This window comes from Tinamus guttatus, unplaced genomic scaffold, assembly GCF_059628265.1.
Source record: "Tinamus guttatus ecotype Peru unplaced genomic scaffold, ASM5962826v1 Tinamus_guttatus_pri_ptg000389l, whole genome shotgun sequence".
In the NCBI taxonomy this organism is placed as follows: Eukaryota; Metazoa; Chordata; class Aves; order Tinamiformes; family Tinamidae; genus Tinamus; species Tinamus guttatus.
In genome coordinates, this window is record NW_028288923.1 from 5499791 (window position 1) to 5570804 (window position 71014).

The 71014-nt window shown below is 41.0% G+C and overlaps 2 protein-coding genes and 1 long non-coding RNA gene across 5 annotated transcripts; 2 read left to right on the forward strand and 1 right to left on the reverse strand.

The window, feature by feature from the left end:
• The first annotated feature begins 10958 nt into the window (after positions 1 to 10958).
• LOC148593464 (uncharacterized) lies at positions 10959 to 24397 on the forward strand. Its single transcript, XR_015913716.1, has 3 exons — positions 10959 to 11215; positions 13216 to 13290; positions 24334 to 24397. It is a non-coding gene; the product is annotated as an uncharacterized LOC148593464 (long non-coding RNA).
• A 3235-nt stretch (positions 24398 to 27632) lies between these two features.
• SNX20 (sorting nexin 20) lies at positions 27633 to 34099 on the reverse strand. The gene is made up of 4 exons (XM_010214908.2): positions 33999 to 34099; positions 32461 to 32639; positions 30761 to 30912; positions 27633 to 28368 (listed from the first exon to the last, which is right to left on the reverse strand). Exons 2-4 carry the CDS (start codon positions 32624 to 32626, stop codon positions 27700 to 27702), a joined length of 987 nt encoding a protein of 328 aa, XP_010213210.2. The 5' UTR covers positions 32627 to 32639; positions 33999 to 34099; the 3' UTR covers positions 27633 to 27699.
• A 9978-nt stretch (positions 34100 to 44077) lies between these two features.
• CYLD (CYLD lysine 63 deubiquitinase) lies at positions 44078 to 60810 on the forward strand. 3 transcript variants are annotated; one of them, XR_015913715.1, is made up of 17 exons: positions 44078 to 44652; positions 45533 to 45835; positions 46731 to 46836; positions 47888 to 47986; positions 48964 to 49080; positions 50594 to 50973; positions 51765 to 51930; positions 52746 to 52887; positions 53418 to 53540; positions 54154 to 54245; positions 55271 to 55337; positions 55752 to 55884; positions 56351 to 56459; positions 57564 to 57682; positions 58351 to 58567; positions 60173 to 60427; positions 60705 to 60810. XR_015913715.1 is itself a non-coding variant. In XM_010214909.2 (16 exons), exons 1-16 carry the CDS (start codon positions 44146 to 44148, stop codon positions 60355 to 60357), a joined length of 2865 nt encoding a protein of 954 aa, XP_010213211.2. In that variant the 5' UTR covers positions 44081 to 44145; the 3' UTR covers positions 60358 to 60589. The 3 variants fall into 3 exon arrangements, 2 of the variants coding, with proteins under 2 accessions (XP_010213211.2, XP_088387000.1); XM_010214909.2 differs by lacking the exon at positions 60705 to 60810 and having other exon boundaries at positions 44081 to 44652; positions 60173 to 60589; XM_088530874.1 differs by lacking the exon at positions 60705 to 60810 and having other exon boundaries at positions 44081 to 44652; positions 45533 to 45700; positions 60173 to 60589.
• Positions 60811 to 71014: the final 10204 nt, after the last annotated feature.

A 71014-nucleotide genomic window follows, 5' to 3' on the forward strand; every position in this document is an offset into this window, starting at 1 on the left:
GGCACATTTTTCCTGTAATATATCACCACAGATATATCATGTGCTTGTATATTTTTACTGCTGTGTCACACAAATTATTTTTACATTTTCGGTCTTTAACTTGCATGTTTGAACTGGAAGTTTTTCAGTTCTGAAAAAAGGCCTACAGTTGTCTTATGTTCTTGTACTCTTGATTCTTCTTATTTCAGTCACTCAATTCAAAATCAGGCTTTTAATTTACCATCTCCTTTTCTTCCTTTTGTTGTAGAACTGTCTTCTGTTAGAAGCAAGTGGCTTGCTTTTTTCTGGCTCCCTGACTAGTCTTTTTTGCAATTAAAATGTCTTTACATCTTTATAAATAATATTTGCATTATTTATAAGCACAGACTGTCTAAATACGCTAAACTATTTCTCCTTTGAATGCTAGGCCGTATGAATCATGCTCGTGTACTGAATATATAGAGCAAATTATGCAAACAATTTCATTTCTTTTTGCTAGCCAGAATCAGTGGTATTAGGGCCAATTTACTCCCCAGAACAGCTCCTTTTGGCAGCTTAATGTCTTTTTATTTAGTTATTTGCCATCTGTAACTTGTTTCTGCCCCATTTCTTTATTGGCTCTAGATGAGGTCAAGATGGGGTGCTGGCGGTTGCTGCCGACCACCTGTTTTCCCAGCTCGTGGGCCTGCTGCACAAGGTGACCGTGCAGGGCTCCGCTCAGAGCCCTGAGAGAATTACAGTTTGGAACAGCCAGGGATATTGCCTTTTGCTCCCCTTAATGAGGGAGCACTGCTCCTAAGGACATTATGGTGACATCTCCAAGCTCACCCATGAAGCGTCCTGCCTTGTGAGACGTGCAGGAACGTGCAGAGGGGTCTCTCCGTTGGGGTCCCGCGCTGGCAGCCTGCTCGGATGCCCAGCGCCCTGCTGAGGGAGCAGAGCTGAGATTTGGGCTGCATGGAAAACTTGGTGTTAGCAGCCACTTTCCTTAATGAAATACCTCTCCATCCTTTCCTTGCGCTTTTGCCTGATGAAAGGAATAAACTTGAGGAAGCCAGTGTTCCTAATGGTGAAAGGGTAGTAAAACAGCAAAAGAACATTGCTTTGCATAGTGTTTCCACTTCCACCGGGCCTTATTTACTCTACTTAGCGCCTGAGGGTGCGATGGTGCCGGTCAGAGCCCTCTTGCAGGAGCTTGCATGGCAGGAGGGCTGTGCGCTAGCAGTCCGCGATGGAGGCGTTTGTGGTAAACTCCATAGCGCACACGGCAGGAACTGCCTCTCCTCTGGCTTCTTTTGGATTCTTCATTTCTTCAGCTTCACAAATGCTTCACTAATAATATACACAATGGTCCTGTCAGTCTCTGGGTCGAGTCTGCGGAGCTATAAATTGCATGACACGACAATTATCATGCAATTTGGGGGTTGTGGGAGCTGTAAACATTATAATAATCTTATTTAAATACTCAGTGCTCCAACAAATTAGGCATGATTATAGAGAGTTGGTTTCTGCCTTGAATGCAAATGCAGTCTCATCCAACTCCAACAGCAGCTCCGCAAGGGTGCACGGAGAGCACGTGGCTTAGAGAGCCTTTAAAAAGGAAATGTTGTATATATTAATGAACACAAAATAAAACCTGGGGGGCATATAAATATAGTTTGTGTTGCTTATCTCAGGCATAATTTAGGGCTTTTTTTTCTTCAAAAATTGCTGGTATTTCCACAAACGAATTTTACTCGTACAGTTTGTTTAATTTGCATTAGACATTCTTCACTGCAGACATGCATCAGCTGCACTTTGCATGTCTGCTCCACGGCAGGTGCTCCTGCAAGGCTGGCGTTGGGTGCAGGTGCCTGCTGGTGAATGCTGCTTGTCACCAGCAGCACCCAGGAGCCCCGTCCATGGGCTGGTAGCCTCGGATCTTATTGAAAGAAAGAACAAAAAGTCAAAATCTCTCATTATTTTTTTAAGATGAGAGAAAGCAGGTGGCTGTGGTGAGGCAGGGAACACAAAGACGTGACCATGTAGATTGTGTGGCTGTGTGCCCCCTGGGAGACAGGGCCGGGGAGCGGTGACTGTGCGTGGGCTGCCTCAGCATCACACGGGCACCAAAGCCTCAAACCTGGGGATAGATGAAAGGATAACATTGCCAGTTGGGGTTAGGACTGAAAACTTGCATTTAAATTTAAGTTGAATTTTAAAAATGCAGCCGTTTTTCTGCTGCGCCATGTGTGCCCGTGCAGCTGCTGCTCCTGCCTCTCTCCCCATCCCTTTAACCATGCTAGGAGTGCGACTCGTGGCCTGGCTCCTGGCTGAGCTGGGCACGGTGGCAGGGCCGCTCAGCATCTGCGGCGTGAGGCCTCCTCCCCATGTCCACCAGTAGTGATGCTAGAAGACTGGTAGCAACAGAAGCTAAAGCGAGTTAAGTATCAGCCCATCGCCTGTCTCCTCTAGGCAGAGACGTTTGGGGTGATGGCTCAGCGCTTTATTGGCTAGAATCACCATGCAGGCAGCTACAAATAAGTGGCTTTGCAGCGCTTTCTTCTAGCACGTCTCCTGCAATCAGGTTGAATTATTGTAGCGGGTCTGAAGAGGTGCAAAGAAAGTTCAGCTAACAAGCAAATAGATATGAGAGAGTAGGATAAAGGGAAAGTCAATGTTAATGGCTTTTCCTTGCCATAGACAGCTGGAGTTCATAACTGCATTGCTATCAGTCTGCACACTGTCATTGTCAGGCTGAAGACAAAAAAAAAATCAATGAGTTGTTTTCTTTTTTCTTTGAGAACAGAAGAATGCAAGAACTAGATTAGGATAGATTAGTTCAAATATCTGCTCTGATGGCAAATAACGCTGGGATCAGAGAAATGAAAATGCTATATGAGCTCAGGCCAGAAATTCCACGTTCCCTGGAAATCCAGCAGTGCTGCTGTTCTCTGCTGGGATGCTGTGGTCTCCAGGGCTGTTCTGGGTGCTCAGTTCTCTCTGGAGGTGGAAGTAGCTCCCAAAGTGGGATCTTCAGGAGAGAAGGCTCCTGCCTTCCCCAGAGCAGCTTTGCCCGGTCTCCCAGGCAGCCCTTGATCCAAAGCAGACGCGAGCTGGAGGGCACCCGAGGGGCTGCCCTGCTGCCGGAGGGGCACCGTGCTCTCACGCGGTGTAAAGCCGAGCTCCAAGCTCCCATCTCCTTGGTGTCTCCTGCTTCCCATGAAGGCTGGGGCCCTGTGCTGAGGTTTCAACATGGATAATGTCACAGCTAAATCCCCTCTGCTCACATAGCCACTGCTTGCGTCTCTTTGTACCCCAAGTGGGTAGAGCATATTGCTGTGTTCCACCAAAGAGTCAATATATGCTATTTGTTTATGTATTTTTATGTATAATATATAATACCTAAACTTCAATTCCTCAAGTCATTAGGTGAAAATTGTAGTTTTTACAAAAAAAGAAAATGCCTCATTTTATAAGAACAGACATGGAGAGAAATTTGATTATATGCTTTTTTTTTTTTTTTTTTTTTTTTTTTTTTTTTTTTAGGATCAGGAGATATCAGGCAGAGAAAAACATGAGATTTATTACTTTTTTTAGGGCAGTCATGAGTTTTCTCAGACCTGACTGTGTTTTTTTTTCTTTTTTTTCTTTTTTACTTTCACATACTGAATATTCGGTAATTTAAAAAATGTTTCTCTGTGCACTGTTTCATGAAATATTGCTGTTTGGAGATACTCTTTTTAGTATTTGAAGAATACGGAGGGCTGAAATTCCAAAACCATAAAGGATTATTATTTATTTGTAAAGTATTTATTTAAACTCAGTGATGGGAGCATGTTGCACTTTTTTGAGGGGGATAGTTATTTGTGAAATATTTTATTTCACGCAATGTAGAAAGACCTCTCAACGCAGGATTAATGTACGTAGCTCCTCATGTCCTAAGATAAGTTATCTCCAAATGAAGTGAGAAACAAAGGTGAAACTTTGAGCGTTTTTCCCACATGTGAGAAAAGAGCCCCTAATCTTTTGATGTGGGAACCGGCCCCAGAAGGGAAGCAGTGACAAGGAATGACAAGGCTGGGAATGCCTCTCATGGGAAGAAGGCTTCCCATGGTGGCTGGGAGCCTCCTGAGCAGTTCGGCTGTATTTCCCAGGGAATTCCCAGCCTGGGAGCAGGGGTCGCTCCGGGCTCCGCGTGCTCCCGTGTCGCGGCTCTGTGCCCACCTGGCTGGCGGCAATCGCGCTGGCTGCTCCGCGTGGGCTTTCCCACCTCGGTTTAGGGACCAAAAATTAAAAAAGGCAAACCTTCTAAAACAGCTACTGCCACCTAGTGTCCTACCGAACTTAAAAACTGTCTCACACGGGCAGCAAGACCTCATCCCACTGGAAAAATCCTCCGTAGTGAATAAAAAATTCTATTGATTTCAGTGGGCACTGACTTCCTAAGATATTAATTTACAGCTTGTACAGCAAGAGAACGATATGTTCCTTGACCATATCCATGGCAAAAGCTTGGTGCAGGACACCGGACCCTCTAGGTGAGCTCCGATGTGATGGCAGAGAATTAAATTGCGTTCTGCAGCCTTACACTAACGCACGTGTGGCTGCTGCCAGGCAGGTGGGGACATGGGTGTCAAGGGCAGTGCTGGGGACACAAGCAGTGTGTCACCCCCAGAGCAAGCACCCCGTCTGCGCCTGTGGCCTTTCCTCACACACCACCTCTCAGGGTCGAAAAATCCTCCACTACCCCTGGGTGGCAGCAGGTAGTATCATGATAGAGGTAATAAATAAGAATTGGAAGGAAACTGGGGTTTCTGGGAGAAGCGAAAAATAGAAGCATTGTTTGCCTGGGGAAAAGTGGCAGTGCCATTTTCCAAAGTGGAATCGTGCACCCGTGCTCATTTGTCAGCCTCAGAAATCTGCCTCTCAGCAACATAATACCTTTATAAAGCTTTTTGCCATACTGAGATAAATGGCACCATTCATTTTAACATGTCCTGGTATTTTAAAACATTGTAATAAATATTTTGCTTCTGATTTTTCTATAGTGGAAAATCCTTAAACTAGAATTTAGCTCAAGGAATTTGTGATGTCACTTTCTCTTCAGAATTGTATAATTCCTAATGATCCTTATGCTGAATAAAAATGGTTATGAGAAAAAGCATACTAGAGGATATTAATTACACTACATGGTGCTTATAGCAATGTTTCTGATTGAAATGAATTGCATCATTTATTAATGTGAGACTTGATACAGAGTGTGCTGTTAAATGTCCTTTCTGTAGGACAAAAGCGCAGTCAGAGCAGTGTTAGCACCACTCACCTCTGATGGCTGCATGCTGAAAGCCAAGTGAGAGTATCTCTGGTCTGAGATTTCACCAGTAACGAAATCCATGGAGACTTCTGCGAATGTGTGGGGCTCCGCTAGTGCTCTCTGAGGTCCTCAGTGCTCTTGGAAATTAATTATTCCTCCCCAAATCTCTGTGTTGCTTTGGAGTAGCTTCTTGAAAACATTTTGTAGACTGTTAAAGTGAGGTGGAAAACTGGACTCTGAAAGAGGCCAATGGGATCCTGGGCTGCATTAAGAAGAGCATCTCCAGCAGGTCGAGGGGGTTGATCCTGCCTCTCTACTCAGCCCTGGTGAGGCCGCATCTGGAGTATTGTGTCCAGTTCTGGGCCCCACAGTACAAGAGGGATGTGGAGCTGCTGGAGAGAGTCCAGCGCAGGGCTACAAGGATGATCAGGGGCCTGGAACATCTGCCCTGTGAGGAGAGACTGAGGGAGCTGGGCCTGTTCAGCCTGGAGAAGAGAAGGCTGAGAGGGGACCTGAGCAGTGTATATAAATACCTCAAGGGAAGGAGTGCAGAGGACGGGGATGGTCTCTTTTCAGTGGTGGCCACTGATAGGACTAGAGGAAATGGCCGGAAACTGAAACATCAAAAATTCCATAGGAACTTAAGGAAAAATTTCTTAACAGTGAGGGTGACAGAGCCCTGGAACAGGCTGCCCAGAGAGGTTGTGGAGTCTCCTTCTCTGGAGATCTTCAAAACCCGCTTGGATGCAGTCCTGTGCCACGTGCTCTAGGTGTCCCTGCGTATGCAGGGGGGTTGGACTAGATGACCTCTAGAGGTCCCTTCCAACCCTAAGCATTCTATGATTCTATGATTCTATGAAAGCACTTTCATGAATGCTAGATACTGTACATAGGAACCGCACCATGAGCAAGTAGTGATGAGGTTTCAGAGTAAGCTGCAGTGCTGGGCCCAGAGTCCAAAAATTTTGCCTGCCTTTCCTGTTCTAGGATCAACATACTTCTCAAATTGCTGCAGTAGGATATAGAAAATGAAGGAAAATGTGGCACTCGTAGTCAGGACTGGGAAAAGAGGAGGAAAAGAGGAGGGTCTTGAGTGAATCCTACATCTGTTCCTCAAGGGCTTACAAAGGCATAGCCAATAAGATACATTACATACATTACAAAGCAGTTTATGATCCCTTTATTGAAAAATAAGGTAACAAAAGCAACTACAGTTACAAAAAACTTTAAATTTCTGCATCTTCTGGCATCTTAGTGAGCATTAGCAGATGTGGGAAAGTTTTGAGCAGAAGCCTCAATATAAGCTATAAACTAAGAAGGACATAGAAACAGGCAGGTGTTCCAATGCAGGAAGACACTAAGCATCTGCTTAATTTTCAGCACATGAACATTCCCTTAAATTTGCCACAGGCACAGTCATTGCTGGCTTGGCACGCTAGCATGAGGAGGTTAAAGGACCCTTCCCGCAAACCTTTCGTTCCTAGTGCTTTGAAAGATGTGAGAACTATTTTCTCTTGCACAACATGTTAATCCGTGCTCCCCATAATGTCCTCTTATTTTGGAGGCACTGTTGTTCAGGAGCACATCATAATTTGGTTTGTTGTATTAGTCTTAACCAACCAGACACAAAGCTTTTGCAGTTGGAAGGAACTGATGCAGTTGAGGTTAATGCTGGATTTATTGCCTCATCTTTTTCCGTGGCTAGCAGTAGAGAGCAGTGAGGACATATCTGTTCTGTTTTTCTTAACTAAATAACCAATTTTATATATTTTTTTTTCTCATCCTCAGGATAGATTTTGAGACAGCCTTGAAACATCTTAGAACTGACTGAACAAACATCTCTTTCCTCTGTCATGCAAAACATCCACAAATGCTTTAACCCTTCAGTTTTTTTGCCATGACATATCTTGGCCTAGTCACATGTAGAGATAGGATGTTTCATAAAGAATCTCCATGGTTTCTGTGAGCAAATCATCAAAAATAAACAGTGCCTGCTTGAAAGAAGTTTTAATCCATAACCCAACAAAGCGCAGAAGAAGAAAGTCTTACACATACTTGCTTTAACCTTCATGTTTTTCAAGGGGAGGTTTAGGCTGGCCGCGGAGGCGGGAGCAGAAGCTGTAGGTTGTGATGTCTCACTCTGCCATGTAGTGGGCACAGCTAATGCTCCCTGGCTGGGTGGTGCAAATGAGCTGCCGCAGAGTCACAGTGCTCAAAAGGCCTGTGAAAGAAATGTTGGATCTCCACGGCCATGGGTGTTTGTGTACAAAGGGACCGGGCCCTTCGCAGTCTGTGACACCATTTGTAATCTTGAGTTGGATGTGTCCGCGTTTATGGAAACCTGGTAGGGGGTCTTCCGATACGGTGCCTCTCGGAGGCGTTGCCTGTGTTTATTCTGCGTTTCTGTTCCTTGTGTTTGCTTTTGTGCTGATCTGTTTTTTCAAGTGCCTGTTGAGGCTTATTCAGCTTTTTTTTTTTTTTTTTTTTTTGAATTCTTGTAGCAGTTGAATGATAAAATATGACACAAAGGTTGCTTCTCATTATTTTTATTGATTTCTGTTAATTTATAGTAGAGCTTATTCAGAGCAACAGCATTCTCAATTCCTTCAGGAGCAGGCTATCAAATACACCTTAAGGAAACAGGTATTTTAGATACCATGATCTTAATGTTTCACCGTTTAAGCTTACATTTGATTTTTAAGCACAGTCGTCCTGTAGGCCATCCATGGGATATGCTCATGTTACCTAAGCTCCAAGTACTAGAGTTTTAGTACCTTGTAGCCTCTCAAGGACAGAATTTAGGACAGAAGATGACAGGAGCCTTGTCTGGGACTTTGTGCTGACATTCACAGGGAGAAATCCTAGCCCATTTACGTTAATGGGAATTTTGCCATTGACCTAAGGGGGCCAGATTTCAAGCATAATCTCACAGAAATGATTGGAAGAAAATGGGAAGCAGGAAGTGAATTTAGTAAGCGTGGCAAGACAGCAGCTACACTGCTCTGCTCCATGCCATGGCCTTCCAGCAGGATGCCTACCAGTAGCAAAGGTCTAATATGCAAAACATATTTAAGAATGCTTTCTACAGCATTTTATCTCCACTGGTGCCTAAATTAATCTGCTGGTCATAGAAATGTGCTTTGATTGTGCGACTGCTGTAATACTGATTCAGGTGGAAGAGTGCAAAGCTGAAACACCCGGGACTCAGTCTGTGTCCCCACTGAAGGCTAAGGGCTCTGCAGAGAGTCTTGGGCTTTTCATAGTCTGTGCTGACACTTCAACTATGGAAAAAGAAATCCTGGATAAATTGTCATTCATATTAAAACTGTGAACTATGCTTAGTTAGTTGTGTCTTTCTGACTTAGATGAGGTAGGGTCAGGGGGATTCATGTAATTTGCAAGAAGTGGAGGAAAAATGGCTTCATGTTTTCTGGAAAGCTCCTTCAAGCCACATAGGCATTTTGGCAAAAAATACTTTCAATGAAGGCAGATTTGTCAGAGCTGTAAAGCAGGCATGACGTTTCTGTCCTTGGCTATGCTCTGTGAAACAAAGATGAAAAAAAGAGCTCCACACAATTCAGTGAGTGGCTCCAGGTCACAGTAGAGCAGTTGAGGATCTGGCCTGAAGATGGTCAACATCCTTTGTCCCCATCTGCTGTGTTTTATCCTTGGGAAGGGCCATTCCCCTTGCAAAGAGGTGTTAGCAGCAAGGGACGGTCTTTGAGTGCTATCCTAATGCAAAGATTATTTTGGTTTTAGGGCACAAAGTATCTCACTTTGCTGCACCTCCTACACAGACAGGCAGTTGGGACCATTATTCCATTATAATTGGGGTCAATATCTGATTTTACCTCCGAAGTACTTTTCAGAGGCCTGGGTTTCCCGTGGTCACTCTGTGCATTCTCTTAGTTGCAGTCATTTTAACAAGCTGGACAATATGAATTCCAAATTGATATGAAATATCTATCCCAGCTGATTTAGAAAATCAGAGTATTTTCAGAGCAAGTATTTATGTAAATTGTTTAAGGAGCTGGCACAGAGCTGCAGCAGTATGAAATTACATATTCTGAAGTCTATTTGTTAGTGCGCATTTCTAGAGACAGCTTAGAATAGCCATAAAAATAATAATAAAAAAGACAAGCTAATTTGTTCAGCAAGATGTTTTTAGATGGCAAGGACTTATGCACTGATTCCTCTTCTGATTCTTATCAATTTATTCTTAAACTAACAGAAAAGGCTGTAAAATTCTCTTTTGGACCTGCCTGAAATTTGGCATTCCTGAAATTTGGCATTCCTGGAGTTGGGGGCAGAACTATAAATGCCATGGCTGGACCTAGGTTTTAAGCATAGTGAGAGCTATGTGTTGGTAGGTCTGAAGATCTGGCTTACCTTCAGCTTCTCCTTAGGGTCCTGCTTTTGGTTGTTCTATATTTAATTTTATTTCTAGTGGTTTTCAGGAGGGAGGCAAGCAGGACGTTTCTTCACTCAGCAGATGGAAATAAAGGCAATCCTGAGCCCTTACTCGGGTAGGGAGGGGTGCAGCTGCCGTCACGGTCCCCTCCTTGGTGCGCTGCTCCTCGCAGCAGACCGGCATGCCTTCTGGAAGGACCTTCCTCCCTCCGGGGGCACTACCCAGGGCATCATCTAACTCGTCATGTCCATTCCTGCAGAGCGCAGTGGTCCCAGCACAAGCTGGGCCTCGCTGTCTGTCCATGTGCGGAGCTGCAGCGCTCGTGCCCAGCACCTGCTTTCCCTGGGGTGGCTGAGGAGCTGCTGCATTCCCAGCAAACACGCTGCGATTAAACTCCCAGGCCCCATACAGGTCATAGCTCCAAGCGTGTCAGCTGGGACAGGCTGCAAAACCTTTTACAACCCTGTAGACTGAATGGTCTTGATTCACTTTTTTTTTTTTTTTTATTGTGTGATTACTCAGCTATTCATCTCATTTATCTCTTTGTTTTTTTATTATTATTATTATTATTTGATTTAATCTGTTCATCTTCTGTTTATATTAACATGTCAAAGGAACCTTTTCCTCTCTTTCAAACCTTTAGAAAGAAGCAATGTTTCATGAAGACTTTGTTAGGAAAAATGTTTAGGTTTCATTCTCTTTGTGACGAGACTTCTTGGTGCTGGCAGGTCCAGGGAGAGGAGAGGCAGAGGTGGGAAAGAGATATAAATCCTGAAGAAATTGCTAACTAGTTGGAGAAAAAGAAACAGGTTTGGGCATGGAAGAGAGAAGCCACAGTGTGGCCAAACTTCTATGCAGAAAACCTAAGGTAATCCTCGGTTTGGCTTTAGATACATGGCTTATAGAGACTGGGAGTGCAGCACGGTGTTTTCCGCTTCCCATCTGCGACAAGCTGAAGCCGATGTAACCCTGTTCACACCTGTAAATAATCCCGTGCCTCGGAGGGGGATGCAGCCCACGTGCGGATGGTCCCCCTGCCACCCGGGTCACCCTGAGCCCAGCACTCGGCGCCCAGGCCCTGTCCCTGCCAGGAGCATCCGGCCCATCGGAGGCAGGAGCCCGGAGTGGGACACGGCAGCTCCCTCCTGTGCGCGGGATGCTCCGAGGCACCGGCACCTCCTGTCCGTGCCCCGGCCTCCCTCGGCTCTCTGGTGTTGGGCATCTTTCACCAGTCTGCTCGGAGGCTCTCGCATTTCCATAGCTTTCTTCTTTTCCGTCCCCTTTGCTCCGTGCCCCATTTTTTTTACGAGAGCAAATTTCTCCCCTCCCTCTCTTGTTCCTTTCTTTCATCTCATTTTTACATGATTTGCTTCTTGTATTTTCTTTACAGTACCTGCGGCAGCTGCTTTGCAGGTCCCCCGCTGTGCAAATCGCCCTTTACAGAAGAAGATCTTCCTGTCAGTGACTGACAAGAGGTGCCAGGAGCAGGCTAGGAGACTTTCAAAACCCGCGAGTTGGCAAATCAGCAGGTACCTGTGTGCAGTCCTGGATCCGCCCCTAGCATTAGTTCCTATCATGTATCAAAGAGCTCTTAGGATGATGTGGCCCACAGGCAGAGTTTCAGGTTAAAAGGAACTCTCTCATAGTGTTTGGCTGCATCTATCAACTCGATTTTCTGTTTTAAATATAATGACGCCAGCAGTTTGTTCTTGGGGAACTTTTTGGTTGGTTTTTATCTTTAAAAAAAAAAAAAAAACCCAACACAGACTGTGTTTACAACAGCTTAAACAAGGAGAAAATACTCTTTGTGCTAAACAGCTCCTGTTCCTCTTTTGGAGGAAATAAGGATGGCTTTCCTATTTTCTGAGGTCGAAAATGCTGCAGAGGTTAAGGTACACGAAAGGCTGCCAGGGAAGAAGGGACCTGCTGCAAACACCAGTTCCTCCAGGGAGGGAGCAGGAATGGTAGATGAGGTTAGGGATGGTTTGGACAGTGTTTCCCTATCCTTGATGTACAGGAGAAGGCAAAGGGTCAGTGGGAGTTAGTAACTTGGGTTAGTTCCTGAACCGTCTTGAAGAGGTTTTGAGATCAGCCCCCAGTCAAAGCGCTCGGCTCAGGAAGGTGTGCTTTCAGCTGAAGCAAAGGCAGAAGGAATTTAGCCTGCATGAAGGACACGGGATTCAGTCCTCTGTGATCACTTGATCTGAGTGGCTTAAAGCTTTGCATGCTTCATACTTGCAAACCAGCTGTAAAATGCAGGAAATACAAGTAGCCATGGTCTAACATTTCCCCATCTGTTCTCAATATGTAATAATTTGCTCTCTTCTTTGAGCATATTAAGTTTATTTATAAATTTAAAAAATATGCTTTATTTTATATAATGAGCTTAAAGCCATAATGGTCTCTCTGCTCCAAATTGTTCAAAGCACCCTCCTTTGCCAGATGCAGGGCATTAATTTTTCTAGAGGAATTTGCTGTTTAAGGTATACGTGGACAAGATGCAACTTTGGGAACACTGAGTGTTTGCCTTGTTGTTCTGCCTGAATTTCTCTTCTCTACAGCTTCTATGCAATAAGGTAGCATTCTCATGGACCTACATCATTTTTGGTCTTATTCTGGGAAGTAAATCCTGGTTCCTACCACTAAGGCTAAGCAGAGCAACGCTTCATTCTGGGAAACTTGTCCTCACCCTGTTGGAACCACTGAGAATTTTGCAGCTGAGTTGAAGAGCACTAAACACAACTACAGGAGACTTCACTTAGGGTCAGAACAATTTTAAAAACAATATAGGGGCAGTTTATTTTCAAATATCAGATTATAAAAGCTATAGTTAAGAAAGACATGTTGGATAGTTTGGGGTGCATGTACCACAAAAGTGGCAGATTATAATCTCCCTGGTATTATAGTAATAGTGCCACATCTTAGCTAACCCCCTCTCCTTGTGTATCCTATGCGAGTCAGAGGTATTTCTAGCTGCAGACTGCATGCCTAGCATGCCACCCTAAGAAGAAAAGAAAATGTTGACCTAAATATCTTTCTGGCCTCTGTACTTTGTAGCTCTGGTATGTATGCCACAATCTTACTTTTTTATTATTTTTGGGATGCTATACACTGAAATTTACATATTTGAAATGAAAATATATCACCGGGTGCCTCCTGCATCTGCTTATACTTACATGCTAGTCCAGTGTAGTGAATGGAAATATGCCTATTTACATAAAGATTGAATTTGGTCAAGAGCAGGTTGTTTTTCATGTAAAGATACAATTCAGTAAGGACAATTGACTTTTTAATTTAATACTTTGTGTAATTACATCATTTTAATACAATGACTGCTTTACCATACTTTTGTCTCCCAGACATCTGAAGATACAAATGGGAGCTGATAAGATGAATGCATACAGACAGTATATGAAACCCTGCTGGGTTTCGTTTCAGATTCAGGTGACTTCTTTCATGACAGTTTTGTTTATAAACCCGGGAGAACATGTGGTGGTTGTAAATTATCCTCATTTTTACTCTTACCAAGGTTTTTAACTTTTCTAGGAAGTGATAATGTTTCTATGAACTGAAAATTAGAGCTGGAACTCTTCCATACCTTCAAGTAATTCTAAAGTTCCTAGTTACTCTGGTAAACTAGCCAAATAGATACTGTGGTATTTCTTTAGCAAAGTAATTATAATAGTGAGAACAAAATCAGTGGTAATCAACATGGAAAATAGTTCTTTTCAAACAAGCCAGACTTCAATCTCTGAGAAAATTAAAGGTTTAGTTATAAAGGTAGACAGGTAAGGAATATAGTTAGGCCTCTGTAAATCTTATGACTGTAACATAAGGAATACTATATGCTGTCAGCATGGAAAGCATTAAATGTCTAAGAAGTGGAAGATGGACTTGTATTGCACTGACTGTCAAAAAGAGAATTTCCTCACACAGACATGTACTGAGGGATGGCTACCACATCCAGTGCTGCTGTTCAAATCTCTTGTTTAAAAAATATCTCCCCATAAGCTGTGGTATCCCCAAGCTGTGTGTCCCCAAGCTGTAGTGTGTCCCCATCTGTGCTGCAGTGTGGCCTGTTAAACTCCTAAGTACTCGTCTGTGGAAAGGTGCTTGGGAATAGTAGTTCACAACTTCATTCAGATGAATTTTCCTGAGGTTTCCTGTTTAGGAAACCCTAAATTTATTACAAGAGGTCTGGCTAATAGCCCTGAAATGGAACTCATCAAAAAATAAGCATTTCTATGACATTCCTATTACAAGGCCTCACTGCCGTATTTTCACTTGAATTCCCTGCCTCTATATCCTGAAAAGAACATAAGGGATCCCTAGTCCAATGCATACCAAAAAACTTTCTAAGTGAAAGAAACAATAAATGATCCAAAAGGTGCCTTGGTTTAGATCTTTCCTAGCAGTGATAGATCTGAAATAAAATAATCTGCTTTCCCTAGAAAAGCACTAATACATATTTCTGCAGCAGTTTCTCAATATATTTTTCTCAATGTAATATAATTTCTGCAATAGCTTTTTGGAGTAGTTTTCACAGAAATTCCTGAAGGAAGGAACTGCTAGCTGAACGGAGAGTAACAAAAATGCGCTAGACAGGTGGTACAAAGGTTTACTATCTCATTTCTGCTGCAGACTTAAACTGCAGCCATTCATCTGACTTTGTATTGCCTATGTGAGGGTAACAAAAAGAGCCATTTGAAAGCTCCCATATCTCCCTATAAACTTAGAGCAATTTCTGAGCAAGCCTCTGTGATTTTTTTTTGTTGTTGTTTTCTTTTAACGGAGGAAAGTCACTGTTATTCTTAGGATTCTCTAAAATCTTTTGACATGGAGCTGCAATACGCTTTCTACTTGAAATTTTTATTTTTAAGCAAAAAATTCTTGCAGTTTGTGGGAAAGTTGGAGGTTTTCAGTCATATTTTTTGAAGAAAATTAAATGCAAAGAGTAATCATTTTCTTGATGAAAATTAGTGAAGTTTTATGTGACCTTTTTGATTGACAGGGCAGCTTTGGAAGACCCTTCACCTTTCCCCTTAGCAAGTTACAGTAACTGCGACTTGCACATCTTAAATTAGCCTTCTCCTTCATTTTCTCTTTTTTCTCCACTTGTTTATTTTGGTTGTTTCTATAACTACCTTTCTATTTTTCCTTTTTTTTTCTTTTTTTGAACACTTTCTTTGTTAAATTTTAATTCTATGACAGCATTTCATTATCCTAAGCCCTTTCCTTCTTTCCTCCTCTCTTTCTCCTCACTCTTGATTTCAAACTTCTAGTTTTCTGACCACCTTCCCTTACTCTTTTCCTTTTCATTAGCCTTTTCTTCATTTCTTCTTCCATCTGTTTTTCACGGTAGCTCGCATTTTTAAATTCTGCTGCCCTCCAGTTTCTCGGGTGCTTCCCTTTCCCAGTGGAAGCTGTCGGGTGAGGTAGCCAGGAGATAGCAGTTCTCTTGGTAGTTTCCCAGGGACACTGCTCACTGGGGAAAGAGTGCTGAGAGATGGCAATGGGGATAGCAAAATGCAGAACAAAGCAGCTATCTCAGCATCTCCACACGCAGATATTGAGGGTTGGGTTCTCCCTTTCTGAGGAAAGTTTTTGAAATTGTATTTCCAAGTACTGCAGAATTGCAGAGATGTGGAGGGGCTGGAAGTCAGGAGACTAACACAAGGTCAACCTGTGAGCATAAAAGCACTTAGTGCCTCCCTGAGTGCTTGACAGCCTTACCATGCTCAGCACTGGTAGCTGGTCTCCCTTGTCTGCAGAACTATATTCCTGCTTTTGCCATTTACTTTCTTCATTTGATGATTCTTTCCTCTCTGATGCATCTGTGGCAGTTATTTTTGCTCTATACGTATGGAAATTATGCATACATTTTCATCGAAGACCATCAGGGCTCCCTTGACATGTCCTGAAAAATTTGCCAAATAAAATAGACCTAAATATCAAGTGAAAACTTGAGTCTTCTTAAGATGGCCCTAAAACAGAATAGCATTTCTTTTCCACAGTGATTAAGACGGGAGGAGAACCTGTTTTTTGGCAGTTTTCAATCTTTTGAGGTGACAAACCTTTTAATCCTCCCTCACTCTCGTGTACACAGGTGTACCATTTGAATCTCTGAGAAATTGTTCTGCTCTCCTCTGAGAACTTATTCCAGGAGCAGGATGAGTTGGTTTAACCAGCTTGTGTTGCAAAAACCCTTATGTGAGTGTTGAACTCCTCTGGTAATTCCCTGCTAAATGCCCTTGACCATTTTTAACTTTGAAATTCATAAACATTGGCCAAAAATGCACCCTCCTTTTCTGAAGACCATCCTCCTTCTTTAGTAAAACACATGAAATGGCCAGTGTGGGTGAGAAAATATCAAAGATAACAGGGTTTAGAATCCAACAGACACTGTTTCTCCTTAGGTATTCTGCACTAGGGAAGGCTCTAAGAGCAGCATTTGTGAGCACTAAATAAGGAGAGAGAACTGTGTCACATACTGTATCTTCCCAGCCAATGATTCTTCCAGTGAATAAGACCCTGATGGAAATTTTGGCTCCAACATCAATTTAGTCCCATGTTAAAATGTAAATGCACTCTCTCTTTCTCATGAGAGAGCGGTTCCACTGTCAAAAGCAAAGGCAAAAGCGAGGCGGCTGCTCCTTGGTAGCTAAGCCCATGTTTTGTTTATTAGCAATAGCCCTGCTTTACAGGGGGGACGCAGGCCTGAGAGCGTCGCTGTTGGGATTTTGGAGGCCTGGCGGGAAGCCAGGGCTGGTGTTAATTGGTGGTTCAGCCCAGGGAAGCTCAGGGCACTGGAAGCTGCCCTGAGGTGTCTGGCTGTTTGTGGAGCTCTCTGCCCCCCTAGGCTACTTCCCTGGCTTAATCCCTCCCCTCGCCAGCCTAGAAACTCATTTCTTCTTATTATTTAGGATTCCATAGAACCTTCATATTTAATATTAGTATAAAGGGGAAACAAGCCCCGGGAGAAAGATCAGAGCTCTGTTCTGTTGAGGCATCACGGTCGTTCTCCTCTTAATGAAGAGGAACAGCAGGATGGATAAAAATCAATGGCTAAAAAATAAATTGGGGTTTTAATTTAAGTTTTAAAAAAGGTCTTTCTTGAGTAAAACTATTTAAAATTAAGTTTTAAGCCTATATTAAATCCAATTTACTCTGATGTATAAATCATTCAAAGTTTAAAGAAAAAAAAAATCAGAACCATGTCTTGCCATCAAAGTTTTCAAGTTAGGCCAGCGAGCCACTACTCTGGTTAGCCGTACAAACAAAATAGTTCTGCAAATTCCACTTATTCTCTAAATTTCATTCAGTGACTACAGTCAATGGATAGAAAAATCTTCAGATATTTTGTTATCTTCCCGAAGAGCTGGCAATATTAAAACTTTTCTTTGTAATTAAATATATCCATTTCACTGTGTCTGGCCCTTGAAGAGCTGAGTCTCTGACAAAGCAGAATGTCTCTTTTTCTCTACCACCTATGAATGAAAATGAGATTTAAGATGAAAAATGCTATTTTTAAAAACTAGAATGTTAGAAATGGGAATGTTAGAAACAACCATTCCCATTTCTGTCAATAGGCCTTTCTTTGTTGATGAAAACAATTAGTTTTAGGTGCAAAATATATTTTCATAAAAGCAGCTAAAAACTCACAGGTCTAATGGAACATGGTTGACCAAGCACAGGTTATTCCCATTTGACGTAAGATCCCATCTTCATTTTTGCAATTTAATTCACAGAACTGAAACTGCCTGCCCTACCTCAGCAAGGTATTTATGTAATACACATTTGATCATCACTTGGGTTAGAGAAAACTTAAGCAAGCAGCCCTTGATGGCAGGGCTGGGCAGCAAATCTGCTGAAGGAAAGTAGAAACAGCAGTTGGAAAGAAGAATTGACCCGGAAATTAGCACAGCATAGCAGAAATTAAAATCTCTTCACCTATTTTGCATTGGTCTCGACAGAGCCACACATCCCTTCGTTTGGTCGATGGCTTCACTGAGCTGTTGTCAGTGCAAGTACCTGGCAACACGTCCCCGAGCTCAGGGTCTCGGGGTGCTGCCTCGCTCCTGGCTGAGGAGGCCGTCGCAGCCTGGGCGTTGGGGCTGGAGAGCTTTTGCTCTCGCAGGTCTTGGAAAAGTAACGCAGTGCCATTCAGCGCTCAAGGAAGGGCCTAATCTGGATTTGGATTCCGATCTTACACTTGCTGAGGGGAAGAAAAAGGCCTTATGTTACCTTTTCAGCATCTGTAATGTGGCAGAAAAAGAAAGCAAACAGCATTACACAAAGCCATGCAACTCTGCATTTTCACAGGCAGGCAGCTTGAGTGTGCAATTGTTGCCAGTTTACCCCAATACAGGTTCTTGATGGCACTAATATTTCTACTTACTCATCATTATCCTGTTTTGTTTCTTATGTGAAAGCTTGCTTTCCTTCCTCCCCCACTCCCCTCCCCTTGTTGTCTTTCTGCCTAGTATTTTTCCGCACTTTATTTCCTAAAAGACTAGCAGGTTTGACGATGCATTGTGATTTCTTTTCTACAGGGCTTTATGAAGGAAGCTGGAGGCAGTTCTCATTAGTCTCACTGACATCTTTTATCACTTATCAGAGGAACAAGCAAACGGAGAGCAATTCCTTTGATCATGGCAAAAGTAGAAAGAGTATTAAAAACCCTATGAAGATTCACTAAGTAGAAAGTGGAAAAGACAGTCTGTGGCATGTTTCAAAGAAGTAACATGATTTAAAGTTGCCAGATTTGCTTGTATATATTAAAGAATTGTTAATGATGCTACATTTTACATGCATCCCTAGGTTTTTGTTTTTTGTGTTTTTTTTTAAGAAAAAAAAACAGGCAAATCAGTTCATAGATAGAATGAATGGACTAGATCAATTGGAAGATATCTCTAAAAGGTGAGTTGTGTCAGAGAGGAATTCTGCGATTCACTGAAAACTGCTGGAAATAGAAATAATGTTGAAATGGTCGCACAATGGATGGAAAAAAATGTTCTCATGGGAGAATGTTGAAAAATCTTAAGAATTCCTTTTCTTTTGGAGGCATTCTGGTGAATCAATATATGTTTGTGAAGGCTGCATATAGGAACTGCGGTGCTTGCAATTATCCATATATGCTCAACTGGCTGAATCTGACCTCAGCATGCTGTTTCTTCTTCATTCTGGGGAAAAACAAGACTTGTCTCAGTGGTTCTGAGCATCAATTCACACAGCCCACTGCCCTCATCATGTGCCTTGAAATATTAACAGTGAGGTAGGGAGAATAGCCAAGAAATAGATACTTTAAAGAATTCCATATTCTGGATCCACTTGTGCTTTTCTGTATAGCTGCAACTCAACTATCCACTATTTATAAATAAGTTCATAATTTTTGCAGGTCATCAGCTCATATCTCAAAGCATCAGATTTGGATTGCCCTTTAATGCCCTTTCTTCACCTGTAACGGTATGGAGGCCATAATTCTCTTCCAGTGTAGACTCTCTACCAGCCTTGACCTTGCTGTCTTCTTTGCTATCACCGCTGATTTTTAACCATATTGAACTTGGTTTGGATATGATGCAAGGTCTATAGCACCTATAGCAATTTCTATAGCACTTTTTATGCAGGCATCTCCAAAGCACTTTCTGATCAGACTAAAATTAGCTCTGAACTACGTATATTTCATTTTAAGTGACTGAGCACAGGGTTGATGCTGCATGATGGATGCCATTGCTCTAACAACGCTGACCTGAGTGAAGAGTGGGAATACTGCGAAGGGCCCAGAGGTGGCGGGTGAAGTAACGTATAGGTGGGTTATCAGATCTGCCTGTATGTGCATGTTGTTCTAACACGCTGCTCTGATAAGCCAGCGGGAAGGCACAGAGTCTGTTCTGGGACACAGCCTCAGTCATGCACTAGGAAGACGGGATAAACAGACAGCTCTGAGGGACCTGAATCATGGATCCAAAGTGATGCAAATCTCATCTTGCCAGAGCAGGGGGCCTGGAGATAAACTCTAGTCAGTTTCTCAGGAATAAAAAAGGAAGATTGTTGCCAGAAGCTGTCAGGAGGGACAGGCTGACACAGGGAGACACTCTGAGGAGGGAGGCTAAAAGAGACAGATCTTTCCTCAGATTCAGAGATCCTTATGAAAAACAGACAGGCTTATGATCTCTTTTGTTGTTACAAGACTTTTCTTTAAACCTCTTGCTCTAAATAAAAATAAAATAAATTAAAAAAACCTTTTCTTTGAGGAAGTAGTTTGATCACATTGCTCCCCACGGAAGGGAACTGTGAGGAACTCTCTTATATGCTCTGTTTGCAATTCAGAGGCCTTTCCATTGCTACTAAATCCAGCCACAGCAGCTCTAATCTGTTTTGCTCCGAATACAATTGCAGTGGCTTGAAGTTGCAGAGAGAAGGGGACAGGAGAACGTGAAGAGGAAGCAGCCCAGTGAAGGTATGTGGGGCCACATGGGGCAAGAGATGCAGAACAGTCACTGTAAATGCACACAGCAGAAAGATGTCCATCTGGATTGGCATACAGAAAAGCTGCCCAACTCTACCATATGCTTCCTCTGATGGCTGTGATTAGTTACACAATTGTTCTTGGTCTCTGCATTCCTTTTTGGTTTGTTTATTGTGCTTTCTCCTTCCTCCTCTTTTCTATTGTTAGACTCACTGGCGTGCTATGGAGGGGCCAAAATGGGGAGAACATGCTGGATTGAGATGCGTGCGATCTTGAGGCTCTGCCTCTTCACTTAGGTATTGAAGAGCCTGGGGGTAGCAACAGGGGTGCTGCAGAGTGGTCTTCTCCAAGGGAAGTGGCTTCGTTTCCTAGACAGGAGATTTATATATTGAAGGAGGTCAGTCTTCATTATGCTGCCTCACAGCAGGGCAAATAATAATTTTAAATGCATTTAATATGTACATTTTAAATACATCTTGGCAATATAGTATGAATCAAGCCTCTTGACAGCTTAAGGACTGATCAGATGAATGTGAAAGGTGTTAGCTGAGGAGCTAGCTAGTTGGGTTCACTGCTGCTTGGGAAGACTATTTAATTTATGCTGTTTGCTGTGCTGACTTACAACAAAATGTCCTCACTGCTATCTCTTCTGTCCTTGGGACAAAAAAGAAATAGAACATCCCAACTCCTATTCTTCCTTTCAATCTGTTTTTTTTTTCCACCCCTAAAAAGGACCATACTTTGTTCTCCAGAAGAAGTGAACTGAATGGAAACGTATCCCCTTCTTTCCCCAAAGGCTTCTAGCATGAGCCCTAGAAATGCGGCCGTCTGTTTATGCTACTGATTTCCTCTGTCCTTGCCCAGCAATTTGTTTAGCTCTTCCCAGATATCCTTTCTCTCTTCATGATTCCCAATAACAAACTTTTCTTCCTGGCTGTGCTCTCTTTGAGTCTCCTCTTTAGATCATCACAATTGGGTTTCATGGCAGATTTTATAATCTCACGGGCACCGGAGTCCCCTGCCAAGGTTTATGCAGATTTAAAGCCTGGATTAATCTGGCCTGGTATTTATAAGATGTTCTAGACATGTGAAGTGCTGTAAAAGCTCTGTATACTTTTGCTGAACTCACAGAAGTCCCCCGGCTTCCAACCCGGCACCCACTAAGCTCCTGTTCCTGGAGGTCAGATGCAGGGACAGGAACCACCAAAGCCAGGTCTCCTCTTCAGAGATTGTATCTGTCTCTCTCTCTCTTTTTTTTCTCTCTCTCTTTCTTTCTTGCTCTTACTCTCCTTTTTCCTTCTTCCTTCCAGGATTTCTGGAAGAAGCTGAATAGAAAGGAGGAGACCCCCTTCAAAGCTTTTGCCTCCCGAGAGCATTGCCTTTACAGACTTTGGCATCATCTCCCTACTTTCTGCTGCTGCTGGATTGCCCAGTTCCCTCGTGCTGTTTCCTAAGCACTTTTGAAAGCTGGCAGCCTTTTCGGAAACCTTTTTTTGGGGAAAAAAAGGCAAAACAGAAAAGCTGATATAGGGGGAGGCTCTTTCAAGCTTTTGTCTGCAGCTGGCATGCAGTGCAGGGAGAAGGCAGCCTCCAAATGCAGGCTGCCCTGGCCCCCTAACAGAGATCACTAGCAAAACTCATGGAAAATTCAGGCCCCAACTAGACCATGTACCTTGCTTTTCAGTGCAAAATGGTGTTTCCAAGTTTTCTTACTGAAAGTACAGAGGGAGGAGGTGACTGGTGACTTCACTCATCATCCTTCCATTTCAGGGTGACCAGCAAAGAAGCAAAGCTCAGATCAAATAGGCTGTGTGTGGGGGGGGATTTTTGGAGTGTATTTTTTTTATATATAATTAAGAGAATTTTGAAATACTTTAGACTACTCAGACTCAAAACTCACTGAGGACTCATTTCCATGCTTGGGAGTGCAGCTCTCTAAAATGGAGTCCATAAACTTTCCCCAGCTGTTCAGAAAGCCTTATGGGCTCATTTATTTTCCCTTCCCTCCCCCCATTATTTGATAGTTCTTTTAAGAGTTGCAAGTTTTACTTGGTTCCTTTTGATCAGAAGGAAAAGGTACTGCAGGAACTGAGGCGCTGCAGTGGCTCTGGCTTTGAACTCACCAGGTCTAAAAGCCTGCAAGAACATTTTCCCTTTCAGCTTTCTAGCCAGCTCATACCGCTGCTGATAAAGGCGCAGGGTAAATCGTCCTGAAGGACACCGAGAAAGCTACAGTCTGAAACCTGCAAAGGAGCTGTGATATATGTATGTATAGAGAGAGTTTAAAATTTAAGTGTTCAACTCTTTTTTTTTTTTAATTTCAAATACTCCAATCTTTTTTGTTGTTGAAAAAAGTTTATTTTCCATTCATTGCAGCTGGCTGAGGCTCTGTGTCCCTGCAAATGCTGCGGCTCCATCTAGCGGAGCTCTGGATGCTTGTCACAATGGAAGGAAATACTGTCGAAGTGCTAATAGTGAAGAGCAATGGTAGGAGTTCAAACTCTGTATTTGAAGAAAAATTCTTCAGGATCTCCTTTCATATACCACTGGTAAAGCCTACTTGCACATTGGCTGGAGGGAAGTGATATTTAAATGGTATTAATTTAGAGAAATTACTATATGAATGTCCATCCAGTCTGTGTCTCTTTAGTGTTTTCCTTGCTTATACACTTACAGACTTATAGATCTATTTCTCTTTCTAACGCTTTTTCTAAAATGAGGTAGTAGGTTTAAAAACTTCATGTGTATGTATGCATACCTATATACACACATGCACATATATATAAAGAACTTTCATTTAAATCTCTTAAAACACTTGGCAAACATATATTAAGCATCAAAACATTCAAATCCATCTGCTTCATCCATCCATCTGTCCACCCATCCATCCAGCACGGACAGTGACAGTACACGTGTTTATATACACAGCAGACCTTATTCTGCTCTCATTTTCATTTAAACCTAATTTATTTTAGTGCGGTTTCTCTCAACTCTCACTGGTCTGACATGAAAATTAGTGTCTTGTGTATCTGTATATACAGCAAATATATACCCACAAAGTGTAATGAACATATGCTGTAATGTGATCTTAATGTAAACAGGTTCGTTCTTCAGGGTTCTCACCTCATCCAGATGGGAGTTGACAGTCAGTATTTTACACCATTACAACTGTGTTTAGTTTTTCAACACATCTTGCCCCTGCCTTTGATATGATCAGAAAATAAACATTCTTGTCTTGATTTGCTCAGCTGCCGTCTGAGCCACAAAACCTTTCTAGATTTCAGCTTACGTCCCGAGCTGGACTCCCATGCTGCTTGTACAAATCTGTTGAATTCAATAGATGTATTTAGCCTTATTAAGATGCAGGAAAGCAAATATTATCCTCCAGTGATGCAGCAGATAACAAGAGTTAATAACAAGAATGTGCTAAAGATCACAGGATTCCCTGTAAACAAGATGCTGCATTGCACAGAGAGCATCTTGTCTGCATATGTTTCCTAAGTAACTAGGCATCCTCTTGGGCTTCTTTAGTTATTTTAGAAAGTTGTGTAAACAGTATTATCTACTTAATGCCCCAAATGATATAATAATTGATATGGAAATGGGGCAAAGCTCAATAGATTGGAGTACAGCTCTCCATGGACTCTTGGAGATTATCTGCCCAGATTTTATTTAAATTTTCTTCTAGCTGGTGAGCATACAGCCTGTGGTTTGTTAGACATGCTAAGCAGATGTTGGCTGGGCAATAATTTCTGGCTTTTTCAAAGAAGATTTTAAAGGTGAAAATATATTTGGATTGTTATCTGATGTGGTCTGATGCATAGTGTGATGTGTATCTCAGCTGAAGGTTGAACGAAGTGTATAAAAATAGGTTGCTAATATTTAGGGTACTCTATATTGTTGGTACAATTCTCCTTGCTTAAAATATAGGAGCAAAAGAAATAGCAGAGTTCTAAGGGGAAGTACTTAAAAATGGAAAAATGTATTTGAAAATATTTTTCTGTTTCATCTTGTAGAAAATGATTGTGAAACCTGGGGATTTTTTTTTGCATGTTCTAAAAACCCTAACACTATACTTTCTATTTGCTATTTGTGTACAATATCAGAAAAAATATTATTCCTATTCAGTCACTTAAAACTTCTTTGAATGTTTTAGTTAACGTTTTTCTTCTTCCATAGATACCACGTGCAATTCTCCCAGGTATCTGAAATCAGGCAAAAATTAAGCTGTGTTGGATTTGACCTTGCAAGATGAATTTAAAGGCATGCACCCATGACAAGGCTCTGTTCTGCAGATCTGTGAAGCTGCTGATGCTTACCACTTTCTAGGCAGGTAATATCATCTCCAGACCACTGTGCTAGAGAAGGTCGCTTCTCATTTACACCCCAATTTTCATAGCTGTGAAGTGGGGAAAATGATTCTGGTATTGCTTTGGAGCACAAGGATAAAATGTAAGTAAAATACAGCTTAAAAAAAGAGGGCAAAACAATGTTATCAGTATTTAAATTTAAATCTGAGATATCATTAGACTTATCAAGGTCACTCAGTAGGCCTGTGACATTGCCCAGGGCACAACCTTGTCTCCAGACTTTCTGTGCACTAAATCAAACTGCCTGCTGAATACGGAAACTGGATGACAAATGTTTGTAATGTGAGCAGTACTAGTGCCAGCAACTACTCATTTCCATGTCTTTAATTGAGCTGATGAAAGTTTTTGTTAAAAGCACACGTTGTCTGAAGGGAACAGGACTTTTCCCGCTGAAAGGAATTTAGTGTTTTTTATCACTTCAATATTGTGCACCAGTGCCGAGCAGAAGTGAAATGGCTGAGAGGAAGCAGGAACTACCTGCTCAGTCCATTTCATGCTGTATTTACACATTTGTGGCAATGGCAATGCTTCCTTCTTTCAAAGGGGCTTCCCTGGTGCTGCACCACCCACCACTGCTGGCCTGTGTGCCCTGGGGCAGCTCAGCTGAGACCCCAGCCCCATGCAGAGCAACTGGCAGCTCAGAAACAACAGGAGAGGGAGGTTTGGGGAAAAGATTAACCTTTTGTGAGCTTTTGTGAGCCCTTCCTAAAGCAACTGGTACCTTCTCCTTGGGCAGAGCTCAAGAGGAAGGAGGTCGGTTCTCAGGAACACCAAGGAGCTGGGGCCGAGAGGTTGCTGCAGATGCAGTGTTGAAAAGACTCTCCTGTGAAGGCATTTAGTATGGGAGAATTGCCCAACAGACAGGTTGCTTTGCCTTTACACCATTTCAGTATTTTTTTAGTCCATTCCCTGCCCCCATATTAGAAGGAAACTGATGTCCCTGTGTTCTGAGGCACTTCTTATGCACAGGGATAAAGTCGCCAATTATAGGGTCATTTTAGTGTTCTCAGAAAAAATGGGCTTATTCCAGTGAAACAATGTGTTTTTTTTTTTCTTTTTTGGCACTGTTTAGGGTTTTCTGAGTGAAATTAATTTTACTGTTAGCCAAATTGTTCCTCCTTACGTTCCTAATGTGCACAGCCATGCTGAGAGAAATTGATTAGCAATGGACCAGTTAAACCTTTGGTGATGGAAAGTTATAGCATTGCCACAAGTGACATCTATTACTTCTCATCTCTGGTGTCCCTCCTTCCTGATGCTTGTCTTCTCTACAAAGCATGTACTTGTGGACCCCTGTAATCTTGTGGTTGGTCGTAGGATGAACGTCTGTGGACACAATTAGCTCTTCAAACACTGTTCTACAGGAGCCTGAGGAGTATCCAACACAGCTAAGACAAAGTACATAATAAGGGGAGGGAGCAAAGGGACAATATTTTTCGTGTTTTCACCATAAGTTGCTGTGGAGATGGAGCAGGGTCATGGCCATACACCCTTTCTGTGTTATCTGCGTGGGTCTGGGATGCAGGCTGCAGACACGCTTCCTTCCTCACAGCTCTGTTGCTGATTCATTCATGATCCTCTAAGATGATGTTACCTTTGATCTGCTGTAATTGTCCTGCAGCATGCTATCTTGTGGGAAGATTAGTCCTCATGTCTTTTAACTAAATACTCTTATTTCTCTGACATTTGGTATCACTAGAAAAAATAATAATATATGTCAAATAACAAATAAATAATCCACGTATTTAGAATTTAATACCTAGCTGTTAAATTCTACTTAAAATATTAACCTTCCATTCTAGACCCTTCTATTATTTTGTATTCTTTCCAAGCTATCCTCCTTGTAACATCGCACAGCAAAATTTTTAAGGCTGAGTGCATTTTCAATTAGCTGATTTCCTTATGTGTCTGTGAGATAAATTAATATTCTTAATTTATAGATGGAGTCATAGTAGTGAGTGCAGTGCTCATACCTGGAGAACAGGCTTGGAAGTGCCCAGCAGACCATGCTCAGCAGAGACTAATGGCCCATGTAAGCATGACCTTGTTAATTACAGTATTTTATGAGAATTAATTTATAGGATTATTAAAACACTGGTGTGGGAGAGATAATAGAGTTGAGAATTCCAGGCAGCAGGTAAACACTGAGTTTTCCAGCAGTTAGGAAGCTTTCCTGGAGGTACTGGTGCCCATACAGGCACAGCTTTCATATCTGTGGATGGGGTTCCTGAATGAATCAGCTGTATCATTGCAGAGCCTGCAAGATGGTACCTCCATCACGTGCCCCAGGGCACAAACCTATGGCAACAGCCCATTTACACAAACCTCCAAAAGGGAATAGACAAGCACATGCTTTGCACAGACTGTCTGCTAACCATGTGTCTCACAGCTTGATAATCAGAACTAAATACTACACTTATATTAGCCAGATGTTCCCCTCCACAGCATCCTTCTGTGGTTCCTTTTCATGATGTATATATTGCATGTGGTATTGCATTTTCTACTTGGGTCAGAGCTGTGTTTAAAAATCACCTCAAACAAGAATGGGGCTTCAATACAAGCCATGAAACTGTATCAGCTACAAAAAGGAAATGAAGTGTATTCCCTCATCTCCACTGCAACCATCACCTCTTGTATTTTCCGCTCCTGCCAAAGCTGACTGTAAATGTTGCCTCCAAACCCTCCCCTTAGACCAGTTGCCTTCTGTGGGAACAGAAATGATCCAATCATCTTAAGAGGTATGGCAAAGTGCTCCTTGACGGTGCTTCAGTCGGAGGAGTAAAAATTACAAGCAAGCCAAACCAGTCATTCTGCAGATGCTTAAGTATTTTATTCATTATATTTTGCTGTTCTGACAATACACATGACATGGGCTATGTTTACAAAACTGTCAAAAAAAAAAAAAGCAAATCACAAAGAATTTTTTTGTTACCAATTTCTTTCCAAAACTTTGGATAAGCCTAGGTGTTACTAATATCTATAGAGCAAATACAATATTGTCCAACATAAATAAAATCTCTTTCATATTTAAAAGGGACACTAACATTTAAGTTTTGCTAAGTATAAATGTCTATCATCCAAGCATGTGATTGAGTTCTTCCTCTGTCGGGAGCTGTGTTCAGGATGAGGAGCTGATGGCTTTGTTGCTTAACAAAAGCCAAATTCTTTCGCAGGTTCACTGCACATACTCTCGAACTGCAAGTTCTTTCAGGGTAAAAATTTTTACTGGATCTTTTTTTGCCTTCCTTTCTTCCAGCTTCTTTTGCAATGCCAGAAAATCCTTGCCAAGTTCGTATGCCAAAGTGATCATTGTTTCCAACAAGGGTATGTAGTACCTGTGACTGGTGTGCACACGAAGGTGTAACAGAGCCTTTTCTCCATACTCAAAGGCACTGGCTGGGTTTTCCAGGTCCTTGTGACACACCACGATGGCACACAGAGTGGGCACAACCGAGACAGGGTTGCCTCTCGTGAGCCGTTCCTGCAGACCGATGACTTCTAACAGAATTTCCAAAGCTTTAGTGTACTGGCCGCCCCGCAGGCAACCATATGCTTCCTCAAGCTCTGGCCTTGTTAAAAAGTCAATAAATTTTTTTGATCTTCGGATATATTTCATAGAATATAGAAGTCTCAGGTAGTCCTTAAAGGCTAATTTCCTCTCATTGATTACTTCTTCTGTGAAGTTCCCAGTCAGAGTTTTTCTGGGGAAGGTCACGTCTTCCATTTCTTCACTGAAGTCTTCCAGAAGTTTTCTGTGCAGTTTCTCGAAGTCTGAATAGCGCCGTTCAATTATAGATTTGTTGCAGTCAAAACTTCCTGTTTGCAGAATGATGATTTTATACATCTAGTACAATAAAACAGAAGAAGCAGCATCAGAATGACTGTTCTAGCCTTGGTGCAGCTTGTGTTTGTAACTGCTTCAGAAAGGCTTTGTGCTTGCATATTCTGCTGCTGAAACCTTCCTGCACCAATCTTACATGAGTCGTCTGCTACACTCCTATGGTTTGTGGTTCTGCTCCTGCACTAATTGCAAGATTAGGAGTCTGGTGCAGGGTAGACCTTTAAGAACTGGATCCATCAAACATATAATTCCCACCTCCTCCAGTTTTACATTCTTGTCACCACACTTTATCTTAGTGTATATGAATAAGCTTGTAGATGAACCAAGTACCAACTGATTCTGTCCTGCAAGGTGCTACATGGTGATCTAGCAAAGACTGAAGCACACAGAATCCCTCATAGAGCATTTCTGTAACGGCACTTGGTTTACAATGGCCATGGCTGCTGCAGTCAATGATCTTCAGTGAACAGAATAGATTTCCTAGATTTAATATTGTGTAGTGTATTTTACATTAGTTGTAAGACTCAGAAATGCTGGTTTTTTATCAGATATTTCTCTGGATTTAGGGGTGGTATTAATGCTGTGAAAGAAGACAGAATAGTTGGCAGGAATATTCAGCACATGCAAAAATTAGATGGAAAGACTCCAAGGACTTTTTTCCCTCTAAATCATTGTCCTGTTCCTCAAGCTTACTTGGCATGTAATTAATGCAAAAAAGTGACATTTCTAAAGAAAATCTGTGCTTGCTGTCCAAAATCCTTCACTAACAGTTAGCAGCAATGTTCTCCCAATTTAAAAGTAAGTTTTTCTCAGCTCTTCACTGGCCTTAGAAAGGAAGAGACTGTAATAAATGTGATATTAGAAAAATAATTGCAAAATAAAACTGAGTGCTATGTGTTGTAAAATTGATTCCCTCTTGGTCCTGACCCAAGAACAGTAATGTTGAGGAATTTGCCAGGCCAAACTCTTAATGTGTGTAGAAGCCTCATCGCAGCTGTCTTGGCTGCATCATTTGGACATCCACTAAGGACACGGACTTAAGGACCTTCATGGCTTTTGAATAATGATGAGGTTCATAGTCAGCTTCACTGTGTTCACACGGAATTAAAACAGGCCCTGGAGTAGGCTCACTTATGGCATCTGTTCTCCTTGCTGGTATTGGAACATGTGAACCAGTGCTAGCACAGGTATCTTTGTGGTTTTCTTTTTTTTGTTGTTTTTTTTTCCCCTTAGTTTTAATCCTCAGAAACCATCTCCTTTAGAAACATGAACATGTGAGCTGACTTCACTGATTGCTTTTTATTTTCAAACACTGTGGCATTTTCTTATACTTTGTCCCACTCCCTGCTGAAAAGAAGGGAGATTCCAAAGAAATCTCATGTAGTGATCACCACCACCTTTTTGTTAGACATTGAACTTGCGACAAAGCTTAGCCACTGCACACTACAAGTAATATCCTCATACAGTTTTACAAAAATAAATTTTATTTTATTCAACAGCTATTCAGTGCATGTGAGAATGGCAGCACCTTACTAGCTGTGTATAGCATCCACCAAGATGCTAGGACAGTCTCTGAAATGTTTGCTTGCTTCAAATCCTGCTGAGTTTAGATGCCCAGTATGAGCAATGCAAATATGATTCTTAGCAGGTTTCATCTGCAGATCTCAAAGACTTTGCAAAGGAGGAGATGATCCCTATCTGAATTTCACCAAAAGGAGTACAGAAACAGAGAGACATTGCATAGCTTTCCCTACATGAGTCCTCCAGAAGGCCAGGAGCAAAACCAGAAAAAAAAAAAAAGTCTCAGTACTGTGAGAAAATATATAAAAACTCAATCTATTCCATTGTTCCCGTCCCTCACATTTGTTTATGTTTGATTGTAAAAATCTAACAGAAATATGTCATCCAATGGAACTCTAGGTAGGGAAGAGGAACCATCCTGAGGGAGATCTAGCTTAGATTTAGACCTTGTCTACATCAAAGAATTTGCACTTGTGCTGACACAAATCTTTGCCCATGGAAGCTGTACAAACACAATGCAGCTATTACACCAGCCTGGCTCAGAACAAATGTAACTATATTGATATTTTTATACCTATGCATATTTTTTTAATGTTGACAAGTTTCCTGGTGTTAAGGACGCTAGAGATGCTATTTTACTTGATATCACTTTTCCACCAGTGCAGCTTTTAGAAACAGGCTGTCAATGTGTTTTTTTTCCACCAGTTATACCCTGTGAACAATGTCTCACTCTCAGAATAGGTTCTACTCTGTATGATCTAGGCTTGCAAAACTTGGCCTTTGGTGAGACTTTCATGTATTGAGCCATGCTGTGCAGATCCCTGTAGAGAGAATAAAAATTAATGATCTTTTTACATATTCATTTTTAGCTTACCACATATTTAGATAAGTGGTGCTCTACAATTCTGGTTGATGGGATTTCAAAAACAAGGTTGACTTGTCTGCACTGGCGCTTTTCTTTCTTCCAATATTCCTGAAGCTCCTTAGTGGTCATTGAAGAATTGGAACCTTGGGATACATTGGAATCTAAAAACAATATATTTAATATTCCAGATTGTAACCTTTGCGTTTGGAAAGAAAAAACTCTTACACGTTTATTGTGAAAGCAGAGCCTAAAATTTCTAATGCTCTAACAGCAACACCTGGAAACTGCTAAGTCATTCCAGTATGAATAAGCACAGCTCCAGATTGCCTGAGACTAAACTGGCTGCAGAATATAAACTTTCTTACCTGATGGCAATGGCCTGAAGTAGCAAAAAATACTGTCAAGAAGTATCATACATCTAGGCTGTAACCTCAGGCACAGCCTGAACAAGAATCAAGCTTCAGCACCCAGAGCAGCCCTAGGAAAGCCTAACTCAGTCCTCTGAATTAGATGTTTCTCCAGGCTTCTTTGTTGCTCAGAGCAAGAGATAATGCAGTGCAGCTGCAAACTCAGACACACGTTAAAATCCTGACCAGATTCAAATGTTGGGGCTGTACAGTAAGAGGTGAAAGCTGAGGCATACCCTAACCTTAAAGGAGAAACTCGGATAAGCAGCAGAGCTAGGGGGGAAATTCTCACTTCCTCTTTTCTTTCAAAGCTGAGCTGATGCCACAGCGATACTTACTTGTATACTTCTCTGCATGCCCACACCCACATATATATATATGTGTATGTGTGTGTGTGTATATATATATATATGTATATATACACAAAATGAGGGACAACACATTGAAGAGTTTGCTTATAGGAGAATTCAGGGTAGTTTTTCATAAGGCTGTTTTCTCTGTCTTTGAAATCCTGTGATAACAGTTTCCATCGGGTGGCCTAAAGGACAGCAGAATGGGCAATGTGAATGGAATATTTGCATTTCAGTGGGCACATCAGTCTCCATTTGCTAAAATGATGTTTCTGCCAGTGTAGTCAGCTGAAGTCATTGTCTGCAACGTATTTAACATTCAGACAGTGGAAGCGAATATTGCAAATGAATGGGAAGAAAACTGCTTGATACAGAAATAGAACTGTAAAGGCATTGTAAAATACCTTTGGTGTCCTCACTGGGGTTTGGCTCGATCTCTGCAAAGCATCTATTGCTTGAGTGATGTGCTGTTTAAACAGCTTTGCAGGGGCTTTTCTTGAAGAAATTGTATGTTATGGATTGTATTTAACATTTTTTAATAACAAATGAGAGCAATTTTAGGCATAGTAGAAATTCAGTGTAGCTTCTCCCCAAGGCATGTGATAGACCAAGCTTATTTTCAATGTAGTTCTTGGTGTCCTTGCTACTGCTGTCCAAAATTCAGATTCTGTGATGTACAGAAAGCACGTTCACGAGAAGGGCCATCTGATGACCACTGGTTTGGTCCATGGTCTGTAAGTAAGTCTGGAGCACACTTTAGGAGGAAGGATTTAAAAGGAAAACCTTACGTATATGTACACCAGCTTGTGCACCTGCTTTACCATTGCTACATTATTATTACAAGTTCAGTGGAGCAACAGCAGTATAAATCTGCAGAAAGCAAAAGTTTTTATGTAAAAGGTCAACAGCACTGATAGTTACATGAGAAATAGAAGGAAAGGATAGCGTCAACCTTGAAGACCATCTTTTCCTGGGTTTTCTTTGCTCAGTTGACATGAAATTTCAACTTTGGGATGGTTTTGTTCTTCCTCAGATGGAGCTGTGGCACAGAAAGGAGTAATCCTGCTTCCAGCTTCCAAGAGCTCTCTCCCTGCTGTGTTGTGTGGGTCTTGGTCCATTGCAAAGGTGTCACTGAAAGACTACAATAAGTATGATATTTCTTAGTAGGAGTCCTTTAGAGGAGCCAGTCTGATAATCTTCTTTTTTATTGATTTGCTCATTGGCGTCTGTGAACAAATTTTGGGTCATCTATTTTATTTCATAAATACTAGAGTAATAAATAGAAACACACACACACAACTGTTAGTGAAGAGCCATTGCTATTGCCACTGAAAGTGTTTGGAAATCTTTTTGCCAAATTAATATCAAATGTGGAAACCATAACAAGAAGGTATGCTAAATAAGATGAGATGGAGAACTCCGGCTCCATATTTATCAGCGAGATTTTGTCTGAAATTTCAGTGGGGACAGATTTTGCTCCTTGTACTTTACCCTCAACCTTGCAGTAGTAGTATGGATGAACTCAGCTCTTGGAGGTAATTTGTATGACTAGCGGTCTGATTTCTCCATGTTGCTAGAATTTACTCTTCTTAAGACTCCAGAGCTTGGCATCTCTTTTTAACCACTGTGCTGGCTTGTAGGCCAAAACAAGCTGACCTCTCAAACAATATTTTTGTCGTATTTCTGTTTCATTTCCCCTCCAGAGACTTATCTCTGATCTGTGAGAAAGAAACAACTATACCTCGTAATGGCTGGGTAGAAAGAAAATTGACTTTTCTAGTTGTTATGAAGAAGATTTCTCCCTTTGCTTGTCTTTTTCACCCAAATACAGTGCATGTCAAAGATTTTCATGTTTCTCTTAGGCAAGGACTGCTATTTTACATGTTCATAAAATGCCTAATACAATATGGCCCACCGATTGGATTGGCCATTTTACCACATATGTCTCCCTGGGATGGATTTTTTTTTTCTAATATCTAATTATAACATGAATGTGCTATACCAGCAGTTGAAAAAGTTTTAAGAGCATCTTAAAAGCTTTGCTTTTTCAGGTAGTTAGCATGACAGAGAAACTTTGCTCACAATTCAGTCAACAGGAGAGTCAGTAAAAAATACTTCAAAATGTTCTTTTTGAATACATAATATATATATACAATTTATCTATGTATAAAAACAGTTAAACACATAATTTTTATTATAAATAATAGAAATACAACATGACTGCAAACAGCAGGCTGCAGAAGTGAGTGGCATGTTATGCAAGTATCAAAATTTTGTTTCACTTTCATATCTAAAAGTCATTTTAAGCAGTTTTAACCAAGCTACTGATTTCTACACTTAAAAAAATCCAGAATACAAAGAAACCTGGAACAAATTATATAGTTATATTTTGAAGAAACATTCAGCCCGTTCTTTTTCAAGGTAAATGCCACTCAAGCTGCTTCACTGAGTTATAAGTAACATCAGAAACTGTAGTCAAAAAACACGCACCTGGGAGCTTCGGAAGTGATGTTAGTCGTGGAGGATTTGGAGTCTGGATAGGCTGAAGGAGGGCTTGTTTTTCATTTTCAAACTACAGAAAAATATGTCTTTGTTTTCTTGAGAGAGGCACATTCTGTGTTTTACAAGAAGGAAGGAAGAAGTCTCGATTAAATCAGACTTCCTCATCCAATTGGCTCACTGCTTCGGTGGTGCCTGATTGCGCATGACATTGCCTACGTGCTGGGAAGGTCCATGCGCTGGGAACGTCCATGTGCTGGAATGTCCATGTGCTGGGAACATCTGTGCGCTGGGAACATCCATGCGCTGGGAACATCCATGCGCTGTGCCCCGGCGGGACGCGGCCTCACGTGAGCTGCTGCGCCAGCCACACCCACGCAGGCAGAGGGGAGAGTGGAGCCGGAGCCACAAAATCCATGGAAACTTCTCCACGTGCGAGTCAGAAACCAAGAAAATACAATTAGCAAAGGAGGGAGGAGAAAAAAAATCAAATATACGAAGTTGGTTCTTGGAAAAGTAGACCATGTAGAACATCTTTAAAATACAGACTTCCCATGCAGCTCGGGAAAAAAATGCAAATAATACCACAAAAAATAGCCTCATTCTGTATAAACTTACATTTTTGACAGAAATCCTGATTCTACACTGCGCTCAAGCATATGATTAATTTAAAATATCTGCTTAATTAAAGTTCAGAAAGGAGCATTATTATATCTGACATGACTACTAAACTTGAAAAGGACTGCTGCGAGTGCCTAGAATTAATCCCAGGCTTAAATTCTTTGTTGAACTGAAGACAAAGTGAAGGAAAATGACATATTAATCTAGGTGTCCAGTGCACAGAGGCTTCCTTTTGCAGTTGGCTTGACTTTGGAAAACTGCTTGAAGTATCAAGATAGTTATTTCTAGGGTAAATAACACAGACATTATCTTTTATAGTAATGGCAGCTTCTCAGTCCCCAAAGCTCCCTCACTAGAAAAAAGACAAGAGATTTTAATGCAGCACAAATGTGAGAGGAAAAGATCCAAAGGACCACATGGATCCTGCCCTGCACATTCCTTTAAAACAAACAATTTCAAGAAATGTAAAATTGGGGCCATAAACTGGCAATGCGTCTCTTCTGCTTTATTCACAGCATAAAACAATGCCAATTTTAACTTGGACTCGGTCTAAATGTAGAAGTTTTGCCAAAATAGCTGTCAGAATGATGAAAAATCCCTTCTCTGGAGCCATGGCCATACTGGCAAAATCCCTCACGTAGGTGTTATTGTTTTGGCAGCATCCTCTAGCCAGAATAGCGTGATCCATTTGGGAAACGGATTTAAGTTATACCAGAAAGGAATTCTTTTGCTGGTGTAAGATGTGTCTCCACAAATATGTGTTTGCCAATAGAGCTCTAAGGTGTAGCTCTACCAGCCAACCCTTTTAAGTACGCATGAGGCATGAGTTTCTGGCTCAAGCCTCATTCCTTTAAAGTTAGATTTATGTTTTTGGTTACAATTGTGAACAAAAACCAAGGGGAATTTCACTCATGCTGACAGTTCACAGATGTATCCAAGCCTTTTATTTTGAATCTGCTCATTTATGTCTGGCCAAAAAGCAATATATTATTTTGTGATGCTTAGTGCTATTGTCCTGTTCTTGCTGCAGCAGAAGGGGAGAGGAATTAACATTTCAGTATGTTAAGCACAACCTTTATGGTCAATTATTTCAGAAGAAGTAATGCCTACTTAAATTAATGTGAATGAGTAAAAAATGAGAAATTATGAGTATGGCTGACTGATATAAATTTAATTTACGGATTAAAGGTACTCTGCAAGATTTCTGGTGCCTCCGTAGAACCAGCTGGTACAGCCACTGCTGCCTCCTAGCAGGTTGTAGGTAACAGCCGCTGGACTCCTAACTCATTCCCAAGAGTCATCCCATGATATCCATAGTGGTTTATGAGGCTGCTGCTGCCTGACCTGCTCCCACGCACCAAGGTTTGGTCCAGACAGTCCCCTGGCCCTTCACGGGACCAAGTGCTGTCAGTCTGGCAGCACTTTACTCTTCTAGATGTCTACTGGATTAGCACATTTAAAAAGTCAACACTATAGAGCGGTGCCTGCTAGCAGACTGCAGAACTAATGCCTTTCTCTTGACATCCTCAGTTTCACTTCCAACAGTCAAGTACAGCATGTGTAGAAGATTAAGTAGTAGAGAAGGGGAATTTTAACAAAGGCAGCACGGTGTTCTGAGGGATGAAGAAGTGCACTTACTCTGTTGATTCATCTGACTACTCAGAAAACTATGATAAATTTTAAGGGAAGGCATGTTCTGTCACATTCACTGATGGAAAGCACTGACTTTATCTGGTACGCATTAAAAATGCACAGTATTAAAATGTATTCACTAAAGGATGTGGCAGGAGTGCTCTGCTGTAACATGGAGCTAGGCAAGGTTGAAACACTGTGGGCATAAAAATGTTTCTCGTAGGAGTTTTGTCTCCTTACCCACTTAGGATGGAAGTACTTGCTTTAGGAAAGTCTGTTTTAGGAAGAGTAACTTTTTTTCTGTTTATTTCTAACCCTTGGTAATCAGCCTCCGCATGACCCAGTCTGGTGATGCTATGTTAAGGATGCCTGTATCAGAAGACCATCTTGGCGCTTTTCACTGGTCAGAGGGCCAGAAGGGACTGTAGCAACAATGCAAAATATCCTGTCTTGAATTACACCTGCCTTTTACTGTTCAGTTATACTCCATGTTTGCTTTATACCCTGATGAAAAATCCACAGCAATGTTAGAGTAATTGCTCAGATCGATAATCCTGCTTCTGGTTAACTCTTTTTTTGCCTTTTATTCTTTTTTCCCCTGGGGACTATAGTAACATAAATGTGATTTGGGCAGATAACATTTTCCCAATTAGACAGATTACACAACCCTAAAGAGACACAATATATAATCATAGGCTGCCAAGCTGGTGTAATCTTGAAAAGTTGTGAGAAAAAAACAGTGCTATGCACTAACTGCAGTTTACTGACAGATTTTTTTACCATTGAAACAGGCAGAGCAAGCTCCTGTCGTGGAGAAAGAGAGAAGATGGTTGTTCTAGTTGCAGAATATTGTGTCTCAGCTGTGGCTGCCTCTTGCAGAATACTCTTCAGTTCATGTGCGTAAGTACAGCTTCAGGCTCGGTGCTGCTTTTCCCTCTCTGGCCCCAAACTATGTAACTAATACTTATTTTATCTCATCGTTTATTGGAACTGTGGATGATGAGGAAAAACAAGAGGAGGCAGAAATACCTAACATATTTATCCAAGTCCTCTTTTATCACATAACTAATATTTAGAAAGTACTACAATGCTGCCTTTGATGCCTCTACAAGAACTTTTTCTCTCGTTTTTAATGCAGCTGGATAAATAGCTGCTATTTCCATGTATTAAGTAGTAGAAAAAAATCAGCTGTTCTTCATTGAATATTCTGCACTTTGAGGATGATGTTGTGATAAATGAACACTACTCTGCTATCCTGGCACAGCACAGAATTGTTCCATGTTATCGGTATAATGTTTAACTGCAGAGTGTTGTGTCATTTGAAAGGGGAATTTGTTTACCATTCTTCCATTATTAAAAAAAGATGTTCCTTTTATCAAGAGTGCGGTCTAAAAATAGTAATTTGCAGTTTGATGGCAAACACCTCTTTGTATGGGTGTTACGGACAGGGTTTTCAACATGAAAGGAATGTAATAGGCCTATTTTACACTGCCAAAGCCCTGTTATCACTTTACGATTCCTTTATACTTCTAAAGGAGCATGAAGGAGCTTTAGTGTAAATAACAGCCTTGGCCTTTCTTTCATCCGTGGTCTGTCAGTGACACGGAGCTGCACTGCAAGCCCAGTGGGTCGATAGCACATTAACTCGGGTTAAATTTCACAAGCACCATCCTGCTGATAGAAGAGCCGAGTTTCTAAATGGTGTATGCTGAAATAATAGAGGGCTAAACACATAACAACATGGAATAGGGAAATAGTTTTAAAATACTTGTTTTGGGAGTACTAGGTATAGCATATGTAGTCATTCCTAACTAATATTTTGGTATTTTATTCTTATAACTTGCCTGTCCACATTTCTTGAATGTGAAAATGATATGCTTAGGCTAATATTTGTATGTCATTTATCTGTACATGTAATTTATTTATACTTGAAATGTAAAAATGAAATTTGGGATAATAGGATTTGTAGCAGCCATACTATGCCTTTGTAGCAGCATAAAAGGCAGCTCTACAAATGGAGGGAATGCAGCTGCTGTGGGTAGATGGCCACCTCGAGGACTAGCAGGGTATAACTGTTTTATTGTGTGCCCTTCCACCAAACAAAGGAAATGTAATGCATAAATCTGAGTATCTTTTATAGAATCACAGAATCATTAAGGTTGGAAGGGACCTTTAGAGATCATTTAGTCCAACCCCCCTGCACACACAGGATCGCCTCATTTTCAGTGCTGTTTATAAATTAAGTATGACTTCAAAATTGATTTCTACTCTTCAGTGACTAAACGAAATGATTAATATGAATGTTGATTCCATAATATGTGCAAACACCTTCCTCAGGCAAACCAGCAAATTCTGACATTCAGACTGTCATTTTCATCTTGACCTAACTACCAGTAGCAAATGCCAGTGTCACGCCTGGAAAATATCAGTGGGGCTTCAGGTCCCAAGGGGCTTCACTGTCCCTGCACAGGGCTGCACCGCAACTCCCCCGTTCATGGAGAGCAGAATTAGCTGAAATGGCTCTTATTTGAGCTAAAGTGGACTTAACTATGTACAAAAATAGATATTAAAGAAGTATTAAGGATGATAATAAAATAGGGAAGTGTTCATTTGCATGGCAATGTTATTATAACCACTGGCATTTTAAATAAGAAATCTTTATTAAATTATTTCAGCAGTACTTTAAAGTATGATGCAATTAAAAAAAAAAGAGACATTTGTTTAAAAATGTTATATCATCTGGAACTTCATGTGTGAGGAGGGCCTTTAAACAAAATATTCTGTTGAGCAACTCTTTTCTATTCAGAAGTTCATTTTCCCATTCATTATTTAAGAGTTCACTCTACATATAAAAAACTGATGTTAACTGGATAAAATGGAGCAGCATTCACATGGCAGTCACATTCCAAAGTAGGTCACTTAAAGAGGAGCTACATTTGACTTGTGTTAAATTAAGTATTCAGTAGCATTACTTACATTTCTTGAGAGTAAAAATACTTCAAAACTAGAGATTGAGGTAAGATCAAGTTTAATATTCATTACCAGTTCTCTAGGTGACTCTGCCACTGAGTAATTCATGAGGTGTCATTTAAAGTTATGCCACGAGTTTGGTGAGTGGTTGGCAAAGCTATTGCTGGGGAAATGGGGATTTTGTACAGCCTTATGGTGATGCCTGTTACTTCTGCGGAACTGAATCTTCTCCAGGAACTATTAGAGTTTAATTAATCCAGATAACGGTTTTTAACTCGGAGAAGTTATGATTGTAAACCCTGCGGTGGTGAAGTCGTGAACAGCCCATTTTTGTTCTGCTTGGTTGTCTCTCTGCACAGGTGCTGCGCTGCAGGGCTCCCCGTTGCGCGGCGAGGCAGGGCCCTGCTCGCCCCGCACCCGCGGGTGAGGGCGGCGCGCGCACGCGCTACCGAGGAGCCCCTTCGCGCGCGCCCTATGGCGGAGCGCCCGCCACCGTTAACGGCTGTTAACGGCCGCCGCCGCCAATAGGCGGCCATCAACACAGGGGAGCCGCCCAATCAGCGCTGTGCAGCCCCCGCCCTGGCGCCCTGGGCAGCCAATCCGCGGGGAGCGCCCTGCCCACCGCGCCCTTCTGCCCTCCCCTCCCTTCCTCCTCCGTCGCCGCGTCTCATGCAAACGTGATGGAGCGGAAACCCCCCGGACCCGTACGTCACTCGGCGGCACTCTCCTCCAATAGCGCAGCGAGGCGGCGGCGCTGCCGCGTCGCGATTGGCCGCGGGGCGGGCCCGAGGGCAGAAGAGGGCGGGCTCGGCGGCGCAGCAGGGTGCGTTTCGCGGGCCGCGGGCACGATGGGGGCGCGCGCTGCGGGCCGCGCCGCCGCCGCGCCGTGAGGCGGCACCGGGCGGCCGCGCCGCCGCTGCGCGGCCATGCGCAGGTGAGCGAGCGCCCGCGCGGAGCCCGCGCTGGCGGAGAGGCCCGCGGCGGGACCCGTGGGCCGCGCTGGGCCGGGTCGGGGAGGCGGCGACGGCGCCAGCGCGGGCCCTGCCGTGAATTCCCCGCGTAATTACCGCTGGAAAAATCACCTGGAGCTTTCAGCGCCGCTTGGGACCGTTTGGAGGAGCACGGGAAACTGTGAGAATGGGGGCTGGGGAGAAGCATTTCGGAGTGTCCGGAATCGTAGCTCTTCGCTGCTGCTGAGCTCGCGGGGGAAGCGCGCGGCGCGGGGCCCGTTAGACCCGCAGCCTGGCCCGTCCCCGGCTCGCGGCCGGGGCGGCGAACGGGCCCGCCGGGCAAGGACTGGTCCCGCGCTCGCCCCAATCCGGTAGCGCCGGAGTCCTCTTCGGGCTGGAAGATGTTTCTGTTCTTCTGCCGAGGTGGAGTGTTTTTACTCTCTTAGTGTATATTGTAGTCATAGAATTTTGCATAACTTAAGCATTAACTCTGTTTATTTGTTGCTAGTTTACTTTCATCTCCTTGAAAATATTTTTATGGGACTGTTCAAAAGTATTGCTGTGCTCTCAAAACTTCGTATTTGAAGTGAGAAATTCATGAGAAATAGTTTAGAGAGGTTACTCTGGTCTCTTTGTGTTATACGCTGAATCAAGGCCACAGAACATGTTCATGTTGAAACCTGATCGCTGGGTCAAGCATCTGTTTGGGCCGTAGGAGGCTACATCAGGGCAGAAAGCAAGTGCTCGTGTTTCAGACCAAACCCCGGGGAGATGACCCTCTGTGGACATGGCAGAGACTCAAGCAGGGCAAAAAAGGAAGCAAGGGAAGCTTTGAAGTGGGGCAGTTTATCATGGCCTGTGTCTGGCGCTGTTGGCAGTCACAGTCGTAGAGGCTTTGCCTGTTGTTTCATGAGATCTTTTGGACTTACAAGTGTTTCAGTGAAGAGGTAGAGCAGAACATCATACCAGACCAGACTGGTACTTCCAGGTCCTGTAGGATGGTTGTGCATGCTCTGCGGTGCAGGAGGCTTTATAGTCACTGTTACGCTGAGCGAGGTGATGATAACTTGTTGCTAACCATATAGTTTGTCTAGTTCCCACATTACTATTGAGGCCTGGATAGTGTTTTCTGGACTTTATCTGACAAGTGTGTGTTGCCAGAGTACCGAGATCCCAGGATCTGGATGTACTTTACTGGCAGTATAAACAATTTCATTAGTAATACTGTAAAAATAGCTTAAAATCCGTGATACTTTGTGTGTATGTTTCTGACAAGATGTCAGAAACATTCTGACATATTGATAGAATTTGGCATACTTTTCAGCACAGTTTTTTACTGTTGTGGTACTAACTTCTTGTAGGGCTGCAAAAAAAGATTAAGCTTTTAGTTAGGTCTATGTGAAGTAACTAGCGTGTCTTGAGGGGGGCGGGGGTGGAAATTGGTGGTAAATAAGTTCCTAAGGGAAGGCTTTATGCCATGAACCTTACTGTTGTAATGGAAGAACTTCTGGTACTGCATTTAGTGACTTAACATTCGTGTGGAGGACTACATTTTTGAAAAGCTGACCAAAGGCATTATAAAGTTATCATTATATTATATAATTGCAGCTGTTAAGATTTTCCCACTGAATTTATCACTTCTAAGCATATTATGTAACATTGCAGCAGTGGGCCAGCAAGCAGCTTATAACTTTTTTTTTTTTTTTAATAGCTGCAAGGAAAGATGCACTCAATGCATTCATCTTTTTGTTTAAGCTCTTCAACAGACTTGCCTATTAATGCCATACTTACTTTCTCAGGTGTAAATGCATTGTTTCTGTCATTGAAAAGAGTGAGGCCGTGACCCCTGTAATGCCAGGTGTTGCAGTTTGTAGTGCCTTGGAGGCTGATTGGCTTCTCAGAAAGGCCTGCAAAAGGGGAGGGTTAAGGGCCTTTGAAAGGAGAGAACATAAACGGCACCTGTGAAGAACAGGGGTGGTATGTCCTGCCCAGTCCCCCTGTGTCTGGAGAAAGCAGCATATGTGGGGAGAAATAATGGGTAAAACTTGAGTCTTGATATCTGAGCAGACATATGATGGCTTATGATATCTTAAACCTGTTTCCTTTAGGAGAAAAATAAACAGGATGATGGTGGTCTTTTCAACTCCAGCATAAAATATTGTTTCAATATGGTATTGATGTTGGATAGCCTGTATGGACTTAATCTTTCTTGATGATTGCATCTCTAAAATAAAAATGAAGAAAACAAATATTCTAAAACTTGAGAACATTTTGACAGTCTGTTTACCACACTTTATCTTAAGGATCTGAAACTGTCCAGATGCTGTGTCTCTGATGCAAGTTATTTTGAAAATGCAGACGCTTTAAAACACATTGATTCTGCAAGTTGTTGCAGCATTAGTGGGATGCCCATGTTTAAGGTCTGTGAAGATGAGAAGGCGGGTGCGTATAGAGGATTTGAATTGCTACATTGTACAGGAATGTCAGCAAGAGGCTTCGCAGTTCACCGTGGAAATGTTTGAATCCCTAAGAGCTGAAAAATGTGACTTAAGTTCTAAATCCTCTGAAACTGTTACTGCAATTTTTTGGGAAAGTATTGTTAAACACTCTTAAACAGGATATGGAAATAATTAGAATGTGATTGACTGACTTTGCTTCTCAATAACTTCTGGAGGTTGGAGGAAACCGAGTAGGGAGTCTAGCAAAAGATGTGGTATTTGACCTAGTGCTGTCAAAGAAAAGATTTGAGGGTTGAGGGTAACAAGAAGAGGGAAAAAGATAGTGAGTATTTGCTTTTAATGTACTGAAGATAAAACAGTAACAGGGTGATTTAACTGAGAATATGTTTTAGTTTGTGTAATACTCTTTGCCATCTTTTCTAAGGAAATACAAACCCTGTTAAGTACTGCAGATTTTTATTTCTATATCCAGTTTGCTCTTTTCCCTCTTGCATCTGATGTGCTGCTACCAATGACCCCGTCAACTTGTGCATGTTTAGTTAGTGATTGTGACCCGTAATTCTTAGGATGACAGTTCACTACGGTATATATTTCCTATCATTCTAAGACAGTAAAAAAGTAAAACTTCCAGGCCTGTTATTGGGGCTGTTATCAGAATTGTTGGATGTTGCAGTACAGAAGCTTTTTTTTTCTCTCTCTTCCCCCCCCCCCCATGCTTTGTTTATTGCAAACTGGAATAACTTATTTATCTTATTTAAAGAATCAATTATTCCAAATTCCTACCTTTCCCTTTTCTGATCCTCTATTACAGTGGCAGTTTCCTACTTCAATACACTAAAATATTATTCCTAGGATAGCAGATGCAGTATGCTTTGGCCAAAATGACTAGTCATTAAAAATGGGAAAAGATCCTCATAGCAGGAAGCTTTCATACAATGCTGTTTGTAAACTCAAGGAGAATATTTTTCTGGTTCATCTGAAATCAAGATCCTTTTTTTTTTTTTTTTTTTAAACTTGTGAATGTTTGTACTGTTTCATTGCGTTTCATTACTGCTTTCCTGTAGCACCTTGCTTCGTGGAACTAAAAAATGGAAAAAGTGAAAAAGCAAGAATAAGTAGGAATGGGTGTGTGCATGATCCACAAAACTTTAGTTGTTGCGAGGCTCTATTCTGTCCCAGATCTTGCTGAAGTATTTTTACAGTATGCAAGTAGTGCTGCTCATAAGTTTGATTTTTCTGTTGTTCTACTTAAATCTAACTACAGTTTTTCCAATTTAGTATTAACTTCATTTTTGTTTATCCTAGGCTTTCCGCTCTGGATTTGATTCTTTTCAAAATGAAATATTGAATCAATAAACAAAGACTGGACCCTCCACTAGAACTCAGTGCAAATAGATCAACAGCTGCTTTTTTTTTTTTTTTTTTTTTTTTTTTTCTCTCCCTCGTCTCCTCTCTTCCCTGCCTGTTCTTGGAAGCATCTACACAACTTTTAAAGTTTTAATCACAATGAATTCGGGCTTATGGAGTCAAGAAAAAGCAAGTTCATCCTATTGGGAAGAGCGAATCTTTTACTTGCTGCTCCAGGAATGCAGTGTCATAGACAAGCAGACTCAAAAGCTCTTGAAAGTGCCCAAAGGTAGCATAGGGCAGTTTTTTCAAGACCGTTCTTCTTTGGGACACTCCAGAAATATTCCTTGTAAAGGCAAGAAATTACAGATTGGATTAAAGATTCTGGAACAACCACATGCAATCCTGTTTGTGGATGAGAAGGATGTTATAGAAATAAATGAAAAATTAGCTGAGTTGCTTTTGGCCATTACTAACTGTGAAGAAAGGTACAGTCTGTTTAAAAGCAAGAACAGATTAACTAAAGGTGTCCAAATAGATATTGGCTCAACCGTTAGAGTACAGCTGAGATCAGGAGATGACAAATTTCCTGGAGTTGTTCGTTTCAGAGGACCCCTGTTGCAAGAAAGGTCTCTAACAGGGATATATTTTGGAGTAGAGCTGCTGGTAAGTTTCTTGCTGGTAAGATTTTGTAATTTTGTGTGATCTTTAGACTTTTGACAAATATTCTCTGCTAAATATCCTACTGTGAAATCTCTTATGCGAAGAGGTTGAGGATTTTGGGTTTCCCCACATGTGGCAGTGATGCATGCACAGGATGGCATCCAAGTATCTAGATTTAAATTTTACGTTTGCTGTTTTTTGTAGAGCCCTAGAGGTTAACTGACCATTAGTTAAGATTAGAGAATGGAGCTATTGTGTGCTCCCAGTAAAATGTTTCTGTGACCGTTCATGTCTGTTCTACCATACAGGAGACTTAGGAGATTGCCACTCTTGCATTAGGAGTGTGTGTGTGCGTGTGTGTGTGTGTGTGTATATATATATATATGTACACACATGAGTATATTTTTTCAAAGCCTGCTCTAAACTTTTTGGAAATTCTTGGAAATTTCCATCAGGTTCTTACCTTCCATAAGGTTCTTACCTTAGGGAATATCATGCCTGAGCACTTCTGAAAATCTCTTCCCTTTATTTGACATCTAAGTGGGATTTTTGCATGCTTGGGAGTCATGTCTAATGTGAAGTAGGCTTGCCTTGGCCTGGCAATAATTAGATGATGGAAGCAGGACTTGAAGAGCAGCATGCTTCTGCAGATGGGGTAGGGAGAGCCTTCTGGCTGCGGCTACTCTCAAATCTAAGGGTATCTTACCATTTGTCATCAGGTAAGATGTGTTTTTAACACAAATTCTTATTTTCTGATGATAGTTTTCCTGCAAATTCTTACTGCAGTTTCTGCCAAACCAATGATTATACTACTGTTTTTTAACCAGCCTACTTGTGCACAAATACACTGTTTGGGTTATTTGCTTCTCTCTCTGACACTTAGGAAGAAGGTCGTGGTCAAGGCTTCACTGATGGACAGTACCAAGGCAAGCAGCTTTTCAGATGCGATGAGGACTGTGGGGTTTTTGTTGCTTTGGACAAACTGGAGCTGGTGGAAGATGATGACAATGAACTGGAAAGTGATTATGCAGCTCCAGTTGACACTATGCAGGTAGAACTTCCTCCTCTGGAGATCAACTCCAGGGTTTCTCTGAAGATAGGAGAGAGTATAGAGTATGGGACAGTTATATTCTGTGATGTCTTACCGGGAAACGAAAGTTTAGGATACGTTGTTGGAGTGGACATGGTAAGGAAATGATCTGACTTTAATAATTTTTTGCATGTCTGTTAGCTAGTAAATTACATGCAATATAGAAGAAGAGACATTATTCACAAGCTGCTTCAGTGGAGGCTGATATCAAAATGGGAAATAAAGACTTGTGTTCAAAAATGCCCTCTGGTAATTGTTTTGGCCCCAGGCAAATAGTGTCCTATTTGATGTCTTAGGAGAAATGCTCTGGTTATTTGGAGGAGCCTCCACTGAGCTACCTGCCATGTTAGATGTCAGTCTTCAAGTAATAGAGCTGAATGTTTGTCTTGTGAGACTGGCTTTGTCTTTTTTTTTTTTTTTTTAAGGCTGAAATCCTTTATCTTTGTTTATATTTGCTTTTAGTTTTTTTCATGTAACTGTTCAGTTCATATGGCTTTGTTCCATCGTAAAGATGCTGAGTTTAAGAACATCTGATTTTTCTAGAATATGTGAAATTTAATTGTAACTTAAAATTATTTCTAGCATCCTGGGAATTTTTAAAATGTACTACTTGCAAATTCTTGGAAGCTGAAGGTGTGTGGGTTGTTATATGTATGACTTAGATTAGATAGATTAGATGCTTTCATTTTCTTGATTGTGGTAGTAGTTAGATAATGCACTGGAACTGTTCCTTTCTGTATAAATGATGCTTATTAAAGTAGGAAGTAATTTTGAAAATATATTTGTATTTTTTGAATATTTTAAAGGACTATGATGTTTGACACTTCTAAATACAAAGTTCATTACAGGAGAAATTAGTCACTGTTAAACCTTTCGTTTCCTATATTTTGCCATAAATAGTCAGATGTATTCCTGAATTTGTATGTATGTATTCTGTAAGAGGCAAATCTTTTCTTGGGAAACATGTACGATTTCTTTTATTCGTTTTTAGGATAATCCTATCGGAAACTGGGATGGAAGATATAATGGAATACAGCTGTGTAGTTTTGCGAGTGTTGAAAGTACACTCCTTCTGCACATTAATGATGTTATACCAGGTATTTTTCACTTTTTTGACCTGAAAGCATGCTTCAATCATGAACATCTCAACCTGGGCATCGCTAGCTGACTGAGAGTACTGTGGGATTAGCATTTTAAATTCACTTCAATTATTTTTATCTCTGTTTTTGATGCTTCTCTTCAGTTTCTCTTGGTCACAATCTTAGATGGGGAAAGGATTTAATATAGAATAATGTTAATGGCAGTATTCAGAATACCAGCGTTCCAGTCTCTGCAGCAGGAATCTTACTCTTGAATGTTGTTCCATTTATTCAAGGAATTTTCATATCTTGGCTAGGAAAGCTGTACTTGAGATGTAAACATTTTGATGATATTTATACATTTCTATGCAACTTAGTGATACTATGCATTTGAAAGAGTAAACACTCAAACTGTTCATGAGAAATCTGTAACAAGACTGCACAAATTCTTCAGAAATATTCACTGAACAGTATTAGCTTGTAGCCTCTACAGCTGCTCTTTCTCTGCTGCACGAGGGTGCTTTAAGCAGGGTGCTCAGGTTTTCTTCAGTCTGGCCAGCTTTTCTTATTATATTCAGACTGAGAAGGATGCAGTGTGAAATGTTACGTGTGCCCGGGGCTTCTGTAATTGCTATTTTCTGCATCTCTTGTTTGTTTTAGCAGAGATGCGTATTGTTGAGCTCTCTTTACTCTGGAGAATTCATGGAGCTCTTCTGTTGTGGGGAAAAAGAGCTTTTGCTGTAACTGTGTTCATTTGGGGAAAAAAAAATCAGAACTTCATGCTTTTGTTTCCTATATTAGAAGCATTGAACATACATCAAAGAACTTGTAGTCAGTGTATTTAATTTGTTCATTTCAAAAAAATACAGGTAGACTTAAGTAGTTGCTGATGTGGCAGAAGTATTTCCTACTCAGAGACAAAAAATGTTCATTGCCTATCAAAAGGGGGATTTGCCCCACCCAGTTTAGAAATCTATCATACCAGATCCAGTTGAATTTCAAGTAAATTTCTCTGACAGGTTTCTTCTTCTCTGCTTTGCTAATACCTTATTCATATATCATGTCTCAGAAACTATGTCACAGGACAGGAGGCCTCCCAAGCTTGCCCATACCTCCAGGGGTGGTGGTGACAAAAGCTTGTTCAATCATAGTAAGCCAAAAGCTACAGGTACGTGTGAGAAGCAATTTTCTTTGAACATGTTTGATTACAGATTTCTGCTTGAAGAAGAATGTAGCCTTTTGTTTTCTATCACTTTCTTTAATCCTTTTGCAACATACCAAGTTAAATTTATCTGAGATAGTGAAAGTACTTCTCTTTTTCATTACAACCCTGGTAGGCAGTTTTCAGATTCTGTTAAAGTACAAGCAGAAGTCAAGACTACTCACAACATCTTCATGTTCATGAAACCCCATTTGAAGCTTGAAAAATCAAGGATATAACACTTGGTTGCCTAGTACATCCAGTCCCAATATTGAATTTGCAATTGAAATACTGAAAACCAATATTGAATTTCCCAAAATAAAACTTTCTGATGACCCTGTTTTTGGCTAGCTCTGATGAAAGCGCTCCAAACTGGGGGGGGGAGGGAAGTGGGAAGAACTGGAAGGAAATAATATTAAAAAAGTAAAGTTCAACATCTTTTCTAGTGACTATTTTGGGTTATAGAATATAAATGACTCTGTAAAGCTTTGTTCCTTGGACAGAGATGGTTTTTGCTGAAGCAGCTGTGGCTGGTTATGTGCTGGCACACGTAGCTATGTGGAGTGGGGTCTCTAGTGTGATTGCTCTGAAGAATTTTGTCTTAAAAACAAAGTGAAAAATATTTACTGTAAACTATATTTCCAGCTGCTTTATCTCCATAATATTTTACTAATAAAGAGGGATTTAACCCTCAAAGCTATTTTCTGTCTTGTTTTTCTGATTCCAGACTTGAGTCATTGTGGAGAATTAACTGGTTTTAGGATAAACTGCTACCTTGTTGCAAGCTCAGAGCTATTACCTTTGATGTAAGGCTTCCTGTCTTGCGGAAAGGCAGTTCTGTCTGATTCCAAGTACATTAACAAATTTAAATTATGGAATATGACCCTCATAGCTTTTTAGAAGAGATGATGTAGATCTTCAGTAAAATATCCTCTGTTTTCTAGCATCTACCTCTGAACCTGGGAATAGAAACAGATCTGAAGTCTTCTATACATTAAATGGCTCATCAGTTGATTCTCAGCCTCAAATGAAAACAAAACCTCCATGGTATATTGATGAAGGTAATAAGAGATATTATAGTCTTTTATTAGGCATGTACTTTATTTCAAAAAAAAATATTACTCTACATTTGTTCTTTAAATAAAACAAATAGGAATTTAAAATGAAAAGCAGTTGGGATGGATCTTCCTGGCAGGAGACATACTGTATCGCAGAGCCCCATGAAAGCAAACTTTTTGTCTAGATAGACAGACCTGCTGTTGTTATCCTGCACATAGTAGATTACATTCTTGGAAACGTATGCTTAGCTCCATGGGAGATGCATGTGTCTTGCAGGCAAAAAGCTGAAGCGCATTATTTCCAAGTCTTCCTTCCAAGCGTATAGTGTGTGGGTGTTTTTTTTTTTTTTCTTTTTTTTAACTTGTAGCTAATGCTACAGATCTAAGGGAATTTCGATGTTCCGCCATGCCAGCTGATCAACCTGGAGGGAATTAAAATGAGTAATCATACATGTATACATTTTTTTCTCTTTAAACTTCTTTAGAACTCATTTATATAAAATAACTTTGAATAACTAAATTCTTACGTGATGCACAGGAATGTGTTTACTGATGCTTTGGGGACACCTTGATTTGCTTCCACATCCAAGGCAGTGTTTCTTTTGCTGCTTTTCCAGAATGTGGCTAGTTGGCTCTGTGACTGAGGGGAGCAAATACTAAACTGAAATAATACTAATTTATTATGAAAACATAATGATAGTAGCCCCTGAATTCCAGGAGCCATAAAAGAAAATTGGTTTAAAATGCTCTTGGTTGCCTAAAAAAATGTTAAGCTTGGAACTCAGTTTAAAAAATAGTTTATTATAATAATATTTGAAATGATCAAGGAAAGTATCGTTTGTAGAAAGGAATGTGAAAGTGAGGAGTGTGTATTTTTTTCAATTTGTAGATAATAGCTTCAATTTATAGAGCAGTATGGGGGGAGAAGGTAATGAAGTAGAGGCTACTTGCTCTGCAAATACCAGTTGTTTATTACAGACCATCCAGAGAGATGAGAGAAGATAAAAAGCAGTACATCTAGTTGTGATCTCATTTATCAAGCACTGTATTAGTCACGACTTATTTAAATCCTTTATTCTCTATGGGTACTGACAGATTCCTGGTGCTAGAACCAAAGTATCCTGTGATACAGCCAAAGGGGATGAGTACTTTTTCAGTTTCCTCTCAAGTCTGCAAGCAATTACTCATCTCTGTATGAGCTGTGAGCCAAGTCCTTTCTCCAATCACAATGACCACTGATTTTTCAGTAGTTTTGCCCAATACACTATTAATCCTTGGGGATTCTTAGCTTGTGTTCAAATATGGCAAGAGGTTAAAGAAGAAAGAAAAATCTGTTTTCAATCTAAACCTTCCCATAGGTTCTGGTTAGCATCTCAAAACTTGTGTTAGAAAACTATTTTCCTTGATTCCTTAAGTAACCACTGGTAGAATTATGTTTATTTTTACAGTTACTGCTTGACAGCTGCTAGAGGGGGCAAATAAAAACTTAGTTAACATCTTGTTTGTTTCATAACAGTTGCTGAAGACCCTACAAAATCACTCACGGATTCTTCTCCGGGATTTGGGCATTCCTCACCACCTCTGCAGCCACCTTTAACAAGCTCTGTGTCTACAGAAAACCGATTTCACTCCCTTCCTTTCAGCTTGACAAAAACCACGAGCCCTAATGGCACCATTGGACACAGTCCTCTCTCTCTATCTGTTCAGTCAGTCATAGGGGATGCAAATACTGCAGTGACCCAGGAGAGTCCGTCAGCAGCAGGTCCCATCAGCAACTCGCATGGTCTTGAAGCAGGTTCGCTCGCAGAGGTTAAAGAAAATCCTCCTTTCTATGGAGTAATCCGCTGGATTGGCCAGCCCCCTGGAGTAAACGAAGTGTTAGCTGGACTGGAGCTGGTAAATATAATCTGAAAGATCATCGTTTTATTAATTAGCTGCATCATTAGTTTTGTACCTGAGAATTGGAATCTATTTGCTCTGCGAAAGTCTAAAGGAGTTTGTCTAAGCACTTTGTCCTGTGATCTGCTTAAAACCTAGGTAAAACTTTAAAGGAGCTTTAACTTTTTTGTGACTGCATCGGGTCCTATTCTAAGATGAGCTTGTGTCAGAAAGTAATTGAATTTACGTAATAAATTTTAGTGACTTTTAGTCACTTTAATGAAGCATCCTTTGCTCAGTTTTATGTTTTCAACAAACAAAAGATACTGAAAAAAGAAAAGATACTTTAGTTGAAAGATACTGTTGAAAAGATGCTTTAGTTTATCCATTGCTTTCTTCTTACAAATGCTGAACTGTGGATCTGTATGAAATGCCCCTGCTCTAATTCTTACTCTCTTTTTCTACCCCCTACAAGTTTTTTCTTAATGCAAAAATTTAAATGTTATTTTAATCCTGTGCCACGTGCTCTAGGTGACCCTGCATGTGCAGGGGAGTTGGCCTAGATGACCTCTAGAGGTCCCTTCCAACCTTAACGATTCTGTGATTCTATTTTTTATGGAGGGAAAAATACTTGTGAAGTGTCTATGTCTTCTTAATAAATCAAACTAAAGAACACCTCAGATGAAGCCTTGTATAGGAACATGAGAACTTGAGAATAACTGAAGGATGACTTATAGGTAGCAATTTTATCATCTCATTGCAAAGTTCTAGAAAGAAGAAAAATACTGAAATCTCCCTTTCATTTTCAGGAAGATGAATGTGCAGGTTGTACAGATGGAACATTTAAAGGCACGCGATACTTCACCTGTGCTCCAAAGAAAGCTCTTTTTGTTAAACTCAAAAGCTGCAGGCCGGATTCCAGGTTTGCCTCCCTGCAGCCAGTTTCCAACCAGATTGAACGCTGCAACTCTCTAGGTAGCGAGTTTGTTCTTACTTATTTATCACCTGGGAACTGACATGGATTTTAGTTTCAGTTATTCCTGCCATATGAACTTAGTAATATTGAACAGTTGGAAGTCTGCACAGGTATTTCTTAAATGAGGTTGAGTAGATCAGTCTATATAGAACATAACACTTCTCTGAATTACTTATACTTTAAAACAAAGAAGTGTTCAAGTATTTAAGTTTCTTAAATTTAAAGGGTTTCTTAGGCATCCTCAGAAGGGGTAAAGCAATTTTGCCAAAAATGCCACTGCAACTCCAGCATTAAATACTGCAATTTCAGAGACAAAGGCAAGTATTTTGCTATAATGTCAGATGACCTCTTTCCCAAGTATTAAAGTAGAATAATGTGTATTTGTGGTGGAGGTTAGTGATGGAAACTGGAACTGTTTCTAACTGAAAATGTTTTAGATGTTGGGGATCTTGCCTTACTGTCTTGTCAACAGTAAGGAAAGACATTTCTCCATACTTGTAAGGTGGTGTTATCAGAGCACTTCAAATGGGCGAGCATTATTCCTGCTGGATAAAACCTCTGTCAGTGCTGCAGACTTCGTTTCCCTCCTTATGCGCCTCGCCAGTGAAACTTAAGTTCGTCTTTATAAGGAAACTCAGTTTATAAGGAAGCTCCTTTATAAGGAGTCTCAGTTGCAATAAATGCTTTTCTAGTCCAGAAAAGGGATGCTTTGCAATAAGGCAGCATGTAGCCATAAAGCGCTACTAGGAAAATATTCGAGAATAAAATTTGAGGCTTTTAAGTGTCTTCTTTTTTTTTTTTTTTTTTTTTTCAGCCTTTGGAGGATATTTAAGTGAAGTGGTAGAAGAAAACACTCCTCCCAAAATGGAGAAAGAAGGTTTAGAGACAATGATTGGAAAAAAGAAGGGTATCCAGGGTCATTACAACTCCTGTTACTTAGACTCCACTTTATTCTGGTAAGTTAATGATTTATATAGTACCTTCCCAAGGTATGAGTGAGTGGGGGTAAGCATGAAATGCAGAACACAACTTTAGTAACTGTCTTTATTATTACTCTGCATCTTATGAACAATAATCTTTGGTACTAGGCTTTTTCACTCTCCATGAGCTCTGTGGTACGTGGTGCTTAACACAAAGTGCTGATCAGGCCTCCCAGTGTCCAAACTGTCCTGGCCATGTGGATCTGTGCACTGCTTGACTGCGGGCGTTCCCGAGCGGCACTTAGCTGGGCGGTGAGAGCGTCCTGGGGAGAAGCATCCCTTGCACTTGGTCTCGGCCTTTGCTGCACGTTTGCTGGAGAAGGCGTGCTGAGGGAGTGGACCTTTGCTGTATCGTACAGCGGTGCTGTCCTCTCTAATGACCTCCCTGAGAGCTTGTTTAATTCTTTGGTCCTTCCTGTGCCTTTAGTTGGTTTGTTTCATGCAGCTCAGGCATTTAAGTGCTTCTGTTTTCCAGAATCAAAATAACTTCTCTTTTTTGTTTGCAGCCTATTTTCTTTTAGCTCTGTTCTAGACACGGTGTTACTCAGACCTAAAGAAAAAAATGATGTGGAGTATTATAGTGAGACTCAAGAGCTACTGCGTACAGAGATTGTGAATCCTCTTAGAATGTAAGTGAAATACAAAAAGCTGGTCTCTGGTCTAATAAAAAATTTATGACAAATCCTGCTGGGTATGCATTCTTGCCACAAATCAGGATTTTCCTAGGTGCTGCTGCTCCACTGTATCTTTTTTGAGTATTTTTACTTGTTCTTAATGGTAAACTTAATGTAATAGAAGTAATTACTCATTTTTAATCTTTAAACATTTCTATTAGCATTCATTTATGAATAGAATCACCATGAAGCTATTGTAAAATCTCTATAGGTATGAATATGAAGGCATTGATAAATAGAAGTTGTGATGTAAATATGAATGACTTCTGCAGTTCTACTATATGTCACCTGAAAGTGATATTAAGTAGTGCATGTTTGTGTGAAAACAATGCAAAAATAAATAATTATGTAGCTGACTAATCAGAAAATAGTTGCCCTTCTGGTAATTTAATGTTTTTTTTTTAAAAAGCTCTTTATTTGTGGTGCAGTTAGAAAATTATGAATCAATATGTAGCTACTCTTTTCAGTTAAAGAAGGATCTGAGTGCCTGTTTTGGCACTTAAGTTTTTTTCTTTCTGCTTTTCTGTTTTGATTAGAAACTAATATCTTATTAAACCACTTATTTTAGATATGGATATGTATGCGCTACAAAAATAATGAAATTGAGAAAAATACTTGAAAAAGTTGAAGCTGCATCAGGATTCACTTCAGAAGAAAAAGGTAATGGGGATGTTTTATTTTCTTTGAGATTTGTCAGAATTGTACTAAGAAGGAACTGAAATAATTTCTGTATTATTCCAATGCAAAACATCAATATTTCTTTGTAGCAATAATCTTCCTGCCAGAGTGAACACTGGGTATTAAAAAGCTCTTTTCTGTGACCTTGGAGGTGTGAGGAAGTTGCCCAGTTTCTGCAGCAGCAGCCTCTGTAAAAAGAAAACACCCTTCTCTAGCATGTAGGGGAAATCTAAGGCTTCTCTTCAGAATGAAGGCTTTGATAGTTTCTTCCAGAATGTCAGTTTGTTCTCTGAGGAATGAGCATTTCATCATCACAGTTTCTGTGCAGTGTTTTAAGAAATCTGTAAGTCACACTAGAAAAATTAAATACCAACCTTTTGATCTTCTGCTGCATATGATTAATTATAATTTTATTATGTAGCTGTTTCTTTTTTTGTCCAGGACAAGAACACTGGGTTCTTTGTAAAAGCTAAATACTAGAAAACAATATTTATTGCAGTTAGTGGCAGAAAGAGAAGTGTGCCAGAAAACTTTCTATGTTGGGGCAGAATAGACCTCCAGGGTGCTTAGTGTTTGCTGCATTCTTGACCAGAGAGCTCAGTCACTAGTTCAGATGAATTTTGTAATACAGTGTATTTTCTTCAAAGCGTTACTGTCACTAATCCTAATATCTCCCCTGCAATTTTACTGTTGCTTTTTCTTCTGGAAAAAGTTCTGTTGTGCCAAGTGATTCCTCTGAAATACAGAACATCTTTTTTTAACCTTAACTGACAAGCATGGTTACCGAGTTTAGCCTGTAGCTTTTATTATGGCTATTTGATCCCGAAAGACTAAACTGAGGTTTGTGTCATGAAAGCAGTTTGTTATAGCCTTACAGTGCTACTGAAGCTTAAGAAAAATTATTTTTCCTGTTAGCATAAAACTTGTCATTGAAGTAAAAAATTATCATTTTAAATTGCATTGAAGGTTGTTTTTCTATACTAACAAGACTTCATTTTTTTCCCCAGATCCAGAAGAATTTTTGAATATTTTATTTCACCATATTCTAAGAGTTGAGCCCCTGTTGAAAATAAGGTGACTTTGTTGTTATTGAATTTGAAAGTGAATTTATCTGTAGACGTTGATGAGGACAGAGAGGCTGCTACCTTCTGTGTTGGGCACCTCTGACTTGCGAATAAGATTTGCTGTAGTGAAGTTACAGCAACAAACTGTAGTGATGCCTCTGGTCACTGTTGGTGGTTGTGCTCTGTGGTTGTCTGAAAGATCGTGAGAACGGCCCTGGCCTGGAGAGCACCTCGCTGCTCTAGTGCTGCCCACCCGAGAGCCCTTGTCCTTCCCCATTAGCAAGGCAGCAGGGAGGCTAGTTCAGAGTATTGGGTGTTGAGGATCTGTGCAGAGGTCGTATGACAGATTTTTCTGGTAGATAATGTTATTCTCCCAGTAAAATACAGCTATTACAGTAGATCTGAATCTTTAATCTGTTTTTAGATCAGCAGGTCAGAAAGTACAAGACTGTTACTTCTATCAAATTTTCATGGACAAAAATGAGAAAGTTGGAGTCCCAACAATTCAGCAGTTACTGGAATGGTCTTTCATTAACAGCAACTTGAAGTTTGCCGAGGTTGGTGACAGCTGTTACTTTGCATCTTACGGCTTAATTCTAGAAATGATACCACCTAGATTTTTACCCATTTGGCAGTGGGATGAAAATGGGATTTGGTGTGACGAGAGAATGCAGACATGTTGGAATGGAAGTAGAAGGTCAGTGGTACAGGTTGCCTATATTATAAATATATTTTAATGTTAGCTTAATGATATGATTCCTTTGGCGAAACAGGCAAAAGTAATTCAGCTCAAGCATGATCGGACTTGATTGCATTTGACAATGAAATGGATTTTAGTTTCTTGTTGTCTTTAATTATGGTTTCAAGGATCTAAATTTGTTTTGCTTTTACTGTATCATTAATTTTAAAGTCAGTGGGCCACAAAGCCTAAGTAGTGTGATGGCGGTAATAGGATTACCTGTAAAGCTCTGTAACTTTAGGTAACATCTGTCTCATTACATCATATTCTGGCATTTTATGTAGGCACCTTCTTGCCTGATTATTCAGATGCCTCGATTTGGGAAAGACTTCAAAATGTTCAACAAAATTTTTCCCTCTCTGGAATTAAATATAACAGATTTACTTGAAGATAGTAAGTATAACATTGTAATGCATATTGAAAGTGAGTTGCTGACTTACTTGGTGAAAGTAAGTACTGCTGGGTTTTCTTTTATATTTAACTCGTAGTGCTGCTAAATACAAGGCTCCAACTGAGGAGGAATTATTCTAAAGAGTAATCTTTGTGTTCTCTTCCTCTTGTTAATTAAAAGCTGTAATTCAGAAGAATGTAAAGAATACAATTTGCCTCGTTGTATATATTTTCTGTGGTCTGTATAAAACATTTGTTATTGTAAGACATAAGATTGTTAGAGTTGATCAAAAATGATTCATTAAATGGGGATAAGTAAACCTAAAAGTAGGATTAGCACCAAGGTTGGTTAATGGGGACTTCATGTTGACTCTGTTACATTAGACTTCATCAGTTTACACTGCATGTCTGAACTTTTTTGTCATTAGTTGAAAAAAATATTTTTTTAAAGCAGAAGGGAATTGAGATTGTGTGAACTTTCATTGTGCAGAGATAGTGTCTCTACACTACAGTCTCTAGTGACTACAAATGTCATCTTCATTTATACTGGCAGACCTAAATTTCTAGCACTTGTAATTGTCACTGAACAAAACAGATTAATGCCCAATTCTGTTTCTTTCATGATATTGCTAAGGAAAAACATCTGGATTTAAATTTGGGGTAGGAGTTAATAAAAGTGCTAAAATTATAATACTCATCATCTAAACTATGGCATGGCCTTTTCACCAGCTTATACTATTTATTTGCTTGCTGGTGTTGATAGACTGAAAAGTTGAGCTAAGTATTCCAGTATGATGAGAGAGAACTAAGCTGATTTTAAAAAGCCTATTTTTACTTGTTACATCTAGTTAATACAACTTAATGCTTATCATGTTTTTTGTTTGTTCCACATTCTTTAATGGGAGAAATTAGGTCACATGAGGGTACATTTCTGCTTTACTGGGAAATCTAATATTAAGATATTCCAATTTAGGATTTTTTTTTTAATTTTAAAGTATTAATTTGCACTCCTTTCCCTGTTCCTCTCCTTAAACAAAACAAAAAAAGGCAAAAAAAAAGAGAGAGAGAAAGCAAAGCTGGAGACTAATACCCTGTTTAAAAATGCAGCTCCTAGGCAGTGCCGCATATGCGGAGGGCTCGCTATGTATGAGTGCAGAGAATGTTACGAAGATACTGATATTTCTGCTGGAAAAATCAAGCAGTTCTGCAAAACCTGCAACACCCAAGTAAGTTGTCTTTGTTGGTCTGCTTGGGTTTAGACCAAATGGTGCATGCTGTAACAAGGAGAAGGAAGATGTAAGCGTGGTGGTGAGCATGGTTTCTCACCGGTGCTATTGTAGCTGTAGCTGCCTACTGAGGTGTGGCCTTCGGGGACAAGTCACGATTTCCACTTGTCCCTGCAGTGCCTTCCTCAACAGCCTCCTACTGTTAACATGGCAAATGCCGTATCTAGCATGGAATGCAGTGGAGAAGCTTGTGAGCCAGCAGCACATGGCTGGTTTAAAATCACTATTTGACAAACGTGCTGCCTTGTTTGACTCAATAAATGTGACATACAATGTTTAGAGCTATTGGGAAAATTGCGTGATAGTTGTGGCTAGAGTTGTGGCTTGTTCCGAAGTCTGAGCACAGCAGAAAATTGCTGCATTAAGCCTAGCCTCTCCTCTGACCTTAGATTTACTTTTCTGGGCAGTACTGAACTGTGCTGGTGGTGGGGGGTTTAAAAAAAAAAAAAAAAAAAAAAAGAGAAGAAATGTTTGCTGCTGCTCTTGCAGTTCCATCTCTCATGTCATTAATCTTTAATTCAGCAGTACTGTTCTCTTCAACTTTGTCTGACACCGAAACAAATAATCTTGTGTTTTGTTTTTCTTCTGAAATACGGCTTCACTTGTAGGTTCATCTTCATCCCAAGAGACAGAGTCATAAATTCAATCCATTGTCACTTCCTAAAGATCTGCCCGACTGGGATTGGCGACATGGTTGCATCCCATACCAGAAGATGGAGTTGTTTGCTGTGCTCTGCATAGAAACCAGCCACTACGTCGCATTTGTGAAATACGGGCGGGATGACTCCGCCTGGCTCTTCTTTGACAGCATGGCTGATCGGGATGGTAGATCATTTATTCTCTTACTAATTTGCACGTAGTTTTACCTGTTTTATTATTTTAAACTTTGTCTACTTTTTAAAACTAATTTGGGGATATTAACATCACTTAAGCATTGGATGTAGGGACACTAATCTGACCCAGTCTTTCCTCAGTATGTTGATCCCGTAGGAGCCCCTAATTTACATGGTCTGAATTTCCCCTAGATTAGATGCCTCGGTAACTGCACAAGTAACTGCAGTAAAGAATGCACTACTCTGTGCATCCTTCCATTCCTTACAACTTTGGCAGAGATTTTTAAATACAGAGCTGCAGGAACCTACTTTCAGTATATACTTTAGTGGACGTGCACAATTATGACATAGCATGCGAGTTTTTTCTATAGCTTTGCTTAAATGATCTGTTGAAATAAAAGAAAAATAACAAAATCAAGGCCACTCCTTTTGAATCTGTAGAGTTAGCAGTGGAAAATTGTTGCACTATAATAGGACTGTCAGTAAATCAAGTGTTCTGTTAGATACTGTTGCATTAAACAGTTGAAATAAGGACACTCTTCAATTCTAGTGCCTGAGAAAAACAGTAATAGATCCAGTTGTCACTCACAGTAGGAGTTGGTTGCATGGGAATTCTTCAGCTCCTCTGTGGTGTGATTTCTTTAGGGTATGGAGAAGAATCTTGCTTTGTGCTGCTGAGGCTGAAACTACCGCAGGACGAATGTCTCTGCCATCTCCCTATAGCTACCAAGCTTGTTTTGAAATGCTTGAAATATGTATGACTTAAGTCTAAGCTATTAGGTTTTTTTTTAAGAGTGTAGATCACATGAGGAGCATGGTGGATATATGTCCTTCTGATCTTAGTTTTTTTGTCACAGAATTTTCTTCAGCTTGATGAGATACTATAGGCTAAAAATATAAGCTATATACCATAAGCTGTTGGGAACAGTATAATGGATATCCATCCTTCTGTTTGAATTTGCACTTTTTATATGGAAAATGCAATTTTTATGGCCTATAATAGTAATCATCTGCTACCAATTGTCACTTCCTTAAAAAGTTTATTATTTGAGGTGGACTGTGTATTCAGGTCACTCTCCCAAAGTTGTACTTTAGTGTTAAGAGTTTTTATTCTGTTGGACTTCTGTTTTTTTTTAACTAGTAGAATATGCAAACTGGTAGAGAAAACCTTCTGTGTAAGAGGCTAAATATCTTCCATGGTTTTTCTTACACGGTTGGATATTTCAGAGATATGAGGTTTCATTAGAAAAACAATTATGCTTTGGTATGTTACTTTGCTAAACTTTGAAGTCTTTGTGCCATTTAGAACAAACGCATCATGAGGTAATTATTTGAAGGTTAAGTCCATCAGACTTAACTGGCTTGAGGTTTTTTAGATACTTTAAGATATTCTGATGGCAACTGCAGTTTTTGTTGAATGATAGTTTTCACAAATTTCCCTACAGTAGTGCAGTGTACAGTGCAGAATGACACATGCATGTTTCTTAGGCATTTTCAAGAATTGGTGATATTGTCATGATTCCAATACAATGTATGTGTGAGTAAATGTAATGATTTTCTAATCTGATTTTTTTTTCTTTTTCCTTATTTATAAAAGGAGGTCAGAATGGTTTTAACATTCCACAAGTTACTCCATGCCCAGAAGTTGCTGAATACCTGAAGATGTCTCTGGAAGAACTGCATTCACTGGATTCCAGGAAGATTCAAGGCTGTGCACGAAGACTGCTTTGTGATGCTTATATGTGCATGTATCAGAGTCCAACCATGAGTTTATACAAGTGAACAATGTTCTCTGGAAAAACCGAAGAAACAGTGCAGAGGTTTCTGCTGTTGTTATTTGCTGCACTCCTTGGTTAGTTGTATTTGCTGCACTCTTTGGTTAGTTATAATGCAGCCGTTGCTGGCAATGGATGCGATGACACGGAAGAAGTTGACTCTAAAAACAAAAGGGTTACTGTTCCAAAAACTACACATGGAGTTCTGTCATTGAAGTATTTAAGCATTTTGCACTCTAGGAAGTGTGCTTGTGTGTGTTTGTTTTATAAACAAAATCTAAATGGGGTTACTAAAATGTAAAGCTTTAAGTTAAGTGCATTGATTATATACAGACTTTTTTTTGAAAATTAGAGGTGGAATTGTGTCAGGAGAAACCTCCCTAGTCTTTTGAGAATGTAAAAATACTTCGTTCTCACTCAGTTTATTTCTTTGGACCAAGGATGATGGATTTCTTCTGGTCTCTTTCCACCCTCCACCTGTGCTCTGCCACCACTGTCCCCCTTCAGCCTTTTAGCACCATAGATCAGCTGCCTTCAGGAGAGAATAACTTCTACTTTAGTAGAACACATTTCAAATGGTTCATTGCCTATTAGTTCTGTTAGCAATCTACTCCCACATTATTTTTCAGTTCATACATTCACATTAAAAAAAAGATATCATCTTTGTAGATATCCATGTAAAGATATAACTTGCTTTTTGTGAAAATCAAGCACACAGATTTGGTATAAGTGTAGGATTTGGGGAAGGGAAAAAGAGGAGGAGGGTGTTGAGGGGAAGCATAACTGCTGAAATACAGAGATGGAGGTTAACAGATGTCTTTTTCTAGTTGTCTATTTTTAAAGAAACAAAGACTGGAACAGAACAGCAAATAGATATAAATGATTGGAGGACAAAACAACAAAATATAGATTGCCTCAGGGAATGCTACTGATGTGGACTCTAGTCCTTAGTAAAAACCGAGCTTTTCTTTTTTATATATATATATATATGTATGTTAAGCTACTACCAGAAAAAAATAGACAAATATTATATATTCCTCTTATTTTTGGATTTTTATTCAAAACTTTGCCTGGAAAGATGAAGCCAGAAACAAAATTAGTTTTACTGGTTACCAAATAGCTAAGGAAAACTAACTGGGAAAAATACAAAAAAAAGGTATCAATGTAAATTGCTATATTTGGAAGTCTGTTGGTTCCAGTTTGCAATGAAATGTTGTTTTAATAGCTTTTTACTTACTGTCTACTACACTGATTAGTGCCCCACACACACACACACACGTGCGTGCACACACACGTATATATATGTGTCCATAGACAAAAGTTATAAAAGTTGTACAAAAGTTATAAATTACATATATATGACCTGTACCTTTTCAATGCTAAGATGTTTTGTATTGAATACTTTTTCTTTAGGATCAAGTCTGTAGAAGGAAAGGTCATAATATGTAACAGGAAAACCCACTTTGCTCTGCTGTTTAAAGACAATGGAGACTGATCCAGCATTGTGGAAAATGTGGTTACTTTGTGGTTCTTGAAAAACCTTAAATATTTATTGGGAGATGTACTTTACCACAGGGCAGCATAGAACAAGATTTGAAAATTACCCTTGACGGACTAAACCTGTCAGCTCAAAGACAGCAAGGCTGCACGGCGGGAGCTAGTCTCTTCCAATGGCTGCTGGATGAAATGTGCTCTTAATTTTTCACTCTGAAGAGCAAGGAAGGTTTTTTGAAGTAAGTATCTCTATTGCTTTGCCCCTAATAGACTCCTGGCTTCCATGGTCACTTGCCTCATTTATAAAGTATGTGCTCCTCAGTAAAACTTCCCAAGCTTTAGTTTCACTACCACATAGAGCTCTTGACTGCCCTCTTGAAAAATTCCAGGAAGGCTGTAGGTGATGGATTCTGTAATGTCAGTGGAAGGAGTTACTGTGCTTTGGCTCCTGCTTGGCTCTGTCATCCTGCTTGGGAGCAGCTCTTGGTGCTTACAGAGATGCCATGGCAGCATCTCCAGGGCAAAATTAACCAGAAAAGACTAATCTATAAAGAGTGTTTTGGCTAGGCCAGCTTGTATTCACTCCAGTGGTCTAGAGAACATGTATGTAACCCAAGCCCATGGTGGTAAGCTGTCCCCTTCTCTGAGGAGGAACACTGGCCATAGCTCTGGTTATCATAAGTAAACTTTTAAACTTTTAAGCAAACAAGCAAAAGGAGCCTTGTCAAAAAAAAGAGAGGGGTGAGAATAGTTCAAAATAAATACATTTCTAACTCATTACCTACAATATTACCTTGTTCAAAACCTTCATCTCTCTAGCCCCATCATGTCTCAGCTCTATGGTAGCTGAGTGTCCCCTCACGAACAAGAAGCAGGCATATAAAGACTTTAGAAAATGAACAAGCACTGTGTAAAAACAAGACCAACTCTGAATATATGAACTTGTTTCTTTCCCTCTAGATTCCCTTGCATTCATTGTCACATGGGCTGTTCTCAAGTTTTGTACCCTCTTCCCCCAGAGTTTCACAGATCACCTTAAGTTATAGGTACTTTTACCTTCTCCTTGCCTGGTCTCAGTGCAGAGACAGTCTTTGAGCTGCTGTGACCAGAGGGTGAGAATTGGGCTTGGCAACCATTTCAAAGTTTTCTAGATGAATGATTTTGTAGTAAAATATTAAGTCCTCTTTTTCACAACTGCTGACCCACCTGAGGACCCCATTTTTTTGGGCTGCATATTCTACAATGAATTATAGAATTATTTATGAATTATAAAATGAATTATAATGCATAGGTGTAAACAATCTGCTTGGCTCCTTGCATCGAAGCTTTTGGCCTTTGATTAAAAGGGAAAAGAAGATATTTGAACTTGTGCTGTGGTATACAAGGAGATCTTGCAGAAAAACTGACAGTTTAAATGTATTATTGCGCACACTTTTTGGTGACTAATACTGTATTTTGAAATGCAGGCAGTAAAATACCTGAATTTTGTACTACTTTATATTATTGCAAAACAGTATGTAGTTTTGCAAGCAGTATGTGGCTATATGATTATTTATTGTAGGCAGAGATGTCTTTTATAGGGTTTAAAAAAAAAAAGGTTGGTTTTGACAAGTGAGTCTTTTTTTTTTCCTTTTAATCCAAAAAGCCTCATTTTTTTTTAATGGTGTGCTTCTACATCAGAGTAGAGATTGGCAGTGTATGCAAAGTGCTTTGAAAACTAATTCTGGTTTCTTATCATATAATGTTTATACAGTCAGAAAAACTTTCACTGTGACAGGAAACTTGTAAAACATTATATAAAAAAGTAATAAAAACCTTTAGACTTTGGAATATATTATAGGGGAATTGAAGAAGCTATTTTGGAAAAACAGCCTGTATTTTAAAGCATCCACTGCTTGTAAATGTAATGTCCAAAGATTCCAGTGACTAAGCCCCTAACTTCTAATTTTAGTGCAGTTGGGAACCTTCCTCCTCTGTTCTTAGCTATTTTTTTAATGGTAGATATGCTCTAAATGCTATTAATTTATGACTATTACTTTATTGGTTAGCGCTTACACCTTGCTAGCAATGGGAAACAATGAAAATACAGTTCCTGACGGCCTGCAAAATGTTGAAGTACCTTTATATAGTACGGGAGCAAAACTGCATCCCTGTGCTTGATTCTTCACCTGCTCCAGCAGCAGGAGAAAATGGAAGGTCAAACTGCAAAACAACAACTTGCTGCTGCTTTTGAACCGAGGGGAGAGAAGGTGTTTGCTAAGAGCTGCCCTGCACACGTGTGCGCTGCGTAGGCTCCATCACTGCCGCCATCCCCGGGGGTGAGGAACAAGACCTGTGCGCAGCTAAGGTCTTTCTAACATCCCTGTGACACTGATTCTGTGCGCTTGAAAACATATTACTGTGTTTTACTAAAATAGACTTGAGAGATTTCCAGTTTAAGCAAGTACTGTCTGTAATGGGAATTATTCATAATCTTAAGTGTTTGGTTCATTTCAATGCACTTATTTTTCTTGTGCACTTTATACTCTGCTGAGTAGATGAACTTGGTAACCATGTCCCTAATGATAGCCTGGCTAATATGATGTTAAGGCACAACATGCTCCAAATAAGAATTTTGTCTTGAGACCTGAATTGCTGTAAAAGGCAGCCTTGAAGGATGAGTGTATTTTTACCCTTGTAACAAAGCATGTGTTGCTGTGCTCTTGAGATTTTGCTAAATAAACATCCCATGTTTTGTGCAGTAGTTTCTTAAATGTACAGCTGCTGTCGCCAAGAATTGGTTAGGGAAGCACTTGTATCAGGTTGCCCTGGACTGGCCTTAATTTTTTTTTTTCTTTTCAATAATGTTAGAGAAATGAGCTGCTGCTGGAAAGGCATGTAATGATGTGCTCGCTATTAATACGAATTAAAATCATCATTCTTATGGATCTCTCTTTCTTTGGGGCTCAGGTTTTGGTGTGTTTCAGAAGTAATGAGGAATACAGTACTGAACTATCTAGTCTGCTGTAGTTATACAATATAATAAAGTAAAAAATATCAAATAGGATAGTTATTTTAACCATGCGAAGTGGTGCAGGACAAGGGCTCTGCTGTGAGAGCACTGAGGGTCCTGCCGAGGCCGTTCTTGCCTCCTGCAGTCACAAGAGGGCACTGCTTGTAGTGGCTGAAACCTCTGTGCCTCAAGCTAAACCCTTGTCCATAGAAAAGGAGCTTCATATATTCGTGTGGACCTAGGCAGAGGGCATGAGCTTATTTTCATATATGAAATTTAACTCAAAAGGAGCTTTATCTACCCCATGGTCCTCACCAGGTTATCATTTTCATACCTGCACCCTCTAGTGCAGTGGTTTAGAATGGAAATGTGAGTGTTTTAGCTGCTCCTCAGAACTGCGGCGCTGCGGGAGCAGCTGGGGCCTGCGCGGGGCGTCAGCCCAGGGGCTGCTCCCCTCCTCCGTGTGCACCCCTGAGCTCTGCCTGCCCCCTCGGGCACTTCCTGCAACCCCCCCGGCACCCTGCAGGGAAGCTCTGCCCCACGGAAATAAAGTTTGAATGGTTAAATGGTTTTACAGCTCCTACCAGTGAGGTCTTGCAATGGCACATTGTAATAAGCAAGTTGCCTCACCCAAACACCTCGGTGCAAAACACACAGCACAGCCGGGAGGAGCACAGCGCGCTCAGCCAGCTGCTCCGAGCCCTGGCATCGCTCATGCTTGGGTAGCGGGTGCTGTGCAGACACTGCCACACGCTTCCTCTCACAGCTCATTCCCACTCCATGCTGGGCTACCTGGTCCCAGGGTTGGGACCTTGGGTGGCAATTTGAGGACAGTAATGACAACACTGGCCAAGGCTGCCCTTGCACCCCTACCTCTCCCTTAGTTTTACAGCAGCGCCCTGCTGTGGCGCCTGGGGAAGGGCTGGCGGGAGCAGGAGCAGGAGCAGGGCCTGGGCAGCACCGCAGGGCGTGAGGCTGCCCGGAGCAGAGCCGGAGCCCTGCGGTGCCACCGGCCTCAGCCGCGAGGCTGCACCTCCTGGGAGGGTGAGAGCCTTGTGCAGTTTGTAGCTTATAGTGCAGGAAAAACACTTGGACAGAAGGGGCTGTGGGAAGGGGAGAGACCTTCTTCTGGACTTACCAGTCATGTTTTGCAGTCAGTAGACCAGGGGATGCAGTAATTTGGCAGCGGATGCTGTTATCATCATTATTTTCATACTCAGAAGAATCATTTTGATTATTTTTTTGATGCAACTGGTACTCATAATGCATTAATAAAAGAAAACTTAATACACTGCATAGGTGTATGTCTCTCGCTCTCTCTCTCTCTCCTATAAGCATGACCCATCATGGCCATCATCGTTATTTATTAGGCATTTCTGTGCTGGCCTCCTGATGATCAGCGAGCCAAAGCCTCAGTGCTCTGCTTGGAGCAGCTGTGGCCCTGTCACTGCACGGGCTGGTGGCCCTGGGCCTCGTGCCCACCCTTGGGGGCTTCCCAGCGGGAACGGCCAGCTCCAAAGCAGCCGCTAAGGGTTGGCAGCTGCATCACAGAAAGCCAAAACTCTGTACTTGCCAAGCAGCCCCGCTCCCTCCTGCCCGCGGATATGCCCACGAGCCCTCCAAAGAATCTTGTCCCGTGTAACGCCGGGCTCTGCCAGCTCCTCGGCCAGGCAGCGCTGAGCCCGGCAGCAGCCCCGGCCTCTGCTCCAGCTGCAAGGCAGGTAGGGCCAGGAAATTCTGCAGGCAGGAGCTCCGTAAATACTCACATTGCACAAAGCAAGCCATGCTAACAGAAAGGCAGCCCTAACCTACCCAAATACTCTGCAAATTTCCCACCTTTATTTGTCTAATTTTTGAGGCCTCTCCTCGTCCATCTTATCACTCCTTTTAGAATCAGAGAGTCGTTAAGGTTGAAAGGGACCTCTAGAGGTCATCTAGTCCAACCCCCTGCACACGCAGGGTCACCTAGAGCACGTGGCACAGGACTGCGTCCAAGCGAGTTTTGAAGATCTCCAGAGAAGGAGACTCCACAACCTCTCTGGGCAGCCTGTTCCAGTGCTCTGGCACCCTCACTGTGAAGAAATTTTTTTCCTTAAGTTCCTCACAGTCGGCGCCGCTTCACCATCAAGCCAGCAGCTGACAAACCACACCATTTTTCTTCTTCAACCATGCAGCTTTTCCACGTACCAAATAATTTGCAAAGATAATTTTTTTCTACCCATCTCTTAAAATAAATCAATGAATAAACAAATTATATTGCAGCAATTAAATGTATAATGAGATGGACAACAGCTATTAATAAATGCAGAGATAGCTGCCCAAAGGTGAACAGACTTCCCCTCTCTTTTTACAAGCCACATAGTGATCTTTCTATGATGGAAAAACAAGCAGCTGCTAAACATGTAAATGAAACAGATACACGTTCACACTAATAATAATATGTGCTTCAGCCTCATTATTAGCATCACATTATTGGTTTGTCTGTGACTTTTCCCCTGCATATTTAAAAAGGGATGAGGGGACTAAATATGCAATTATTTTTAAACATTCCTGTGCCAGATGAGTGGCCGAAGTAGCTTGACAGCACTGCTAAGTGTCTGCTCACTTTGGTTGCCTAAGCAAGAATACCTGAGGTTTATCTCAGCAGATAAAAGTGTGTTTTTCCCCAGAAAAAGTTAAAAAAAAAATGCTGAAATTCTGAGATGTTTTCAAGGAATGAAAATGCCTCTTAAAAAAAAAAAAAAAAGAAAAGAAAAAAGTATTTAATAACCACCAAAGCTGGACACAGCAATATAAGCAGGTTATAAATAGCATATATTTAAATTTTTAACATGGATCTAAGCTACTGATACGCTTGCGTAGTTTGATATCACCAAAAGGAAAAAGCAGAATGATCTCAATACCTTATTTTTTTTTTTTTTTGCCCCTGAGTTCTTGCTGCTGAAGCAGGTATGTCCCAGGAGGCTCCGCTCTTGCTGGCAGACTAGCTTCGTATTCTTCTCCCTATTGAAAATGAAGTGCCACAGATTTAGCCGAACATAAGAAAGAACAGCTTTCCTTCTTCATTAGCTGCAACCATGGAGCAGGGGCCATTCCCACCTTTGCCTGAAAGCTCCCACTGCCCCTCAGCTGCTGCATGTGGGTCCCTGCAGGGAGTCTCCACCATGCACGGGTACCGTCAAGAGACCTTCACTGGCACGGGACTGAGCGCAGCAGTAACTGGTTTTGCCCCCAGCTTGATCAGACTTTAGCAAGAATGATCCATTAATGGGACGGAGGCAGCACTATCCAGAGCACCTACTTGATCTAAAATGTTCTTATATTTGGAAGTATAAGTGTTTTCACTTCTCCCTGGCCCTGCTTCAGTGTATCCTGACTGAGGATTACAAGACAAGCTCATTAGTTAGCAGAGCCCTCAATGAACCTCCCCCCATGGTTGATTTATTGTAATAGATGGCAGGAAAACAGAATTATCTTAGCAAATTAATTTTCCTGATAGGCAACCTGGCCAGTAGATAAGGTGCCATGCTCATGTCGAACCCAGCCTGCAGGTGCTTCTAGAAGGGCTACGGTGACACTGCCAGGGCCATGTCCCTGCAGCGCTACAAGCAAGGCCTGTCCTGCTGCCCTGTTTCTGGCTAAAGAAGAAGCATTAGCTGAACCAAGCATGAGTTTTAAGCAAGTCAAGCACAGAGCACTAGGCTGTTTCACAGAAGCAACTACAGAAGGTATTCTTTTTTTTTTTTTTTTTTTTTTTTTTTTTTTTTTTTTCAACTTGCCTAGTCCAGTCACAGGAGTTTAACTGTGTTCATCAAGCCTAATGAAGCAGTGTCTTTGGCTTGCCATTGCTGCACCTGTCTGAGCCTTTAAAATCCAGCAGCTGGCAAGATGGGCAGCTCTGACAGCCAGCTGACCTATGGAGGCTCTGTCTTTTTTTTTTTTTTTTAACTACTGATACATAGTCTTATATCTATGAGCTTTAACCTAACTAAATCCATTTTTACTAACAACACCGAACATTTTGTACTACCCCACTACTCCCATGTCACTGGCCTACAGCAGATGCAATGGTAAAATTAAAATAGTAATAATAATAATAATTAAAAAAAAAAAAAAAAAAAAACACCTACACACATGCATGCGTGTACGCATGGGTGTGCAGCCCCCCCCCCCCCCCCCCCCCCCCCCCCCCCCCGCGGGTTTTTTGGCGCTGATGCTGATGTTTCTGGGTACTGTGCAGGAGCTCTTTCAACCCAGGCAGGAAAACAGATACAGACAGATTTGAGAATGGTCATTAATCGCACGCGTGTGTGTGTGTGTGTGTGTGTGTGTGTGTGTGTGTGTGTGTGTGTGTGTGTGTGTGTGTGTGTGTGTCCAGGACTTTGTGGGGAGGGCAGAGCAGCAACACAGTAAGGCCAGACCTGGCCTGCCAGGCACATCTCTTGCCACTGCGACCTCATGCACGAGAGCCAGGGTGGAACCCTCATCAACCATGTCCCTAAGTGCTTCGGCTACCTGGTTCTTGAACACCGCCAGGGATGATGGCTGCACAGCTTCCCAGGGCAGCCTGGTTCAATGTTTCACCACTCTTCCTGTGTAGAAATTTTTTCCTACTATCTATCTACCCTGAACCTCTCCTGGTGCAACAGGATCAATTCCTCTTGTCCTATCAGTAGTTATTCTGAAGAAGAGATTGATTTCCCCCTCCCTCCACCAAGCCAGCTATTAAGCAGGTGGATTTCCCTGTTCCTCGCAGCTGAGGGGACTGAGCAGAACACCACGTGCACACCCACTCCCTCAGCCCTCAAGTCCCTTTTGTTGGACTTCAGGCTTCTCTTGGCAACTTCATCTCCCCCAGTTCGGAAAAGCAATAATAGATAGAGGTCAGAGGGCTGTACAAGACCTGAGAGTCTTTTTGTAATATCCCTTACCCAGGTCCCAGGAGACAACAGCCCTCCCTTTGGGAAGGAGTCGATCACCAAGTCCTTGCAAGCCCTGAGACACTCCTTGCTTGTTTGACGGTGCTTGTGGTGGCCTCACAGTCAAGAATCGTGCAGCAATGCCTAGGCCAAACACCCATGAGAGGGACGCTGCAGTCTTGTGAAAGACCTCACCCTACAAGGACCCTGGGAAATGCAGCCCTGAGCCCCACAGATAGATAGGTTCAAAGGGTGGCCAAAACCTTGTCATCTGGGAGACCCAGAATAATACATGCATCAACAGTGCAGAAACGAATGATGGGCTTCACACTGCGGGTGCATACACCGTCAGCTTCCCTGCCTAGCCACTGATTGAGCCACTAACTGGTTTTGTCCCAGTTTCATCAGACTATGGCAAGAATGATCCATTAATGGGTGGGTGGTCCTATCCCTGCAGAGGCCTGGAAACCTGCTGGACTGTCTGTCATGGGCGTTTGTTCTTGCAACAGGTGTGCAGAAATTATTTAAATATAAACATGGCTAGAAATAAAATGATAAACACGGAGTGAGGGGGGAAAAAATGAACCCTTTCTGCATGGTAAGAACTCAGTGATAAATAGATCTGTGCATATTTCCCAGCCTCATTCCTCACTTGCCAAGTCTGATGCTATTTTCATTAGGTCATGTTACCATACATGTCATTTTATACAAAGGTGCAGTATATCACAACTGGAGGTTGAGGTGCTTGTAGTGAACACAAATGAGCTTGTAATGGTCCATCTGCTTTGATTTTATTTAGTGATCCCTCAAGGGCTGGGAGCTAGAGTGAGAATAACAATGCTTCAACCCATCTGCTATTGTAGTACCAGCTCCAGTTGAATTATCACATGTTCTGAGTGGCTGGCATATGCTGTGACATAAAGCTACAAGAAAGTGTTGCTCTCCAGCTGTTGTGTTGACAAATACTTTTCAGCCAGTCATTAAGTTCAGCTCAATAACCAGGGGAAAACTGCAGCTAAAAGTTGATTATTATTTTATTTTATTTTAAGCATTAGAAATCACCAGAACAATATATTTTATTTAGAAATGTGTCACTAAGGGTACACATTGTATATGAGCTTGAACAATAACAATTTCTTTGTGATGCCCATAAATTTTTGTGTTACAGGCTTTGATGAGCATCTCTGTAACTGACAGTATAAATCTTAAAAATGGAACAATGGCTAACCTTGTTCAGGAAGCTGCACAGCTGACGCCGC

What these genes read in the sequence shown, in the direction of transcription:
- SNX20 (XM_010214908.2), bottom strand. Translation starts at nt 32,626, where the DNA reads ATGGACCAAGACCCACACAACACAGCAGGGAGAGAGCTCTTGGAAGCT. An exon ending in AGGAAAAGATGGTCTTCAAG is followed by an intron (nt 30,913 to 32,460) that starts GTTGACGCTATC and finishes TATTGTTTTTAG; the next exon opens with ATTCCAATGTATCCCAAGGT. An exon ending in ACCACTTATCTAAATATGTG is followed by an intron (nt 28,369 to 30,760) that starts GTAAGCTAAAAA and finishes TTATTGTACTAG; the next exon opens with ATGTATAAAATCATCATTCT.
- CYLD (XM_010214909.2), top strand. Translation starts at nt 44,146, where the DNA reads ATGAATTCGGGCTTATGGAGTCAAGAAAAAGCAAGTTCATCCTATTGG. An exon ending in TGAACGCTGCAACTCTCTAG is followed by an intron (nt 51,931 to 52,745) that starts GTAGCGAGTTTG and finishes TTTTTTTTTCAG; the next exon opens with CCTTTGGAGGATATTTAAGT. An exon ending in ATTGTGAATCCTCTTAGAAT is followed by an intron (nt 53,541 to 54,153) that starts GTAAGTGAAATA and finishes CACTTATTTTAG; the next exon opens with ATATGGATATGTATGCGCTA.